At 42.0% G+C, this 54969-nt stretch overlaps 6 protein-coding genes across 7 annotated transcripts; 5 read left to right on the top strand and 1 right to left on the bottom strand.

Annotated features, from left to right (window-relative positions):
* The first annotated feature begins 558 nt into the window (after positions 1-558).
* On the top strand, positions 559-4146 carry btf3l4 (basic transcription factor 3-like 4). Its single transcript, XM_079220920.1, has 6 exons — positions 559-623; positions 1141-1202; positions 1986-2099; positions 2300-2501; positions 3510-3569; positions 3799-4146. The coding sequence occupies exons 2-6, from the start codon at positions 1149-1151 to the stop codon at positions 3843-3845; spliced, it is 477 nt and encodes a 158-aa protein (XP_079077046.1). The 5' UTR covers positions 559-623; positions 1141-1148; the 3' UTR covers positions 3846-4146.
* A 1898-nt stretch (positions 4147-6044) lies between these two features.
* Positions 6045-13603, top strand: zfyve9b (zinc finger, FYVE domain containing 9b; the record flags this gene model as incomplete). The annotated part of the gene is made up of 16 exons (XM_079220807.1): positions 6045-6368; positions 6555-6947; positions 7152-7221; positions 7309-7505; positions 7598-7709; positions 8792-8914; positions 9111-9266; positions 9394-9618; positions 9703-9785; positions 9884-9988; positions 10084-10234; positions 10867-10947; positions 11218-11380; positions 11519-11624; positions 11959-12138; positions 12912-13603. The coding sequence occupies 16 exons, from the start codon at positions 6045-6047 to the stop codon at positions 13071-13073; spliced, it is 2631 nt and encodes an 876-aa protein (XP_079076933.1). The 3' UTR covers positions 13074-13603.
* A 907-nt stretch (positions 13604-14510) lies between these two features.
* elovl1b (ELOVL fatty acid elongase 1b) lies at positions 14511-31186 on the bottom strand. 2 transcript variants are annotated; one of them, XM_079221011.1, is made up of 8 exons: positions 31111-31186; positions 18441-18543; positions 18172-18362; positions 17905-17985; positions 17754-17810; positions 17563-17668; positions 15600-15736; positions 14511-15367 (listed from the first exon to the last, which is right to left on the bottom strand). In XM_079221011.1, exons 2-8 carry the CDS (start codon positions 18508-18510, stop codon positions 15053-15055), a joined length of 957 nt encoding a protein of 318 aa, XP_079077137.1. In that variant the 5' UTR covers positions 18511-18543; positions 31111-31186; the 3' UTR covers positions 14511-15052. The 2 variants fall into 2 exon arrangements, with proteins under 2 accessions (XP_079077137.1, XP_079077138.1); XM_079221012.1 differs by lacking the exon at positions 31111-31186 and adding an exon at positions 21821-21866.
* Positions 31187-36460: 5274 nt separating this feature from the next.
* On the top strand, positions 36461-42310 carry mob3c (MOB kinase activator 3C). The gene is made up of 4 exons (XM_079220722.1): positions 36461-36592; positions 38648-39230; positions 40844-41046; positions 41871-42310. Exons 2-4 carry the CDS (start codon positions 38813-38815, stop codon positions 41898-41900), a joined length of 651 nt encoding a protein of 216 aa, XP_079076848.1. The 5' UTR covers positions 36461-36592; positions 38648-38812; the 3' UTR covers positions 41901-42310.
* A 520-nt stretch (positions 42311-42830) lies between these two features.
* On the top strand, positions 42831-49122 carry mknk1 (MAPK interacting serine/threonine kinase 1). Its single transcript, XM_079221380.1, has 15 exons — positions 42831-42914; positions 43399-43457; positions 43596-43658; positions 44197-44299; positions 44419-44517; positions 44600-44697; positions 44904-44983; positions 45079-45152; positions 45264-45368; positions 45470-45525; positions 45615-45710; positions 45830-46024; positions 46712-46876; positions 47009-47052; positions 47268-49122. Exons 3-15 carry the CDS (start codon positions 43605-43607, stop codon positions 47494-47496), a joined length of 1398 nt encoding a protein of 465 aa, XP_079077506.1. The 5' UTR covers positions 42831-42914; positions 43399-43457; positions 43596-43604; the 3' UTR covers positions 47497-49122.
* A 1261-nt stretch (positions 49123-50383) lies between these two features.
* LOC306738877 (transmembrane protein 275-like) lies at positions 50384-50989 on the top strand (the record flags this gene model as incomplete). Its single annotated transcript, XM_079220806.1, has 1 exon — positions 50384-50989. The coding sequence occupies one exon, from the start codon at positions 50384-50386 to the stop codon at positions 50987-50989; it is 606 nt and encodes a 201-aa protein (XP_079076932.1).
* Between the last annotated feature and the right edge of the window lie 3980 nt (positions 50990-54969).

The following is a 54969-nucleotide window of genomic DNA, read 5'->3' as shown; positions in this document are numbered from 1 at the left end:
ACAGTAAAACGATCACGCAATGGAACATTACAATGAATATTACAGCAGACTACAGAACACATATTATGAGGAGGATTATAATAAGCAGACACACAAATGGAAAAACAAATGGGCATAAATAATAACACAAATAATAATATTAGGATTCCACATTCAAATCCACTATAATATTTCATAATTTAAAAGCTGTTGTACTTATATAGTTTACTCCATGTTAAAAAAAAACATTAAATAAATGCATATATATATTTTTTTTTCAAAACAAACCAGTTTGTTGATTAGAATTAAAAAGAAACTGGGAAAAAAAATATTCAGATGATAAGCACTATAGTTTTCTTTGTTTCTTCGGACTTTTCCATATTTCAGTACCTTAATTAAATCTTTTAATTATTAATAGTGTTAATGGTCTGTGAAAAGGCAAACCTTTGACGTTTTCAGACATCTTTCAAGTCTCGGCGTTTGTTAATGTAATATACAAACTGTCCTGTAGGCGGCAGCACGACGCTCAAATCCTTCTAACACAGAAGAAAAAGAAGAAGAAAAAAACGTATGGTGTGTGACGTAATCTCTTCCTCATAACCTCCATCTTTCGCTACCGCATGCCTGTGTGGATATTTGACCAGGTTTGGGATGAAACGTGTTGATTTGTGTGTACCGTGCGCTGCTCGCGGTGCGCGCGCTTGTTGGTGTGCGGTCGGACCGGAGCTGTCGGACCGAGCCGGGCGGTGACACGCTGTGTTCAGTCTGGAGGCCCCGTGTTGTGTTTTCATGTCTGCAGCTGCTAACCAAACACACGCGCGCACACACACGCACACGCACACACACGCACACGCGCACACACACACACACACTGAGCAGACTGACAATTTAGGAGCTAGTCTGAGTTATTATTGCATTAGCGTGCTATCACTTCCACGTCTCTTTAAACGTTTGTTTTTAATGCTTTGTCTTGTTTATTAAATATATATTACATATATATGTTACTGTATTCTTTAGGAGCTGGACTCTTTCTGATTCGCTCGTGTTGTTGCTGCAGCTTGCAGTCGACAGGGAAAGCAGCAGCAGCAGCATGCTAGTTGTACAGCTGCTGACCATGTGTTTGTTGTCAACAATATCTTCAATTTGGTTTTATTATTGTAGGTGAGAACATGAATCAAGAAAAACTAGCAAAACTTCAAGCCCAGGTCCGGATAGGGGGAAAGGTAAGTTGACAACCAGGAAGTGGTGCATTGTTTTGATTGGGAAGGTGTAACGTTATCTGGAATACATTACACCCTAACCAAATATTACAATACATGTTGCAATAAAAAGTGGTTTATCTATTATGCTTTAGTTGCTCTTATTTAAAACAGTGCGTTTTCTTGCTTTTATTCAAATTTAATTGTTGAATTTGGTATTTTCTATTATGTGCAGCCCTAATTGCTATACAAATAAGTAATTGTTTGCTTATTGCACATATATTGCCATCGTCACACATGCCGGCCCATGACAATAAATTGTAATACAAAAGGGCCAAATATAAATTTAAGAAACAAAGTTTTTCCAGCAGAGACCTTAAAAACATCAAAGGGATCTTAATGAAAACTTTTTATATTAATTTACACATTTATGTAGTATATGTTTGTATGTATGTATGTGTGTGTGTGTGTGTGTATATATATATATATATATATATATATATATATATATATATATATATATATATATATATATATATATATTTATGTTTTTAAACTTGCATATCTATATCCATATGCACCTCAAAAAAGCAATGAATTCCAACAGATTTTGAACAGAATCACGTTGCAACTTGTTTGAGTCATATACTTTGACTGGAGAGTTTTGTATGAAATACTATAGTTGATCAACCACAGCTATGTTGCCTCGATAGCCTCTTCCTTTTATTCTAATGATGTCATTCCTCTAAGTCATCGCTAGCTTCACTTGGCTGTGATTTAGGAGTCCTGTGTCTGCTTTGGTTTTAGGGATCTGCACGCAGGAAGAAGAAGGTGGTCCACAGAACTGCAACAGCTGATGACAAGAAGCTTCAGAGTTCACTCAAGAAGTTGGCTGTCAACAATATTGCTGGAATTGAGGAGGTAAATTTGCACGAATCTTCTGTGTAAAGAAACCCTGAACAGGATCTGACTTTGACAATAAGGTGACACATTCTTACCGCGTAGACCAGATAGACTGCTTTGTAATTTGCATACTTCTACTCGGCATAGAGCCACTTCTGAGATCATTACACCGCAGCCGACAGCCGAGATTAAAAACGTAATGGTCTTTGTCTTCGGAGGTGAACATGATCAAGGACGACGGGACTGTGATCCACTTCAACAACCCCAAAGTCCAGGCCTCTCTATCCGCCAACACCTTCGCCATCACGGGCCACGCTGAGACCAAGCAGCTGACAGAGATGCTTCCCGGCATCCTCAGTCAGCTGGGAGCCGACAGCCTCAGCAGCCTGCGCAAACTGGCAGAACAGTTCCCTCGGCAAGGTGGGTGTGCCTCTGACCTCGGACCTCTTGCAATCACTGATTGTGATTTTTGGGTGGTTTAGTTAAAGAGTAGTCACTTCCTGTGGGAGGTGAGGCATCTGTAGCTGACAGCACAGTTAGATGGACATTTAATTCCTGGGAAACTTCTTGCAACACCTCCTTTGTGGTTTAGGATGGTTAGTGTGGTGTATGTTTAAATGTGTGTCATCAGCATTGCAGCTTGAATATAAAGTGCAAATTGCTTGATACCATGTGATGGAAAATGATGTTCTGAAGCCATTTAAATATAGAAAGTCAAGATCAACTTTTTCCTCCTGGAGCAGGTGATACTGTGGAAAGGACTGGTTTAAACGTGTAGTAAGCAGTCAGTAACCAACTATTAGTTAGTGTGGCACCTGTTGGCTCAGGTATCATGGAATCCCTCCTCCCTTGCTCATTTTTTCCATTTGAGTTATTTTTTTCAGCTACAAGCCCATTAGTTCCCACTGAAAGCAAAGTGCATGTTTAAAAACAGGTCACATTTATATAGTTTCATTTGTAAAAGTACAAAATAATGTCCTAAAACAGCAAAGCACTGTAGTTGTTAAGTAAATGTTACTCAAACTGATGTAAGTGGTTTATTTGTTGGACTATTTTCAGCGGTGGGTTAATATACATTTGCTGCAGTATTTACAGCAGCAGGATGGAGTATGTGGAATCAACTGAAAATAAAGTTCCCATGTTCATGATAATGAAGCAACATGTCACCCAGTGGAAGGATGGCTCACTGACTGTAATTGTTTTTAAAACAATGGAGTCACAGAGGATTAGGTTATACCAGTGTTTGGTCACACGGAAAATGTTTGTTAGTAGAATAAATACATTTTGGTTTTGCTCTTCTTTTTTTTCATGGCATTTGGTAACAATAGCAAAAATACATATTCTTAAAGAAAATATTACAGTCTTGGTACAATAGTTTAATAGCCATAGCTATACTGTGTTTTTCTTTTTTTTTACATTTGATCTCAGCTCTCGACAGCAAGGCTCCAAAGGCAGAGGACATTGAGGAAGAGGATGACGATGTTCCAGGTATGGACCATTAGATGTGTAAAAGTCTAATCGTTAAATTGATTTTGCGTGTCTACACACACATTTCAACTAAATCTCCTAATGCCGAGTCTGTTATGCATTCAAATAAAGAAGATCCACTTTGTATAAGTGATATATTGCCTAGTGCGGTCCTTGAACACATTAAATCAGCCAAGTGCATTTGATATCATTTTGTTGAGTCGTAACATTTTGTGTAATTGTTCTGCAGATCTGGTGGAGAACTTTGATGAAGCGTCAAAGGACGAGGCGAACTGACGCACGTGAAGTTCACCTGCGCACAGGCTGGACTGCAATGAAGCAAGAAACCTCCTCCGGTGTTTTTAAAGTCTAGTACTCCAGACATATCAGACGCTTACCCGCCTACAAACAAGAGACTTTTCTATTTCACAAATGGCCCAAGGATGTCCTATGTGTTTCACAAAAACAAATTAAAAAATACTCCCTTCTGGTTAACGGTCAAATCCCTTGGCCACAGTGGTCAGGATTACAGTGGTCACTAATAAAGCTAGTCTTACGACTTTTTGTTTATGAAACAAAATAAAGGTGATTAACATTTCTTAGATGGTGCTGTGGTCATTGACAAGATTGTGTGAATATCGGTGGTTCTCATCCAAATTGAAGATTTGAAGTATGCAGTATTGCATTAGAAATGCTCCACTCTTGATATACACATATATTACAGTGTGACAGGCTGTGCATGCACCCAGGTTGTTGATATCTGACCTCACAGCTCTGCTGTCTTGGCCTGCACACGGTCCTGCGGGCTGTGCAGACAGCAAACTGGGGAAGGACATTTCTGCACACCTCTTGAGTTTCTTCAAAGAGCTGCAGAGAGACACGGGGGAGGAGGAGGAGGAGGATCACAGAGAGGGGTGTAGAGGGGCGAAATCATCCCATCCTCCGCTTGTGAGCAAGGCACTGCTGCTTTGCGTCCCGCGTTCCTCGGCTCCCACATGTAACGGGGATAAAAATGCTGAAGTTCTTCTCTGCGCGGGATGACGAGAACGAAAGCCTCCTGGGAGCAATAACTGAGGGTAAGAATTGTGTCGGTTGCGCCGCGGTGGGGATGCTTTACTCCGTTCATTGCCTGCAGCGCGTTACAGGATGGTGATACAGCGCGTCTGCGTTTGACACACAGAAAACGCTGATGCAGCATTTCGCCGCGCGCATAGTCCGCATCATCTGGAACGTGCGTGTGTGTGTATGCGTGTGTGTGTGTGTTGCGCACATACACGCGCCCATCCTCGGTAAACATCAGCCCAGCGATGAGCCCTGCTCGGTGGTCTGATGTAACGGGGGGAGGGGGGAGTGTCGCATTGCCGCCCGGCCTCGGTGCCTGCGAGCGGATTAAACATTTGCGCGTGAGTTGGATGCGTCACTGTCCCGGGAAGCGATCGCTCAAGTCATCCGGATCGGTGTCGCCCCGCCGCCGTGTCACTCTGCAGCCCGCAGCTTCTCACGGTTTGACTGAGGGGAGCTGCAATGCAGTTGCACCTGGGGAATTAGAATATAACAGCCAGTAATACCCGGGTAGCTGCACTATAGGTTCTGATTTCTGGTGTTTGTTTTAATTCTTCTTACCGGGTCCTGAGTCATAACTCTTCATGAATCACTGGCAGCAATGAAACGCCGGATATGGACACGTTAACTCTCATGCGTGCTGGTATTGAACAGTAATGGTTATAACGTAACTACCAGAGAAATAGCACAGAAACAGTGATTGTAGAAGGCTTTTATTGCCTTCATGCAGAATATCATGTTGAGATCATGAATGGAGCCATTCCGAATGCAATTGCTCATTTGGCAATGTTTACAGGGAAACAGGGTTCTTTGGTGATCAGCTTTATTATCATGTGTCTGTGGTCTGCCACTAAAGACACACACCAAACGGGCCAATACACAGGAACCAGTCATGATTTCAGCGTGAACACAATGCAAGCCAACATTAAGTAACAACAACACAAACATCTGTTAATCCTCATGGTGATATTTGGACATCAAACACAGAGCCACTACTGAACATGTGGTTATCTGGGAAGCCAGCAGCTGTGTGGCATCATCAACTGCGTATTCAGCCATGATTGGTTTTCCATCAATATTTAGTCCACAACAAACCTCTTATTCCCAACCATGTGGTCTGTTCTGGGATCAGCTCATGCACACCTATCATGGCCGACTGAGTGCTAATGCTGCCTTTCATGGTGATTGAAAGCTGAGAGGTGTGTTTCTAGAGATGAAATAGATGAACACACGCTGTTAAATGGCCACTGAGCACATGTGAACATTTTCCATCAAGTCGTCATTAATGAGCAGGGAAACATGGCGCGTGTGTGTGTGTGTGTGTGTGTGTGTGTGTGTGTGTGTGTGTGTGTGTGTGTGTGTGTGTGTGTGTGTGTGTGTGTGTGTGTGTGTGTGTGCTTGACAGAAGGAGCCATAGTCATAGTAATGATAATCATGCTCTCCATCGAAACAGATGAAGGAGACAATCCATCTCTTCAGGACACCAAGCACCACTGGCTGAACAGACCCTGTCTGCTGGTGCTCAAAGATGGGGATGTGTCCAAACCGGGATTGGGTTGCGGCCAAATAAGAGCAGAATCTCCGTCTAAGACTTCTTCAGATGCGTCTGTCAGGAGCAGCTTCGGGCCATGCGAGAAGAAAGCGCCCGAACATCCTGCCAAAGCGCCTTCGCCCTCCCAGCTGGAGGAAGGCAGCTGCACTGTGACCGCCATCTCCACGTGGGGCGAGAGTTGTTTAGGGGAGTCTTCCAGACCCCTGGTGCTGAGCCCCGCGGAGGCTGCGTGGCCAGAGGAAGAGGAGGAGGAGGAGGAGGAGGAGGAAGAGGAGGAGGAGGAGGAGCAGGAGGAGGAGGAGGAGGAAGAGAAGGAGGAGGCAGCAGAGGAGGAGGAGAAGAAGAAGAAGCCCCAAGCGCTCCCATCCAAGGAGGACTCTGTGGTTGAGGAGAAGGAGCTGGAGGAGCAGCAAGAGCAGTCCAGCAGCTCGGAGGCGACAGGAGCACCCTCTGCTCCCTCACTCGATGAGACACATGGCAGGGGGGCAGAGGAGCTCCAGGGCCAGTTTAAGGCGGGCAGATCTAATGGAGGAGAGGAGACGAGCAGCAGCAAGGCCCAGGCAGCCGGTGGGGAGGGAGCGATGGGGGACTGCGCAGCTTCGCCTCTGGATCCTGACAACGACTCCCAGCTGAGCCCCGTCGGCATTCTGTCCAAGGATCGAGGCGCTGTCCTCGGAGAGGTAGCTCCACTGTGGGTCCCTGATGCTCAGGCGCAGGTCTGCATGAAGTGTGGGGTCAAGTTTACGTTTACGAAGAGGAGGCATCACTGCCGCGCTTGTGGGAAGGTGAGGAAGAACGTGTATATGTTGTGCAGCACTTCTCAAGAACCTTTGTGACAAGTGACTTGCAGTTGATGAACGTGTGTCTGTCCTTGTGTGTGTGTGTGTGTGTGTGTGTGTGTGTGTGTGTGTGTGTGTGTGTGTGTGTGTGTGTGTGTGTGCACACTTGTGTATCGGCAGGTTTTTTGTGCGCTTTGCTCCAATCTGAAGTTCAGACTCTCACATCTGGATGGCAAGGAGGGACGAGTTTGTGTTTCATGTCATTCGACCCTCGTCAAAAGTGAGCAACGCTTTCTTTTGTTTGTTTAAGTTCACAATTTTTTTTCATGAAACTTTGCTCAAGTAACTCTTGCATCCCCTTCTTCAGGGACACCTCCGAGGGGGAAAAGGAGGGTGTGGTTTGCAGATGACATCCTCCCCAATAAGCAGTCGGCGTCTGCTCCGACCACACCAGTCCGAGGGTTCTCACCGCTGATGAGGCGAGCACTGGGCGGAATGGTTCGAAGTCCCGTGGGTTCACCGCAGATCAGGAGAGCCCTGCGGCCGCATGGGACGAATATCAACGTAAGATCTCTGAACATATCTGTTGATCTATAATTAGTCAGATAGTTTGTACAAAAACATGGGCTCAGTCCTCTGCCTCCCACCTCCTCCAGGAGGCCTGTGGTCCTTACGGCTGGGGCACCACAGCTTTAGTGAGCAGCTCTGCCAACCTCATCCCCCTGGATGGCCTGCCACCCATCCTCACCTCCACAGGAGTCAAAGGAGGTAAGACACTTATTAGAGGGTGGAGTCAAAGATTAAGCAAAATTACTGGGTGGATCTTTGTGCTTGTGGTGGCGCATTATGCTGGTATTCTCCTGAGCTAGTTTCTTTTTTTTGACAGTCGACTCTTGCACAGTGCAAAGATAAGTGAAGAGGCACGGACAGGAGTACCAGGCACATGAGGCAGCACACGGCGAGGGGAAAGGGGTTCTGATGTTGAGGAGTTGACAATGTGTCGACAAACTGAAACTCAAAATGAAGAGACAGCAGCATCTACAGAATGATTCTGCATGACTTTAATGCACATTTCAAGCTGGACTTAGAAGTCATGACTAGTTAGCTTAGTCAAAGCTGGACAAAGGAGTGGAGACAACACAAAGATGTAACAACAAAAAAGTGTCTTTTACAAAAATATGATAAACTATAACCAGAGCGATAGCCAGGGGGGAGTTTATTCCTGTAAGTAGACAGGTGAGTTCAATCTCACCCACCAGGCACCTGGAGAGAGAGAGGCCTGCTCATAGAGGTCATCATACACACAATAGACTAACACTGACTAAGCTTGAACCAAAAAACTAAAAGACAGAAGAACTAGAATATTACTCCACCTCCCATAAAAACAAAACACCCTAAATTCACATTTAAAAAAGTAGCAGAGAATTATGACTAAAGCCCCAAATGCACAGATACAAGTTGACAAACCCCCATTGTCACAGGAGGTAACATCACGACAAATCAAACCGGGCCAAATTACCACGGATCCTGGATTTAATCTTGACTAAATGGTTCATTTGATCCCAAACAAGCCCCCAATTTGTCACACACACAAAAAAAAACGTGTTTAAACATGATAGCATTAATAAAAGCTACCTGCCCCTTCAACTTAATTAGGACCAGGCTGAGACAGTAGTTATTAATCCTTACACAGCTATGAGTTCACTTACATGAATCCCAGAGTCATGAAGTTAGCTCTTTTGTTTGCTTACAATGAATGAAAGTACAGCGTCAGGGAAATGCGTTTCTGTGCCAGCTCAAAGTCAGAGCAGTGGAAGACTCAGCAGTGTTATTGTGTCTTTGTTCTGCAGATTACACGGTGGAGGAGCAGCCCTCTGAGATGCTGCTTATTCAGGAGCTGGAGAGTGGCAGGCCCAAGCCTCTGGTGTTCGTCCTCAATGCCAACCTGCTTGCTATGGTCAAGCTGGTCAACTGTACGTTTATCCCCCGCCCCATCGTGCTCGGAAAATGACACATTTTCAACACATTTGTCTGCTGTGACCCAACAAATGAATTATTTGTATTATTATTGACTACAAATAGGGATGACTGAATGTGATGTCAGTTGGAATAAATACAACAACAGCTGTCTATGGAGACCTCTGAGGTTGTGCCTCGATTGTGTGACAGATGTTAACAGGAAGTGCTGGTGCGTGACGACTAAGGGGATGCACGCCGTGGGCCAGGTGGAGGTGGTGCTGTTGCTGCAGTGTTTGCCTGAAGAGAAGAGCTTCCCCAAAGACATTTTCAGCCACATTATCCAGCTGTACAGGGACACCCTCACAGGTCAGACACACACATTGTATGTCTTCATACATAACGTGTTATGTATAGTGGTGATGTTTTACATACAATTTGGTTAAAGGGTATTTTCCTATGATTACGTGGGTCCCTCTCCTCTGTATTTCTGCAGGAAAGGTAGTGAAACACCTATCGCTGTCCTTGTTCGGCACCAGCTTCCTGGGCAGTGAGGAGCACGCGGGCTTCCTGTACATTCGCTCCACTCTCCAGTCCCTTCAAGGTCTACCTCTGCCAAACCAGCCCTACCTCTTTGGCCTGCTGGTCCACAGAGCAGAGCTGGCCTGGGCCAAAGCCTTTCCTTTGCGTCTCATGCTGCGATTGGGGGCCGAGTACAGATGTAAGCCGGGCCCCCGATATGACATGCTGCGTCGGTAACGCTCCAGGATTTCTCTTCAGTTACCAGCTTTCTTTCTTGTTCCAGTTTACCCGTGTCCTCTGTACAGCGTGCGCTTTAGGAAGCCCTTGTTCGGGGACATTGGCCACACCATAATGAGACTGTTAGTGGTGAGTGTGACATTCTTGCGTTGTTACAAAACCCCATTTCCCAGCATTTGGTGTCGAAATTTGACCAAACTTTCCCTGTTCCTCCCATCACGTCCCAGGACTTTAGGAATTACCGTTATAGCCTACCGATGGTGCCGGGGCTCACTGTGGATCTAGAGGCTCAGAGGACCTGCATTAAGATACCGACCACTGGGTACAACGAGGTAGGACTACGCCTTTAAATTGCTTCACAGAGTGAATAACGACAATGTATGTCGTCTCTTTTATTTCATCAATCGTCGTCCTTTCCTCTCATTAGCTAATGAAGGCTTTGAATAAGTCCAATGAGCATGTGCTGGCCATCGGGGCGTGCTTCAATGAGACTGCAGACTCCCACCTCATCTGCGTGCAAGCAGACGATGGCCAGTACCAGACCCAGGCCATCAGCATCCACAACCAGCCACGCAAAGGTGGGCCGTTACAGGATACTGCGAGGCGCATCACGGTATCAGAGTCTGGGCTTAATGTGACATAATCAAGCAGTAGAACATTCCGCCTTCGATTGACTGAAAAGATACTTCATCTGTTATTTAGGGGAACGTTGGTACAGTTGAATTGGTGCACTGGAAGGAAAGAGATCAAGATGATAAGATCTGCACGAGAGCTGCATTCAGTGCAGGTTTTCAGTAGAAACACTCGACTAATTTTATACCTTTTAAAAATAGTATTTGCTGCCATTACAAATGATAAATGTGCAACCAGACTTTTTGCAAACCCATCACATTGTATTCTATTCATGTGATTGTGCAGCCCCTACTAAATTCAATCTTGGATTTAAACATTTGAATTGTAGCAGATATAGAATATAGACATAATGTTGTTTAACAGCATTTATTTTTTAAATGGGTCCAAAAGGAAATGAAAGAGAGACAAAGGGCTGAAGCGGCCCACTGCAGCAAAGACATTCTCTCATGTAACACTAGATGGCACAACATGATAGTTTTTGTCTTGTTACTATAAAGACTAAAGTATCAGGATTGGAGCCACAGAGTTTGCCTCTCAATATGTTTTCTTTCTTCTTCTCTCTCTTTTTTTATTGCAGTTACTGGATCATGCTTTTTTATATTCAGCAGTGCACTGAAAGCGTCCGCAGGATACCACGCCAAGTCCAGCATTGTAGAAGGTAGGATGTCTGCTCAGAGGGGAGTCAGGTTCACCTTGACATTTTCCTGGCCTGCAGGAAATTCATCATGTATTTGAACTATTTAAAAACAAAAGTAGTGCATGTTACCGCCCCTGCTTTAAGACTGGTTTATTCAGAATGTGTGTGTATATGTGTGTGTCTGTGTACATTTTAACAGACTGTTTGTCCAAGCGTGTGTACGTGTTGATGCATGCGAGTGTCGTGTGTCTGTCCGTGTGTTCCTCCTGTATCGCTGTACCCTCTCCCCAGATGGACTGATGGTGCAGATCACCGTGGAAACCATGGCCGAGCTCCGCCGGTCGCTGCGGGACATGAAAGACTACTCCGTCACCTGCGGACGGCTCGACCAATCAGACAGCCAGGAGCTGGTGTGTGTACAGTGGGTGGAGGAGAAATGCTCGGTGAACAAGGGGTGAGTGTTTGATGTTCACGGGGCAGAATTATGCTTTTGTGCATTAAGAGAACAATATAACAAGAGGATGCAGCTTTTAAGACAATGGCGTCGGCGTTTCCTTTTCTGTCCTCGATGTTGTGGTTGTGTGTCCTCCAGAGTTTTGAGCCCCATCGATGGGAAGTCCATGGAGTCCATTTGCAGCACCAAGATGTTTCAGAAGTCCGAATACAAAGAAAACGGAAAGATCATCCGCTGGACAGAAGTACATATGATGAGCTGCTTAAAACATCAACATAAGTCAATCAATTATTATTAAATGAATCACCAACGATTATGATAATGGATTAATCAGTTTTACAAAGTTTTATAAGAAAGAAAAGTCATATTTATCTGATTCCAGCTCCTTAAATGTGAATATTTTCTGATTTATGTACTTTGAGTTGTAGACTAAACAAGACTGACAATGATCTTTGGCTTTAATAACACCGATCGACATTCTGACATTTTATAGACGAAACAACTAATTGATTAATCGATAAAATAATCAACAGATTATTCCCTATATTGCGATACATCTCTGCCTCTGTGTTGTGCAGGTGTTTTTCCTGCAGAGGGGGAATCACCCCAAAGGAGGAGCGAGTGACTCCGCTGAGCACGACCGCCTAACGGAGCGGATCGCCCGGGCGTTCTGCTTGGCCCTGTGTCCTCACCTCAAACTGCTGAAGGAGGACGGGATGGCCAAGCTGGGGCTGCGTGTCGCGTTCGACTCTCAAGAGGTCAGAAAGGATGTTTGGTATTAGGTATCAGTGGGCGGAGTCACGTTTACACATTGTTGCAATCCTCCCATAATAAGGTTGCATCATGAATACTGCCCCTCAAAGCCATGTATAAAAGTACATATTTAGTCAGAATTTAGTTTGAGACAGAAATGTGACTTTTTGACAAAAATAATTATGCTATAGAAAGCCACAGTAACTGAGGTTCATATCACACATTTAAACATATTAAATGGTTAATTCATTATATTGACTTCAATGTAAAACTTGTTTATAGGGCAAATTGATGGATAGCAAAACATAATCTGGTTTATATTCCCAAACAAAGATAGCTGAAGGAGCACATTGTTTACTACCATCATCAGGCAGAATAGTGTCCGTTTTTCTTTTAGGTGTTGTAGGTCCCTGGAATATATGTTTTTGGTAATATTATCAGCATGTAGTGTAGCGCCATTAAATGAAGCCAATACAACCATGACTTTGAGATTAAATCCTTCTATGAACATTTTCTTTTCTCACAGTGATCATTTATACATTCTTAAGATTTTCAGTTTCTTTTACCATAAGTGGTACTCTGCTACGGGAATCCTTAAGGTTTCGGATGCTTTTTCAATTGGCCAGAAAGCTTGTGAAGAATATTCAGGGATGTTTTGTAAAAATTCATACGGGTCTAACTTTGAGTGGTGTAACATATGACAGTTGTAACGTTAATATCTTAAGCTCCTGGAGATAGATAGATATAACAAATAATTACTGTTTTTTTGTATTTTCAGGTGGGATTTGTGGCTGGGAGCAATGGGCTTCCCCTCCCAGCTCAGTACCTGAACGCCCTGGACAGCGTGCTGATCCCCGTCATACACAGCAGGGGGTGCAAGAGGGGCGACGAGCCCATCGTGATGGAGCTCATCTTTTACATCCTGGAGAACATCACTTAGAGCGCACACACACACACACACACACACACACACACACAAAACTGATTCATCTTTTCAAACCCTGACCACAACTCTGTCTCTAGGCACTTCTCATCAATGCTGCCAACAGCTTCAGGGCAATAAAAGCATTCAAAGGGCGAACCGGACCACATCCAAGGTCTGCATACATGTCATCCACTCATGAGTAGAGAGAAGCGGTTAGTGGTTTTTCTGATCTCACCCTGCCCTGCAGCAGACAATCTGGGTACGCATGTAAACCTAGGATGGGCCTTCAGATCACTGTACACTGTTGTACAGTAGTAGCAACTTCATTGCTTGACATCATCCTCGTCACAATGTTTAATACGAATTACCATTATGGAGAATACCTTTAAGAGTGGGAGCTGGATTCAGCCCCACCACCTAAAAGCAAAGAGAAAAAGAGAATGACTCGAGGAACAGTACATAGTATATCTGTAGCAACTGGATGAATGCCTAAAGGATGTTTTCATACTGGTTGTATTTCAATTGATTGCTCATGAAATGTAATGTCGGCCTGGAATTAAACTTGCAACAACGACTGAGTTACTGCTTGTTCATCAAGGACACATTCACTGAAGCACTTAACTAGCTTTGTACTTATACTTCACATTTCAGAGGGAAATTGTTATTTTTTTCCTCCACTATATTTTCCTCCAACTACTATAATTACAAACTCTATTGCAGATTAAAAATAAAATGTTTTAAAATTAAAAACATAAATGCACTCATTGGCTTTATGAGGTACACCTGTAAAATCAAATCTAATGGCTCATTTACAAAGATAATAAAGTTCATTTTGATTGACACTATCATAAAAGGTATACATTTAACTTGAATGTTAGAAACACCTTTCAGTAGGATCTAATGCATTCACATTTAAAAACATAATCCGTTTTAAGAAGCAACTTGAAAGAGGGTTAGTTTAGAGTTATGAGATGTTGCGTTGCAATTAAATAAACAATGCCTGTTCCAGACTGTAAAACAAAGCAACTATTTAATATACTGGATCTGTGGTTTGTTCAGCTTGCATTCATTTTCAGGCTGAATGGACGTAAAGATCTCATTTTCTTTGAGCGCCAATACGATGGCATATCTGAACCTGATGAACCCGCGCGTGGTTGATAACGGTGGGTGGGATCCGGTCTTCAGGATTATTTCTTTCTCTGCCTCAGAACCATGGATTTTCTTTCCAGACAAAGCAGAATGGGGCCCTTGTTAACCTCCTACTGGCTCCACATACTTGAGATGGCCAAGACAAGAGGCTTCAGCAAGCAATGCAAATACTTGTCATTGTTGCAACACAGCAGTCTTTCCCCAAAGCCCCGACAACTTGAACTAAAACCCTTCAAGCATGCGACTCACAGAGTAAGCACCTATTCTGCAAGGGAAAATACAGACGCACAAAATGTGTAAGATAATTCAAAATTTAATTTATTGGCATTTAATTTAAAATACACAATAAAACAAAATTTAGAAAGTCTAAACCAATACAAATTAGTCATTTTGTTTGTTGTAAAACTATTTACAAAAAGTATTTTCAAGTTTGATAGACACTGTACAGTTATCTGTCAGGAGCGGGAGGTCAGTGCGATGTGGGGTCAGAAGTAGTGAAGGCAAGTGGGGTGAAAGGCCACAAGTGTGGAACTGAACTAGGAGGTTGTTGCAACATCAGTGAAGATAATATTTTGGTCAAAACATTCTTCTCTTCATACATTTATGTTCCATAAATGGCTTCCCAACTCAAAAAGAAGTTTTGAGTTGAACAAACAAACAAACAAACAAAGCAACCACAAGTTTGGAGCCCAACTGTGGAAATCTTTGACCACATCATTTCTCCATGTGTTGCAATTAAAACTAATAAGAGGAAAAGAAACACAGCCAAAACTATCTTTGGAATCCGTAGTAGTTTAAAACAGGGTCACTGGGTCATACTTCTTAGGCGTTTCCTTCCAGGGATCTTAGGCCTTCTTCATCTTGCTCACGTGACTGCTGCCGTTCTCCTGGCGAGCGGAGCCGTTGCTGGCTTCGTGGTCGATGCCGTTCTCGTGGTGCTTGCCGTTGGTTAAGACAGCTGTGCCGTTCCGACACTGCTTAACGTCCTGGATTGGCAACCGCTTGCCCTTCACGTACGCCTGGATCCAGAAGTTGGAGAAGAGCACGAAGAAGAAGGTTCCGTACATCCAGATGAGGTGGAGGATCATGGGGAACTGGTAGTCGCAGCTGCCCATGAAGTAATACTGGGTAGCGTGGAGAGATACCAGGACAAACTGGGTCTGTTGGGAAGAAACCAGTAGTCAGCCGAGCACTTACTATAAATAAATGCAGATTAATTAGTCTTGAAGCCTTTTGGAGCAGAGGCATTAAATTAAAAAGAACCAGAGTACCAGACATTAAAATTAAAAGTAGTTAAGACGCTGAGCAAAGCCTACAAGTAGCTAGATTAAAATAAAAAATTGATGATGAAACAAACAACTCAGAAAATTGCAGAGTACAGGGTTTCCTTACCAGCTGAATGGCAGTCATATATTTCTTCCACCACAAAAACTTCTGGAAGCGTGGTCCAAGAGCAGAAAGGCCGTAGTAGAAGTACATGATGATGTGGACGGTGGAATTCACCATGGCATGGAAAGATCCCATTCCACCTGGGGGGAATAACCACAAACAGCATTAAGCCACCTTAAAATAGCTGAAGAACCCGAGGAAAAGCTCTACGGCCTCTACATTCTTGATTTATCTAAGGTCAGAGACTCTTGGTTAATAATTTTCTTATGCCTCAACAGATCTATACAAGAAGCAAGGTTTATTTAAAACACAGGAGCAGAAGCAAAGTGGAGGACAGGGTTGCAGATTGCCAGTGTTGGGGTAGTTACTCAGAAAAAGTAACTAGTTACTTCTGAAAATTGCAACTAGATTACTTTACTAGTTACTGCATTTGAAAAGTAACTTCACTACTAGTTACTTTACTTTCCAATTTTTTAAGCAAATGTCCAAATTAACCGCAAAGATACATGGACAAACATCATGGCCCTTTCATCACTTTATTTTCAATGTTCAATAAAGGGCATCTCTTAGCCTTTCCACATAGTGTATTGTAAACATGTAAAACAAAATGGCATATAAAACTCAGCCATTAACTTGAACGAACATTAACCCTGTTCACACTGTCTGACCAAAGAAATATGCCTCACTTTAAAATCCACAAACAACAGGATACAAGAGGCTGTATGTTGGGGACATTCAGGTCAAACAGCATAACACATTAAAAACAGGCTTTGGGAAACATGAGACCCCACTAAACCAAACGGGGGCCGACTCCTAAGAACAAAACCAGCTTGTTATAGGAATCATTGTAGTGGTTTAAGAAAGATAGAAAAATAAATGGTACTTTTGGTGATTGAACGCTGCAGCTGAGCGGACTGATCGCTGGAGTTTCATACTAGAGTGAAGACGATCAGAGATTAAACTCAATATATATATTAAATCTGTTAAATTATTCACAATCTGGTTAAAATATGTTCATTGTAGGTCTGAACCACAAACTACTGTCTTCTAAGATTGTATCTGTTGTTTCCCTCAATAACTTGTAGTATGCATGTCATTAAAATCAGAGAGCTGGAGAGAGGAAACACTTTTTACAACACGTAATGAAGAGAAACTATATTTATATTGTGGGTTATTTTATAATGATGTCACAATCAGACTCATTCCGCCAGTAGAAATGGATCCTGCGCGTGTCAGCAGGACACATCACAGTATATAAATACTCAATGCAGATTATTAAACGGTAACAGACGACAGAGAAAACATCTCCACTCTGACACTCATGATAACTGTGTCTTTATTAATGTAAGTAGTAGTTTAACACCATTAAATCAACTATTTTAAGTGCATTTTTATTGGAATGTTCGCTAAAAACTCTCCGGACAAACCTCCGACAGCTGTTAAAGCGACTAACAGCTGATCAGATGTGATCCGCTGTCAGTCGGTCACAGTCATCAGAAACCTACGTCGCTTCACGTGACGCTTCGGAGGAAAGGACGTCTCATGTCTATTAAAACATATTTCCTCGCGTCTTCTCTCCACGCTTGGTTGAGGGAAACGGGGATGCAGTTTAGAGACTTGGGACGTACCTGTGATAGACTGTTCATCAGGAAGTGTCGTGTGACTCGCGCGCCGCTAAAAGAGAACTTTTCGGACTGGTAAAAATGTCTTGAGTAACGTAGGAACGCGCGATACTGAGGTCTAGTAAAGAAGTGTAGTTACCAATATTTTGAGTGTAACGCGTTACACTACTTCGTTACCTATAAAAGTAATTACGTTACTGTAATCCGTTACTTTGTAACTCGTTACCCCCAACACTGCAGATTGTACAGGTCAACATCCACAAGATTGGTTTCCAGGACAAAAATCAACACTACAACCTCTCCCAACAATTTTCAAACTCTTTGGCAAATGAATGTGTACTCACCAGGCGCAAAGACAATTCCCCACCACCAGGTCCAGGGCATGAAGGAGTGGTGGAAGATGTGTAGGAAGGTCACCTGGCTGTGCTTTTTCCTCAACACGAAGAAGACCTGACCGAAGGAGGATATTGATCAGTTAAAGCAAAGCTATGGTGACCAAAACTAAACACCAAAGCAAGTAAAAGACTGAACTCACTGTGTCGATGAGCTCAATAATCTTGGAGAACCAGAACAGCCAGGCCACTCGGACCATCTAGTGAGGACGGAAAAGGCTTTGTCAAATTATAATTTCCCTTTATATTAAAATCAAGAATTGCATAGCGACTGAGATAAGGGAGGGGACTCACTCGAAGTGCTTGAGGACTGTTCGACATGTCGATTGGGTCGCATCGCCAGGTATATGTTGTGGCCCAACCAGACATCAGGAACTAAAATTACAAGAACATTTTATTTACTTGGTTTGTGGTTATTGCTAGAGTAAGATCCTTGCAGATATAAATTCAACCAAAACTACACAAATGAAGCCACTATCCAGTCATGTATGAATATGAAATTTACAAATAGCCTTTAAATGTCTTTTTAAATGTTGGTGACTTTAAGTAGCAGTGTCTTACTTCGTAGACGATGACTATCGAGAGGGCCACAAGCGTGAAGTTGTAGACTATCATGGCTTCTTTAAGCTGGAAGGGCTTACGATTGGCCATCATGCGTGGCCCAAGGTACATTACAAACAAGAGGTAACAAAGTAATATAGCAGACATGGGAATAGGATTTTGCATCAGTGGATATTCCTTCAGTCGTGGATCTAGAGAATGAAAAAAAATACGTTAGAAGACATCAATCTTGAGTGATCTTTTGTATTTAGTTTCGCTATGTCACCTACCGATTCCTTCCAAGAGGTAGTTGTAGATATCCATGGCATGCGAGCCAATCTCCTGGATCTCTCGAAGCATGTTTGCAGTCTTGAATTGTTGTGACCAAATTACCTGCAAAAAAAAACCTCATAGTTACTTTTATCTTGTATAGGCCAAACATGTCAGCAATCCCTCTACCACTCACATGACAGTAATTCAAAAACACTTAATTCAAGAAAACTATATTTTGGGCATTTCTTTTCATGTCCAAAAATAAAAAAAGGGTGCACATCTCGGAGACGTCCTCTCAATCCATGCGAATTATTTTTGTACGTGTAAAAGTTGCTAAAATGTACCATTATCATTCCCCATTGTTTTAGAACCTTAAAAAGTGGTTCACTTTTCCTAGACAGTGAAATTTCCTGAGACAAAGAAATAAAGAAAGTGAAAATAGTGTCCTTTCATGAATGCATTACATCAATTCTTTAACCAAAAATAAAAAAAAATAATCAGTTTATTTGGGATTTGGTTTTGAGTAATTTTGGTGCATTTCCTGATTCAGCGGGACTGAAATGCAATTATTGGGACACAGCAGCTCATCTCTACCTAAACAAACACACCCTGCAAAAATACCAGGTGCTCATCAGACATGGGCTGATATCAGGGAGGAGGTGCTACAAGGAGATGGGAGGGAAACCCTCATCCCACAGTAGGGCGACACTCTACTGGCCGGGTTGTGTGTCCTGACTTCATGACTCTTGCTTACGGACAAACTGCTCTTCTCAAATGAACCCAACACAAAAAAAAACAAACAAAAAAAACACAAACTGCAGATCTCTGACATTGTCATCCAAGTTCATTTAACAAACATCTGTTTTTTTTTTTTACCAGTTCAACCACAGATATACGCACACGTGAATGTTGCTAGGATTTTCTGACCGGCAAATGTTTCTGTTGACAAAAGGCTTACCATATCAAGTGTAAAGGGTAAAGTGTTTCCACAAAGCAGAGGACATGCAGGGTGCGGCCCTTCTCTCAGCACGCTATTGTTGTACAATCTCCAATGCTCTGGAGTTTTCAGTGCCCAAGGCCTAAAGAGCAGCCCGCCTTAAACCAATATCATCAACAGCCGGTAATTTCATGTTGTGAAATGAAAGACAGGTGGGAGGTGGCGCTCACACAGGTGCTGCTCAGGTAAACCACATGAAGGGATACAGTATAAAGATATTCTCAGTGTACACTACACCTCTGCATTTTGCAAACACTGAGCCGGATCCAAGTTTAAGGATGTTAACTTGCTTTCATAATCAATTATTTTAATGATAACTTTGTTATCACTCGGTGTCAAACCAGCTCTGTAAACTGCAGCATATACTTGTTTCCGAGGTCTGCAACTGACTCCCTGAATGCTTTAAGGCAATGAATGTACAACACATTATCTTACATCTTCAAGGACTTGCACAACGGCAAAAATGTCAAATTAAAAAGGCCACAGATACTGCGCTGTATACGACAGCCCTTGATCTGCCTCGGTTCATATTTTGTGCATTCATTGTGTGTCAAAGTTGAAACGGAATTTGACCAGCACACATCTACAGTGTAAACAGATTAAGATAATCTTCCTTTTTCAGATGACCTTGTACAGTTTGTTCACCTCAGGGCATTTCAATTGTTAACCGCAAAGCGACGTCAGCAGAGCAGTATCTTCCTGGTCGATCTTCTCGTTGAGCTTCTAGGTGATTGAGTTCAGCATTCCAGAACAACGTGCAAAAGCTGCACTTCTGACTTAGCTTCCTTTTGTCAACATGGTGAAAACTTAAAAAAAAAAAAAAAAAAGGAAGTTGTGTGTTCTTGCAGCCCCGCTGCGTTATCCCAAAAGCGGAAATGGTGGTGTTGTACAGCAGATCAGATACATGACATTTCAGAAAACGCTTACGCAAAACTCTGTGGTGTACCATCGTGTCTGTTGGGTAGAGTCTTGTTCTGAGGAAAGATGCTGAACAGTTACAGTGAGCAGATGACAATCAGGTTAGTGATGATGGCTGATTTATGATAACACCGTGAATTGAGTGGTGGCAGTTTGACCGCGTCACATGACTTAGAATTTGAGTTCTTCAAGCTCAAAGGTTGGTAATTCCTTAAATAGTTGAGTGTAGGTCTGTAGAAATTAAAGAAAAAACAAGAAGCCACTTTTGAGTTCAATCAAATGATGTTGTTGACACTGCAACAGTGCACAGTGGCATTACACACAAACCCTACAATTAGATATGTAGGATTTGCTTCTTTTTTTTTTTTTAATACAAGTCATATAAATCTCCAGTTTTCATGTTCAAACTGCTGTATGAACATGAAACGTGTGACTCGCTTGAGAGTGATGTTTTTGAGAATACAGACCACAGTAGAACCGATTGTGCGAGTCAGGAGGATAGTCTTATGATCATGAACACTAAGACTGAAAAGGAAACAATATTTCTGTATCTTTAAGTCTCTTCCATCCCAGCTTAGTGAAACCACAAATCTTGCCATCAACTGGCAAAGACCATTTTACAAGAGCAGCCGACAGCAGTTAATGAACATCTCTGCTCTGACACTTCTACGCCATTTCCTGCATCTACTCATCAGTGACCTCAAACATAATGAGAGTGCATAACTGATTTTAATCTCCACCCATTAGAGGCTTGTGTGTCACATACGAATTGGAACCAGTAGCAGAAAGTGAACAGTTGAACATTCAGTGCCGTTCAGCCAAATCAACAATACTGCTAGTTATTCCACAAGAGGACGGGAACGTCCTCCACATAGCTGTGAGAGGGTCCACACAGTGCTGTACTATTATCATGACGCTGTGAAGCGATTTAGCTCTGGACACAGGACCACTTAAGCCCCACACTACCTTTAGGCAATGACTTCTGTCACCTCTCAGGAGAAATGTCAAAAACGTCCAGCCCTGAGCTACACAAGTCCATTCTTGTGAAGAAAATAGAATGACTTGTTTTAACGGTTCTACAAAAACCCACCGTTACTCCTTTTGTATGTCCACTTTATGCTACTCTTTTAGACTACCATGACAACAACGTGGCTGCTTCACAACTACAAAAGGAGAAAAGGGAGAGGGAACATTTCCTATGAGAGCCATGTCAATGAATCATAGGGATGGAAAAAGGGAGCTCACACTCATGAGGTAGAAGTTAATGATGAAACCAAAGTTTAAAAAAACAACAAGGGAGCAGACAGGAACCGTTACACACAGCAAAGTATCCGTAATAAAAATGACATTTCAACCATCACAGCCTGATAACCTCAAAAGGAACACAAAAAAGTCCCCAAACAACAACAACCCTGAGCTGCTCAACATGTGAGCAGAGTTTAGTTAGTTAGTTCATCTTCTATGCAACCATATGCTACTTACCTTGTTTAGACTAGAATTGTCTGCTTAACGCATTAACAGCCAATGTGGATTCTTCTTTCACAGGACGGCAAAGCCTCTCAAAACTATAAGGACGGGGCGGCAGCAGAAAGAAGAGAAAACGGCAGAGCAGGGAGAGAGAGAGAGAGACACAGACACACACAGAGAGAGAGAGAGAGAGATGGAGTAAGGAATGAGAGTGTAAACTGACAAACTGTGACTGGTACAGCAGTCTTCCAGATCCCCACCCTCCCTGACTCACACAGTGGATGAATAACTCGCTCACAGAAGGAGAGGGAGGGGAGGAGGATGAGCCAGAGAGACGAGCACAAGCGAGCGCCAGGCGGACTACAACTGGAGTGAGATTGGGATGGGCCTTTTTGAAACCCACAGCCCGATTTAAGATGCTTCTTTGTGACCACCGCCCTGAATTCAACAAGTCTGAGATGCCCCACTCCCACCTTGTTGTCCCCTGGTCCACCCACCCCCACCCAGTGAAACACACGACACACGACTCTGGAGTCCCCCTGTAGGTTTTTTCGCTCAGGGGTAGGCTGATAATATTATTCACAGGCAGCGGGCGAGAAATCAGAGGACACTCTGTTATCATGAAAGGGGCCATTGTTACCCTGCATTGGCTCTCGACTCGGCCAACACCCATACAGCAAAACTAGCTTCCATGTCCCACTCTGCGCTGGGAGACAATAATGTCATGGAGAAAATGCTTGGAACGAGTCGGGAGTAGCTGCACTTCTTTTGTCGTTTGTAGGCTTAATATTTGGCACAGACCCACAGCATGCTTGCTTCATATCCTCCTACGCAGTTACGAGGAGTAAAACTCATGGTAGAGGGTCAACAATTAATACATTTGAGGTAGGAGCATCATAAAAGCTTGATGTATGCTCAGGGTTGGCGAGGGAGGCTAATGGAAGACCAAAATGATTGCTGCAAGGGTAAAATGTGACTCATAGGATAATGCTTCAAATTCCTCTGAGCGTGTTGTGTAAGACGGTTTGGATAATAAATCACCTACTCCAATCTCACTGCCACACCCATTCGTTCCAAAGAGAGGAACCAAACAATAGTGATTACAGTAATTTTATTTAATGCTGAGACATCATTTTAGTCCTTTGTCTGCAGATAAAGTTATCAATGTGGCCTGATGAAACCACACACAGAGGCCTACACATTAAGAGTTTCAGAGATCAAGTCACATGAACAAGGCAGCCTTCACTATTGCAGAATAATACGGATATAGCCCTACAAGGTCAAATCATGCTCAAAATTGAGCTTATAAGTAAAATGCAAACATTGATAAGAACCCTGGAATTGCTATTAAAAGCATATTGTATGATGTCATTTTTTTATAAATACTCGTTGAACTTGGCTTTTCAACATCTGGAATCTGGTGATCTTATCCCTGCGTCGGATTGGCTGGGCTGGTTTTACTCGGTCACTCAGGGCCTGCGGGGGAGGGGAGGGGAGGTGGCAGCACTCCAGTGCATTTTAGCCCCTCCTCCAAATACCAAAACACACCTGACAATACAATTAAATCAGCTTTCTCTGCTATAGTCACTGACAGAGCCATTTCAAACACCATGTCATCTTTTCAATCAAATGAAAAAAAAAAAAAAAAAAAACTTAATCCTGAACTATTGATGATATTGGTTAATACAAATATTAAACAATCCCAATGGATGATCTGGTGGCTTGGAAAGTGTAAAAGCAGGAACAAGTGTACGGCAGCTGCATTATAACGGTGCGGCTGAGCGCTGAGCCAGATATTTCCACCAGCATGTCACACACCCGCGTGAGGAGTCTGACTTTGCTGTCAAGGTACAAGTCTCAGGTCAAGTTATGCAATGTAAGAAACATATCCTTGGTCAAGAAATGACGCTGCTCTGAAAAGCAAGATAAGACTGACGTGGTTGTTCAAGTCATTAGTGGTTCGGCTCAGAACTGGCAAGGTTATTTCATTATGGTCTGTTCCTGTGCTCACGACCTTTAAACTAGTTAGCAGAAAATCTTGAACGCCAGCAACAATCTGGAAATTGAGGGAATGTCAAGTTGAAACGAGTACAAACCGCCAAAGGAAACCAGTGTCATAAAAGCAATAACATGCTTTCCAATCCAGCCAGCGGGATGACAAACTCACTTAAGACAAAACAAAAAGGGCTAGTGTGTTCTTCCTGGGGCCCCAGAGGCAGAACTGTCACCTGGGACCCGGGTTGTCTCAGTCAACATGTGTGTCTGACAGACCTGTGTCTCAATATAACAGAGATTAAAAAAGAGCCGTATCAAATGTATGTAAAAGTCTCCCCAAACACAAAAGAAACTATTTTATGCATGAGTCGAGGACGTGTGAGAATTATAAAGCAAACACCCCCAGATAGTGTCACTGTTCAGACGGAGTCATTTTATTGGACAAGGGGCATTCCATGAGCACAGCAGTTTAACTATGAATACCATCACTCCACTCTAATAACTAGTAATTACATTAACAGTCGTGATCTATCTTAGATTGTCACAAAATGTTATTCGCAACGATATACAAATTTCAATATTTGCATTAAATCGTGAATGGTCGTCGCAAAAGGACGAAAGGGAAAAAAGAAGCCTGGACACCTCAGTGCAAACCTTCCAGGTGTGCTCACGCGACATCAGCCAAAACTAGAGAAGAACAGGCAGCAGGTAACTTCTGGTGTAGCGCCATTTCCCCCTGTGAGGAAATCAACTGTCACAGATGAGCAATAAGGCCGGGACACAAACGTTCAAGCTCAGACTGAGAGCACCGGCTCGACAAAAACTTGAGCTGAGGGAGGTCGTGGCATAGGGGAGACTAAGATTGTGATTTATAAGAAGTCTCAGAACACAAAACACAATTATTTTGTCTTGCAGGTCTAAAAGCGTTCTAAAAGGTTACTGGAGACAATCATCAAGGGCAGTGTAGAGTTGAGAAACAGCGAGACAGTAGGCGTAGTTGCAGTCGAGATAGTTTACTCTTTCTCCACATAAAATGTACAATACTTGTGCAGTACTATAGCGGCAGCGCAAAACCCCACGCTTCCCGGAAACCAAAAACAACAACACCAACCCCGACCCCGGAAACCCCACCAGCTCTTAAAGGCACAGTAGCCCCTAGGTGAATGTCTCTCACAGTCCGTATGTGGGTCACCACAGCAGGAAACTATGGTTTTAACTCACCAAAGTCACACTCGGCATCAAAGCGACTCCCAACAGACTCATTTCACTGATTGCACAAAAAAGTGTAAACTTGCAGATAAATATACATGATACAAGAAGCCTGCAGTAAACGTGCAGACTTATGCAAAGTAGCTAGCTGGTGTGCAGGGAAATGTATTGTGTGTTGCTTGGAAACAGTTCAGGCCCAGAACTAATTATGTGGGTGGAGCAAAAATAAATGATTAAAGTAAACAAATAATTTAATCTTCTTACTGTTTACTCAGAAGCAAATATAAGATCAAATTTACAGTTTATTATTGAACGTAACCGTAGGCTAAGGCCTAATAAACCTTTAGGCCTATGTGTGTAGACGCTGTGGGTTCTTATAGGCGAGGTTTTCTGCTATGATTTGATGAGCTAAACTAAACTTATTTGTAATGTACAGTAGCAACAACCACTTCAGTAAATAACAATCAGGGATATCAATCATCTCCACCAATGTCCTCCAAGCATGACTCCTGTCATTATTGTTATATTGGGGGAGAACAATTCTTTATTTTTTTTTTAGAGGAGTTTGATAAACTGGTTGGTAGAAAAAAGAAAGGTGATGATGGACACGAAGCTGAGATTAGTCTTGTATGTGAAAACGCTGAGCAGGAGTTAACCTGTTTGATTTCACTCACGTAGGTTACCTAATCAAGTACTATTCTTCATGTATGCCATTATTAGACTGGACAACAGGGAATATAAGTGAGACAGGAAAGTGTGGATAAAAAGGTGAGATTGAGGACAGGAGAGATGAAAGAGGAGAGTAGAAGTACAGGAGAGAGGAGGAGGAGGAGAGACAAGACATCTTGAAGCATTTTATTAAAACCTAATCCAACATCTACAAATGTGTCTAAAGCAACAGACAAAAAAAAATCTATCAGGAATTACTGACATTTACATAAATTGCATACATTTAAGTTAGTTTTGATATAAATTATGTTATTTTTCCAGTTAAAATTGTAAAAAGATATCGGCTCCCATTTTCATCTTCGTTGAGATAATTTTACAGCTGTAATAAATTATCACAAATTAGATTTGTGTAAAATCTATCACAGCTCTTCAGTAACCAAATTTAAGCTTGTGTAATAAAGAGAAAAGAAGGGTCATGTATAGCAGCCTCAAACATCCAGTATTGGAATTAAGCCTTGTTGAGGTAACGTAGACACTTTACACATTTAGCAGAAACAAAAGCATATTAAATGAGCACATTTAACTTAGTTACAGTTTACCCAACACTGAATTTAAAATTAAAATAATCCCTCCAGTAACAGCCTCCTCACTTTTAATGGACCGTTTGATTACCTCAAACTACAGCAAACATTGCTGCCTCTCTTTAAGAAGAAATGTCACGTAATAAACTTTGTTCTGCAACCTTGTCTTTTGCTGCGCCGGAATATAATATGCATTATAGGTGGCATTGCATTATCAAAATCTAAACAATGTGATTGCATAACCATCTTGAGCATGACAGATTTGTTGGATGACAAAAATGAATACTGGGGATATACAAATTGAGTGTAATGTATCCATACAAATTATTATTATTAAAGTAACTAAAGGCTCAAGTTGTAGTAATTCTTACCCCTCCAGCACAGGAATCTTGCTAAACTTGTCTGGACACTGACATGTTTATACCATCTCCCTCTCATTGTGTTTATCTGAGGGTGTGTGTGTGTGGTGGGGGAGCACACAGACTGAGACAAGGCCTGCCGTTAAACACTGGTCTAATTCTCTTCCCTCCCTCCTTCTCCCCCTCTCTGACCCTCTGCAGGTCTCAACGACTCGGGTGTCTGTAATTTTGCACCAACAACAATAGTACATCTCATCCTAATGAATGGGCTCAAACTAAGGCAGATTGTGGACAAACTAGAATTACCGCCTTCGAACAACCGGTCATGTTATAGTTTGTCATCACTTTATAATGTTGTTTTATCAGAGATTTGCGTGAAATTGTCATAATTACCATATACATTCTTGACTTGTGAAAAAATTGGTTTGTGAGGTCAGAGTGACCTTTAAGTCGGCTCGTTTCAACCTTGAGTCTAGGACAGGTTGACCTTTGTGCCAAATTTGAAGAAATTCCATCCAGGCGTTCCTGAGATATTGCATTCATGAGAATGGAACGGATGGGCAACATGAAAAAAATAATGCATCTGGCTACAGCTGGGCCATAACTACTCCAGCTCAGCAGGTGCAGGAAACATAAGGGAGAGGGAATTTGCATGCCGGCATCCTTCAGCACGTGTCCACACACACTGATATGAACAGGTTCAACCTGCAGAATTATGGATCCCACCCGAGTTATGAGCAAAATTGCAGCAACTGGTTAGTCATTATGTTTTTTTTTAAACCTGTATGATGACTGCTTACTTTCTTCTCTTTTTAGCGATGTAGCCTTTATGGAGAGCTCGATTGTGAACTTGGGGTAGTACAATGTTTAAATGATGACTGAAACTATGGCCAAACCTTAAAAAAAAGAGATCCAAACTGAAAGAAACCAAACTACATATTGGGAGGTAAGACTGTGCAAACATTGACAAGTTCTGACTGGAGCCCTGTGGAAAGTTTCCTCCCAGTTTAGAAATCTGAGGGGGGAAATTAACCAGGATTTACATAGGAGGGTCATAACACCTGCGTCTCTCCTGAAGCAACCTCCAGATATGGAATGTTGAGTGTAAGCATGTTGCTTAAAAGACTCGGCTGCAATTATACTTTACAGATCGCCCATGTCAAACTACATACAGTTAGTATGTATTTAGAACAAGAACAAGCAAGAACAATACCCAGTCCAATTCTAATGCTGTTTCACTTCTGTGAGCCAAAAACGATTCCCTCATTTGTGTTACTTGTGTAAATTTTTCCACTCATTGAAAGGTTTTTCCTGCCCACTCGAGGGTGTGTCCTTGTGGGTTTTCTCATGGGAGAGCATGCAAACACTAGTCAGCAAAACGGCTCCCAGACTTGATGGATGTGGCACGTGTAAAACAGGCCCTGTTGGGATTATGCAAGACTTTACCACGACTGGAATGAGTCTTCATGCCATGAATACCTAAGATTCTACTATGACAAGAACCTCCATTTGATGGCGTTCTGGAATGTTCTGATACGACTAGTATGACGCACAGAGGCAGAGAGAGAGAGAGAGAGAGAACACAATAAACAGTTATGCAAACATGCCATTTTTTTAAATTTACAATCTGACCTCTGGTTCAATTTTCCCAAAAAGTATGATGCAGCTGTTTTAACAACACTTTCACTTTCTGTTAGATCTAATTATGCAATTCAATGTATTTTGTATTGCCCAAAATCACAAATTTGCCTCAGATGGCTTTACAATCTGTACACACACACACACACAATCCTATGTCCCAGGACCCTCATGGCTGGGCAGACAAACCAGCGAGAAGAACAGCAGATATTAAACGATGATTACAATATGACCCAGGAGGCAGAGTAATAATTACAGGACAAGATTTGGAAAACGATTTAAAAAAAGAAAGTCACTGATGAAACTAAAAACACACCTTCGCTGGTAGCCACATTTCAGGCATGCTAGTCAAAACACATACAGCCACTCTGAGGCCATCATGGCATATTTAGAAGGGCAATAACAAGGTCGGTGCTTACGTTGGCTTTATACACTGACTTCACTTCTTATCCTCCCGCTGTTTAGACAAGAGCAAGTTAAACCATGTTACAGCGCTAAGATATTCAGCCCCAGTTTTGCACTGAAGTGGTGCACAACCAACACCCAAGTCTCACCTCTCCTGTTCCCAACTTTATGAATCGTTTGATTTGGTATATACTTAAGTTTGTGCATAGATTGTCTTTGGGTTATGTGTGTGATGCATGATCTAAAACATTTTACTACATCTAAACTGAACCCTTGCTGCCAGTGTAACATTTGTCCAAATAAAATGCTGAACGTCAGGTCTAGTTTCTGTGCCCACAGGAAGTAGAAACTTATATACATTTTTAAAAGACATCTGAACTTCAACGTAGTCTCACAAACTGACTGGTTTTAAAATTATTCACCATGCAAGGCTGACATGGGCCAAGTTAACTGACAACATTCAGATCAAAAGTAAAGAGAGACTGTTCTAAAGTTTACCAGAGGCTTATGAAGAAAGGGCCCCCACCTTGAGCTTAACACGTGTTTAAATACCCCAGGGGAAGGACTGAAGGAGACTTTGTAGACAGCCAGAGTCATAAGCTGACACTTATCAATGACTAACATTTCTCCACTACATAGCAAAGCCCTTTACTACAGCTGCTCAGTGACCAACAAGAGAAGACTGGTCCACTGTTTGAAGTATAACTGCTGCATAAACACAAACAGCTCAGCCTGCAAGGTTTTCTTGTGAAAAAAACCCACATTGGTTTGAAGAGAGTCCACGTCATTTCCAACGGCTGAAACGTACCTTAAATGCGTGTCCTTCAATAAGAGTGTTGACTCAAGAAGATTATCACTTGATAGCAGTCACAACCGTGTTTACATTACTACCACATGTCCACCTGGGCTGGTTGACCTTGAGCCCCTTTGTCTCCATCCCACAGCCGTTGGTTACGGTTAATGTTTACATGTCTACACAGAGCTAGTGATCCATAACCTACTTTTGGAGGCCATCATTAAAAAGGTGCCAGCTAACACGAGGCATTGTTCTCAATATGCAAACGGTGACTGATGCATTGTGGAAAATGTGTTTCCATCAAAATGTGACAATGTGCACAATGTCAGCTTAACATGTCATGCGTTAGTTGTAAAAAAAAACCTGTAAAAACCTACAATTGTAGCCTCACAGTACTATTTCTTCATCATTGTGCATTGCACAGACGAGGTGTGGTAGTTAGTGGTTCTGTCTTTCTCCCAGAAGGGCGCTGAACATGACTAATTGTTTTAAAGCAATCAAGTCAACTGATAAAATAATCAGAGTACTTATCAAAAATATTATCTTTATGATACAGTGCCAATATTTAAATCATGTATACAGAATCATATGGTCCAAAGTTCAACTCCTTCCTCCTGCTGATCAAATGAGTCTTTTTTTTTTTTTTTTTTTAAATTTTACTGAAACTAAATCTTACAATCTTAAAAAAATATATATATTTATGTAAATATGTATAATTTGAGAAGCAGCTCATGTGCTGTATGTGAGATAGTTTCATCACCTCTGACCCAGTACAAATCACATTAATAGCAGTCTAGTAAATACACAAAACTCAGCTACCAAAGACATTAAAAGAAAAATCTTAAAAATTGTGCTTGGAGGAAATTAAACAAGACCCATTTTTCATTTGTGTCACAAACTTGTGCTTCCAAGAGCTCGAAATAGGATGTAAAACACATGAATGTAGCAGAGTCCACTCCGGCTCAAAGGGAAACCGTTACATACAGTTATAACGTTTGGCCAGCAGGTACGTTTTGTGTTGCACTTCGGTTCGACTAGTTTAACTACACGTGGTATGATTCATAACCTTGTTAAAACAGCCACACGCGAACACACACACATAACACACACGCCAACGTGTTCTCGCTATCACGTTTACATTACCATGTTTTGCTGGCTACAATGAAACAAAAAAGGTGACAGTTCAACACAACCATCTGCCTTCAAAGTGAGAAGAGAGTCCCGGCTGTCAGTGAGCTCTTTTGTTAGCAGCACAGGTGCAAATGATGAGAAGGGGTCAGATTCAGGACAATACCATTACTAGCCCGAAACAACTACGCTAATTGTTGACCACATGCCATCTCCAACCACACGTTTTGTGCACAAACACTCGCGCCTAACTTTAATTCGCTTAAAAAAAAAATTACAAAAAATTACAGCAAAACAAACGAGTTTTAGTCGGCGTCTTAGCTATTCAAATTACACCAAAAAGAAAAAAAGCCACCTGAATGAATAAGACCTTGAAATGACGTTACGGAAATTGGCAGCGCGCGCACCCCAACAATATATATAAATATATATATATATACCCGCACCTGAAATGAACTAAAAACCCCTCGAGACAACTCGGTCCTAACGGTCAAAACTGTTCGAACAGTGTTAGAAAGTACTCACTTGAAATAAAGCGGCGGAAAGCTGTCGAAAGCAGGCTGATAACCCAGCGGCGGAGAGAAGTTGGCCCACTGCTTCCTCTTCCTTTCCGCTTTAATCTTCCCCTCGATGCAACCTCTTGATGGAGCTGGAAAAAGGTGGAGTCATCTCTCTATACTGCCGCGAGTTGGCCGCCAAATATGGAGCGAACCAAATGCCTGTATGAAATGCCTGTCACCGCCAATATGAAATCAATCGGCTTCGGCTTCTTTCTGACAGACTCAGCCGAACACAAGTGTGAATTCTGAGGGGAGTGGACTCGTCTACACCCTGGAACATTATATACTCCATGTTGGTCTTTGGTGTAAAGAGAGCAAATAGTATTTGGCATCATATTAACATCAAACCAAAATATTTTTGATATTTTTGTTGAAATTCTCATTAAATCTGACCACCAATTTAAAAAAAACTATTTTTTTTTCTTTTCTCAAACTGTAACAAGCCCATCCAATCATTTATTTCAGACTGTATGTAATCATTGGATGGTCTACCTGTCTTACCTGTCTACCTGCATGGATTCTGCCTGTGCACTAGTGTTGTCACTGGAGTCGCAAGCTGCTATCTTAATAACTGTGAGTATTAACAATAGCTGTCTTGGATGTTTAAGTTCACTGGGATATGTTTAATTTCATAATGATAATTTGGGGGAAGTAGGCGGGAGCCCTGAAGGAACTGGCTGTCAGTGTTGCCGCCTCGGCGACTTTCTCGCTAGATTTAGCAACTTTGCTAGCTGGTGCTGCTCGGTGCTTTTGCTGGGAAAGAGTTGGACTGGATTGGGTTTCTCGATTGGATAATTGAAAAAAATCTGGCATACTACTTGCTAGTTTCTTAAAATTGCCAACCCAGCCTTTAACACAATCTCCATATCCATGATTTGTTTGCAACAAAATAACACGCTAAAAGCTACGTTGGCCCTCGGGGGTCGAAACACAACAATGAATCACAAAACACAAATAATGTTCGACAAAACAAAAGGACACAACAACATCACGACATTTCACAACACGCAACATTTTAGGAAACACAACAACATTTTGATTTCGCAACCCTGACGAGGGAGTTCACGTTCAGTGAGAGATGGACAGGCGGTACGGTGCGGCGTCTGTGTTTATGCAGGTGTTTGTAGACCGCTGTGGGGAAGCCGGAGCTGAGCCGGGTGGCTCCATTTACTTTTCAACCTTCACCCATGACCATGAGCTTTAGTTGTTAACTGGAAGAATGAGATCACGGATGCAAGCGGGCCAAAATGAGCATCCTCATCTGGGAGCTGTGCTCAGCTTCAGAGATAGCTCGGAGTAGAGAAGCACCATATTTGCACTCTTCACGCATGGTATTACAACTGCTGCACAGCAATTCCCCTGGAATTAATCAAGTTTAATTCAATCTTATCATCCCGACCTTTGAGGGGGAGCCATGTGTCGCAAGACATCCGGAAAAATAAGCACTTCAGTATGTCGCAGACTGACAGAATCATTCTCTAATACGGACCTCTTTCCGTTTTAAGTCTCTTCTCAATGTTGCTGTTGTTTTTATGTTTTTGTGTTTCGTGAAAAAAGTTTTTGGTTCTGTGAAATGCTGGTGTGTTACAAAGCACACCTGAGTTACCTGCCTCACACTTTTATCTCTTTAACAGCTTTAATCTTCAGGCACACTGGACATTGCAGTATGATGAGAAGGCCACATCATTTATACAACACTGTTATTCAGTCAATGAATGACAGAAACTGATGCCCTGAAAAGATAAAGGTCTGCTGCTGCGTGTCTGTCTGTCAAACAGCAGCAGCATTCATTATGTTTGACACTTTGTGAACATACGTCTGCTCAGGTATGTGTCACCTAACACTAACACATTTTTCTTTTTAAAAGGTCCAATGCTGGTCACTTGAGATGAGAACTTCTGCAAAGACTTTGCATTAGATAATGCTTCATTTGCATATTAAAAACATAACATTTCAGAAGACTTACTTTTCTTGATGTCAGTAATCAACTGGCCACATTTTATGGTTGCATTATATATATATTTTTTTACCCTATTCACTTGTAGTGTCTTACAAACTTCATGGCATTTTGCATATTTTTTTTAGTCCATTTTCTCATAATAAGTTTTCTTTTCTCACTCTGAGCCAGAAATCTCCACTTCAGTAGCACCAACATACACCAAACTTTCCAGTTTCATTCTAAACTATTGTCTGAAGGTTTCTACCTAGGGGTTTGTTCGTATATCATTCATAGCCCGATTTAAAGAACACTTTCCTAAAAACCGTAGAGTGATTGAAAAAAGAGATGTACAAAATTCCCTCTGTTGACAGCTTTGACTCTAATATGTCAACGAAATGAAACAATAATTTTTAACCTGGCTTTATCCAAATGTTCAGAGTAGATAGAGATGCAAATGAGCATATACTGTATTTAATAAGATTGTACCTCGTTTGCATATTCAAACATAACATTCCAGAAAACTTGTCGTAGAGAAAAGAATCGTCTTAATGTGAGTAATCAACTGGAGAAGCTTCATGGTGATATATTAGTTAAATTGTTTTGACCCCTGTGGCCTGAGCTGTCTTTACTTTAAAGTAATCCAACACTAAAGTGAGATGAATGGTTTCTCCAATGGGTGATGCTCACCTGTGAGCCTGTAATGATCACACAGAGATTACAGAGAGATCCGCATTGAGTCGGCATCATCAGACTCCTGCTCCGCTAACATGATCATAAATCATCTACCTGTTTGTCAACCTGCTGCTGTTAAAGTACCCAAGATTTCCAGGTGAACTCTTTTACTTTTAGTTGAGAACAGATGGTAGCTAATCATATTCATAGTTCAATCCGCAGGCATACCACTTTCCCCAAAGCTACAGCTCCAACTGTGCCATTAAACCTGGTGTTTGTTTGGACAGGCATGGTCTTTGGAGACAGTGTGTGCCATGCTGAGTGATGACCAAAGCTGAAAAGAAGGCCTGACTGCTTGCACTTCCTCCTTAGTCACATTTCTGGGGGATGCCAGTAACACTCAGAGCTAAAGTAGAGCATAGGGCAGCAGCAGGAGAAATCTGTCATGCATTTCCTGTGTATGTCATCACTGTGGAGTTTTGACATTTTTTACTGCATTATGTATTAATCAGATATTTTGGTGAGCTCAAACGTAGTTGTGTGTAAAAGATTAGAGATCTCCTAAAATGTGATTTTTATTTTTTATTTTTTTAAACAGTGACTTCTACTCTTTTTAATTGGGTTTAGTAAACTAATTCAACACTTAACCTCAGTTTACAAATGTAGTCTTATTCTTACGCTATTCTTTATATATTGTGCAGTATACAAACATGTTATGCTAAATCGTTTAGCATTAGACAATATTCAATCAGTATTTAAACCTAAACCACCTTCTGGTCAGAAAACAATGACATGACTCTGACGATAGCTCGCTGATAACCCAGAATATAGAAGGTTTTATGAAACCGCACTCACATTAAAAGTCATAGCGACTCCAAGTGGATAGGTTGGGTTACTGCAATTCATGACTACACTCTTCAGTCCCTTTTTTATTCAAGTTTCCATTAAGCACTGAATCGTAGAAAGGTGGCGATGCAGAATTAAATGTATAAGAAACTCAACAAAATATACAAAAACATTTACATATTTACTTATGCACACACATACTGTATATAGATGTAACAAAATGATGTCTTAATATCGATACAATACCTGGGCTTTAGATATCGTATAAATATATTCAATATTGTTTTCCTGTGTAACAAATGTAACAAATAAATAGATAGATGTAAATGAACTGAATTGTTATTCATCATTCGAATAAACCAGCAGAAATTAAAAAAATTATAGCTAAATAATTTGTCGAAAGTTCAATTTAACATTTTTTTAATACCAGTTAATAATGTATATAGTGTATAAACATACCATTGGATTGAATAGATTGTCTACTTTGCCACAATACAGCTATTTGAGTCAATATCGGCCCAATATCATTAATGGCGCAATTAATTTTAATTATACAAATAATATCATAATCATGCATTTAGGTCACAGGTCAAGTCTTTGATGTACATGTTTGGCTCCATATTCAGGAATAACTTTACCAAAAAAAAGGGGAAATTTAGCAGCAAATAATAGTAACCTCCTACAATGCAATGTGTCTTGAATCCAATAAAATTCAGAATTCCTCCAATGCAGCAATGTCAAGCGTCTTCAGATAAAGGAAACGATACAATCTCATTTAGTACCTGTTGCTTCATGGAGGACCCCAAAATTGGGAATTTAACCAACTCAATTCAACTAACTGACTTGACTGCTGCAGCTCAGTGAAACACTTGTTTCAATAAGAACACACACTGCACACTGTTACAATATTTGAATCCTTATTAGGCAGCAGTCATCACAACTCTAACTCTAGTTGTGTGTCTGCTGACTTCTGATCTTGTTGCTCCTCAATTAAGAAGATGTAAATCATGTCATTCTGGAGGGAGTCGTATCACAAAGAGTGGACCGCTTCTTCTTTGCAGGTTGGGTGACATTACACCGCAGAGAAACAGACACCCTCCTCCTCTTAGTGGCACCCATTCACCTCCGAGACAAAGCCAACAGTCAGGGCAGAGCCATCATGAGAACACTCGGCCCCCGAAGGCACCGGGACACAGACAGTCTCAGTCAAACATGCCTTTGTTTGTTCATGATTTCAATGCAGAGGTTTTTTTGGGAGACTAGTTCTTTATTTAAGGTTGAGCTCTTGAGTTCAACGACAATATCTTAAGAAGTCCAAGAATTTAAATGATATGTTATTGAGACTTCACAAAAAGAAAAGAAAAAGAAGAGCAGCACAGACTGCCAAAACATCCAGAAATGTTTGCGGGATCTTTCTGTCCTAAATGTGGCTTAAGAGGAGGGGTTGCTTTCTCAGGACCTTTACCAGAGGGCTGGACTTTGGTGGGACAAGTGGGCCGGCTGCTCTGCTACAGGATGAGAAGAAAGAGAAGAAATGGAAAACAAGGGGGGGCTGAGCGGGGGTTTGGAAAGGCCTTTTCCAGCTCTTATTCTTTCAATTTATAGGTCTTACACACACACACACACACACACACACACACACACACACACACACACACACACACACACACACACACACACACACACACACGCACAAATAGACGGCAGAGCCCAGAAGGCAAAGTCAGGATGTGACATCATCCACAGGAAGAGAAGCCAAACAACTGTTTCTCTCTTTGCTGTGTTGTCTGTGCTGCTGAGTGAAGTTGGAGCCTCTCGGTCTGTTCGTGGCCGGCAGGGAGGGAGCGGATCCAGAGGAGCTAGAGGGGGCAAAGCAGCTGGATCTGTCCTGCACGGGGGAGTTTCAAGTCAAGGGCTCCGGCGCCTGAATCACTCCCTGAACTTTCTCACAACTTCCCACCACATTCCTCCACGGCAGGATTTCAGACAGGTACAGTGCAGACAGCTTATTTTCCCCCAATTCTGTAATCTCTCGTTTTTTTTTTATTATCTCCCTCTTCCTTTGTTTCTGGTTACCGAGACTTGCAGCGCCTTCTTCTTTTCTTTTTTTTTTCCTTTCTCATTTATGTGTTGGGTCTTGGGAGGGCTTTTGCTCGTCTGCAGCCGTCAGAGGCAAACTGCAGAGAGACTTTTAAAGTGTGCCAACAGTGCGTGATTAGACATGCTTTCATTCCGAGGCTGCTGAGGCACGCCAGGGAGACGTGAAGTGATCCACACAATAAGTCCCTCTGTCCCACATGCTGTCCCACTTTTTTGTTCAAACTATTCCTGGCTTCACTACGAAGAGTGTCCAAGTTCAATGATTGTGAACTGAATGGCACACTGTAGCTGTGAGTCCTCCTCAGAAAGCCCTTTATTGTGGACACATTACAGGGAGAGTGATCTCGTGACCACGTATTCAAGCTCCCCCAGTGGTGAGTTTCAAACAGATTGAAAGCTAGTGGAAAGAAAAAGTACCCTTCTCATATATCAAATGCTTTTTGCATTTAAAAGCATCACTGTTTGAGCAGAAGGATAAGGGTGAGCAGAACCCATTTTTTACTGAAATGAGGTGCCGGGTCAACAGAAGTTCACAACAAACCACAGTGCTCGGCCTATAATGTGAGCACAGATGATAATGCAGGGACAAAAATAAAAACTTCTGCTTATTGAAGTTAAAGAGAAACAACCACAGGAAACGTTGAGACGTTGAAACGTTGAGCAGTTCAGAATGGGACACAAATGCGGATACAGTATCATGTTGCAACCGCAGTCACATTCATGTGACTGCGGTGTCAAATATATGCTACAGTCCTCCACATTACTGGATGGAAACACACAACTCAGTGGAGTGTCACACAATGAAATGTAACCCTTTCAGTGATGTGACATACATCAGTTTTATCTCTCACAAACTGCCCACCTCATTTTCTTATAATAACCTACAGTATGTAGTTGATATTCAAATGCGGACATTATTGTTTTATTACCATAATAATGAAGGAAGGATGTGGATCACATAACAGTTCAGTGAGGGAGTGCTCCTGATCAGTGTGTATTAAAAGCACTATCATTGCACAGCAATCTCACTTTAGGTATAGTCTGAGATCACAAGATATGTTGTCTGTTCCAAGTGCACGGGCTAAGCTGGAAAAAAATAGACTTGAAACGGGAACTGGTCTCTCCTGATGTTTAAGCTCTTAGAAGTGAAACGGAGAATGAATCGTTTGGTACTTTGGTATTTTTCTTTAACTTTTTATGCTGCTTTGTGGCCAGGTCGCCCTTGTAAAAAAAAAAGTTTTTCGAACTGGGTCACATGATTAAAAAGAGTTAAATAAAGATTGAACAAAAATAAATAGCTATCATAAAAAGATTATCATATGTTAATCATGTATTGTGTGTCATATCCAATGACTATAATTTCCCAGAAATGAGTTTTTAAACCAAACTTAAAGTGTTGCCGTCATGGCATCCAGTGAGGGACAGGCAGCATGCCATTCATTTTCTCAACCATGCTTAACTTTATTGGCCTGAACTTTGCCACAACCAACTGAAACGGTGGCTATTTTTATCAGAGTGTGCCACCGCAGATCTTATGAAAAGGTCATCTCGGTCACACAAAGCAGTGAAGGCACTAATGACACATTTGGGATGAACATCGTTTGTTAGTTCAGAGTGATACAGTTTTATTTACTTTGGCCTAAACGAGTCATTTTAATGATCTAGTTCTTGTTCATGAAAATGTTTGACTCCTGTATTACATATCATGCCCACTTCATGGTTGATATGGAGCCTTTGTAAACAATCTGATATGGTTTGTGAATGGTTTGTAGGTCTACCTTTGATGATACCGCTACATGATTGGTCATTCAGGCTCAAAGCAGTGCATTGACAGGAAAAGAATGATCCTCTGACTTCTTCTTCTTCTTCTTCTTCTTCTTCTTCTTCTTCTTCTTCTTCTTCTTCTTCTTCTTCTTCTTCTTCTTCTTCTTCTTCTTCTTCACAGAAATGCGACGCCATCTGAAAACAAGAGCTCACTGCAATCTTGACACGACAGACGCCGGCCTCCTTTGACCTGAAGCTCCGAGCTGAAACCCACCTGGTGCCGTCCCGCGGGAAGGTCACGCTTCATCAAAGTCAAAACTAATTATTATTCTGGAGAGCTGAGTCGATGGCGTTGTGTCTTGGACAAGTCTTCAGCAAAGACAAAACATTCAGGCCGAGGAAGCGGTTCGAACCGGGCACCCAGCGCTTTGAACTCTACAAGAAGGCCCAGGCCTCGCTCAAGTCCGGCTTGGACCTGAGGAAAGTGGTTCAGCTGCCGGAGGGGGAGTACATCAACGACTGGATTGCTGTTCACGTGGTCGATTTTTTCAACAGGATCAACTTGATCTATGGCACGGTGAGCGAGTACTGCTCCGAGCGCACGTGTCCCATCATGTCCGGGGGGCTGAGGTACGAGTACAGGTGGCAGGACGGCGACGACTACAAGAGACCCACCAAGCTGCCGGCTCTCAAGTACATGAACCTGCTGATGGACTGGATCGAATCGCTCATCAACAATGAGGACATCTTCCCCACCAGAGTAGGTGTGTGAGGAGTCCACAAATGAAGGCGTCAGACTGTTATTGAGTGTGAAGCCTAATAGCTGATTGATTGCTGCACTGACGTTGTTGAAGTGTCTGCCAGGAGTACATTGCTGTTCCCCTTCATTAACACCTCAAATGGGATGATACAGTTCAAGCAGGGGTTAATTAAACAATGAGGTTGACATTTAGAGGAGACTGGACGGCTGATTGCGGTGGTATTTTATCCCAGCAGCAGACTTGGCAATCAGTATTTATTCAAAAGGACCTCTCTGTGTGGATTTTGCATGATTTTCCTCTGGGAGCTCTGCTTTCCCCCCTGCTGTCCTTAGACATGCAGGTCAGGTGAAATGGAAACTCCACATTTGCCTCGAGGTGTAAAATGGTTTTGCATACTTATTAGCCTTAGATTGTCAATTTTAACTGGGTGTTTCCCTACCTTTTACCCAGTGTGTGCTCAATCTGCCATGGCCCTGAGCATGGATACACAGAGACAGAAAATGAAAGGACAGTGTGAGCATACATGTAAGACGTGGAACAATGTGCCTTGGTACCGTGACCTTTTTTATTTGTCTGGCATACCCACACAGCCTTTTCAGAAGGGGCTTCATTAATGAGCCCCTTCCATAGACGGAATAACTTCAAGGAATTGTTTTTGTTTTTTCACTGCAGAGAAAACACTGTGGCTGATGTCTTTTTTTTATTCAGCTGGTGTTTGTATTGTGTATTACTACCACTCGAGGCAGTTAAAGTTGGACTTTTCTGCCTTTTATCTGTGACTTGTAGCTAATAAGTTGAAATCTTTTGACACGTTTCACAAAACATCTTAAGCCATGGTTTTTGTGCCAATTAATATGTTAAAGGTCAGGCTCACACCAATGTGAAATCCTATTTGTAAACTAATAAGAGGAGTTTTCTCTTTCTCGCTCCCATTTATTTATCTATATACATATTCATTTTTTTCTTTATCAAATTGTCATGCATTTTTTGTTAAATATACTCCACAGTAAGAGCAGACCCTAGAGTACATGTACGCCTGGCTGAGGGTCATGGCTCTACTTCACCTCTTTGACACAAATCATTAAGATAAGATAAAATAAGATTATCCTTTATTAGTCCTGCAGTGGGGAATTGCAGGATTACAGCTCACAAGAGACACATAGTAAAATAAAAAAAGTAATGTAAATAAACAGTAAAACAGTAATAAAAACAGTAAATAATCCACAATAGCAATATTATATATACAGACAGAATAAAATGTATTTATATTGCACCAGTTGAAGTGCACTTCTGAGACTGGCAGAAGCCCCGTACAAAAATAAAATGTTTTTTGAAAAAGGTGCAACAGACTCTTAGGTTAAAGGTCCTATCTTTTCTCCTTTATGTCCACTTTCATCAACCCAGTACCTCAAAAGAGGCTTTGCCCATGCAAAGATTAGCAACAAGTCAACAAGTGATGCTGTGGAGGAGAAATCATTACTTCCAGAATATTAAATGCATTAAATGATTGGTTTCAATTATGGAAAATGATTACATTTTTGTCTCCGATTTAATCAGACAATTTCTCTGGTGGAAGCATACTATTAATAGTAACAGGTGTCTCCTTTCTACACCAGGTGTACCTTTCCCCAAGAACTTCCAGCAGGTGTGCAAGAAGATCCTGAGCCGCCTCTTTAGGGTGTTTGTGCACGTTTACATCCATCACTTTGACAGCATCTGCAGCATGGGTGCAGAGGCCCACATCAATACCTGCTACAAGCACTACTACTACTTCATCTCGGAGTTCAACCTCATTGATCACTCGGAACTGGAGCCCCTGGTGAGACAATAGCACGACCGTAGATGTGTGAGGGTGGCGACAGGGAGCAGGAGAAAGGGGATCCAATGGATGTTTTGTGTTGGGAAGGGTTGTCAGTGTCAGTGTCACTCCCTTAGCGGTCAGTTTTGCAGAAAACATCAGGCATCCTGCAATCTATAACCTTGATGTGCAGCATGCTTGGTGAGGTTGAGTTTTTTCTTAAGGCCAGTGTGTTTTCCAGGCTAATGCACAAAGAAAATATCAACAATTGTTGTCTTCTGAAGTCTTACAGTCCTACATGTCCCTAAGACAACAATCCTCTTTTGTCCACTGGACACTAGGAATACCAATATTCACATTCTCCATTATGAAATAAACTCGTTAACTGCTTTATAGAAAATGGTTTGGTTTGAAGCAACAGCTCTCGTAAGAGAAGTTGCTGACTTTGCAGTCATATAATGAGGCAGTTGTGTTGTAGTTGTAGACCCCCATCACATGCAGATGGAGAATGGTCCTCCGAGCATCAATAAAAAGCTTCACTTATCATGATTATGAAGCCTGGGCTATGTAATCCCCCATCATAAAGGGAAGCGGGGAGGAGACATTTATATCAACACTCCGCAGAAAAGATGTGTCTTGTAAATAGACCCTGTTTAATTGTTCCTCCTTTAGGACCTAAGGGAAATCTTTTTGATGTTGGTCTCATAGGAAATTTCTTTCTCAAGATAAGAAATAATGTTCTTCATGCAGACATTGTAGATAGCACTTCATAACAATCATTCATCTCCTCGTACAATATGATTTTGATGTGTTAAACATGTCTTTTCTTTTCTTTTCCTATACAGAAAGAGATGACAGAGAAGATATGCAATTAAACAAAACCACATGGACAAAAGGAGTTTACATTTTGACGTTATCTGAGCCCCGTGAGAAGTCATCGCCTTCAAAACACTCAAAACAAAGAACAATTTTTCATCAGATTGTATAAGTGGTTTTTTAAGCATACTTGGGAAGGTCCACTAATTTTCCACATTTCTTTAGATGGTGTTATGGTGCCTTCACAGAGGTTTATACATACAGTGAAGTGGTGCTTGGTGCCATGATTATGAGACTTTGTGTTGGATTATAATACATCCTCCAATACTTGTGCTTTTTACTTCCTCCTGTGCATGTATGTTTTACCTTTTTATATACAGTGTTAAGTCGTTTTTTGTTGAATGTTTGTATTGCTGTAAATGTTTTTATGTTTTTATTTTTTTTACAGTTTAAACATAAAAATGCAGTCTAAAAATGTGTTTGCAAATGTGTATTTTGCACAAAACAAAAATATATTCAAAAACATTAGTAATGTTTACATTATCAAAGTCAACACTTTATCACAGTAGTGAAAAGACAACAAGATGAGTACTTTTTTTTAAATAATATATTTGCTTTAAAGGTTTGGTCTGCTACAGGCCTTTAATTCCAGGCCAAAAGCAAAACAGATGGATATTTCCCCAGATAAATAAAGACAAGGATAAACAAACAATGTATACCTGATAAAACACTGTAGGTATGTGGCGTGAGTCATACTTAATCTTATAAGTGATGCTGACCTGTCAAACCTGTGCATCTGCAAATGAATTGCGTCATCATACTAGAAAATCCCCACTACGTGGATCGGGGTGTGGCGCGGAGGCAAGTGAAATGACGTATTGGCGTTAGCCGGATTGTCGACCAATGGGAGAAGGGGGTTTGTAGAAAGGGGCGGAGACAACGTCTGTTTATCTGTTTTCCCGCCCTGCGCGTCACTGCTGTAATTTCACCGAGCGATGGGTGCTTACATCAGCTGTGAGAGGCTTTGACAGAGGGGACTCGGCTGGTTTGGACCATTTGGACCCAGATTCCAGGTTAGAGTTATTTATTGTATTTATGTTTCCCGTTTAACGCGACTTAAAAGCTAGCTAGTCCAAACTAGCGAATGGATGAACATCGGTAAGATAGCTACGGGTACTTGCTAGCTAGCTGGGGCTAACGACAATAACAGCCATGGTTACAGTCACCAGTGAACGCTGCTAACTCTAGTTTTCCAAATAAGTGGTTCATTGGTTTAGTCGTTGCTGCCTCTCGGTACGTGTGTCTCTATTTGTGTAGAAACAGTGCTAATGTGAAGTGACAACGAGGTGAATGTTAGCTGCAGTGTTGTCTAGACACTTGTTAACTAGCGAGTTTTACTTGGACATCAACAATAAGTTAAATATCTAGTTACGATCAATTTGAGATGGAGACTTCAGCAAAAAGCTAACGGAAGAGAAAGCTACATTTTAGTTGTCATAATGCGAAAGCTAACCGGCCTGCACAGATATTAACCTTATTCTCTCACTCAATAACCAGACCGAAAGAAAGTTTGACGCAAGAGTGAAAGAAAGAGGAACACGTCAAGTTACCGCGAGGTGATTAATGGACTTTTTGCCTTTTCATTTGCTGCATTCCCTTTGACCTAAATAGCTTGTCGTCGTGTATATTTCTGTATCTGCTGATGCAGTTTGTTCTAGACTAACTCTGTATCTGTGATGTGACGCTTCTCTCAGTTGGCAGACATGGTGAGGCACAGCATGATGACAGAGTTGCAAACCTTCCAGCACTCTCTCCAGGTAAGATCCGTTCTCTTAATGCTGCTGATTTCAAACTCCTTTTTGCTTTATCCTTCTTTTTTTTCCCCAAAAAAATCGGTGTTAGATAGGAAAAAGGTGCCAGGACGTAGTCCACAGACTGTCAAGGCTACCCAGACAGAAAAGTAGAAGTGTTATCCATGAATCACGCACTATCAGTGCTTGTGTAAATGCTTCTGGTAATATCCAGGAATAGGGAAGGTATGATGTGGTATTTCCTGCATCAGGCGTCTGTTTTGGCTGGTTGCCAAAGGGGAAGATAAGATAAGCTGGGTTGTAGTAGTAGTTATACGTCTGTACGATTGCTGTGGGTCATTTTCAGCTAAATTAGTTTATAGCATGTATATGGGTAATCCTGCAAGTGGGACATTTTTAATTTTTTTTTGTAATTCCACACTGAGAACAAAGTGAGAGTAGTATGTATTTCCTCTCGTGCTTTCTCTACTGTACCACCACCTGATCTCACTCTGGCACTTTCCCCTCCCTCTCTCCCCATGCGGCCTCCTTCGCTCTGTCACAGGGTAACTCCCTGGCTTTGGGCCAAGTAGGTCAGAGCTATGGGGGAACTCAGGAGAACGGGGTCACTTCAGAGGAGAGACAGCGCCTTTCCCAAGGCCCAGCAGGTACAACAGCTCTATGATTCACAACAGCTCTGGAGCTACTGAAACTTTAACGCACTCTGGCAAACTCTGTACTGTTTTAACGAATTTGCTTGCTAATGGGTTCTTTTGTGTCGCTGCAGAAATCGAGAAAAGCCTGCCAGTGAATATCCCAGATGCAGCAAAAAAAAAGAAGAAGAAAAGAACCAGAGCGACAGACAGCTCTACAGGCACTTTTGATGGTAATGAAGCTGATATTATTGTGATAAATCAAACGATGACCCACACATGTGCTGCAGTCCCATAATGTCATTCTTTCTTCAGCTCTCTACAAACTGACAGATGAGGTTCTCGGTCAAGGGGCTTATGCTAAAGTTCAGGGATGCATAAGTCTGCAGAACGGACAGGAGTATGCTGTGAAGGTGAGTAAGGATATTTTTAGGTAACAAAGTAAGACATTTTTGATTATATTTAAGGAAATGCTTCGACAGCTTGTTGGACGCTGTTTCTCAGTAAAAAAAAAAGTTGTGCTTTTTATGTGGTACCTGATGGACAACCTTGACAAGTGTTTGCATGAATGCGTTTGACTTTGAAGTTTAATGTATTTAATATGTTTTGTTTTACAAAGATCATAGAAAAGAGTGCAGGGCACAGCCGCAGCAGAGTCTTTCGAGAAGTGGAAACTCTCTACCAGTGTCAAGGAAACAAGTGAGTGTATTTTGTAAAAGATATTTTTGAAACTTAATTAAAACAAACCAGGATGAAACTGATTCTAATCAGTATCTTGAAATATCTTGATCCAGCAACATTTTGGAATTGATCCAGTTCTTTGAAGACAACTCCTGCTTTTATTTGGTATTTGAAAAGCTGCGTGGTGGTAAGTATAAATGAATAGCTTAACAATTAAATCTGCTTACATGTAGCTTTTATTTTCTCTGTATAAACATGCCGATTGCTAAAACACTTGTCTTGTCTTCTCTTCTGTCAGGCTCCATTCTGACACACATCCAGAACCGGAAGTACTTTGACGAGCTGGAGGCCAGTAAGGTGGTCAGGGACATCGCCCAAGCTCTTGACTACCTACACACTAAAGGTGGGTCAGCAACCAAACTGTTGTTCTATGAAAGTCCACAGAGAATATCTGTGGATTATTTTTTTATTTTCATTTTCGTCATGGTGACTGCTTTTCTACAGGCATTGCCCACAGAGACCTTAAGCTGGAGAACATCCTTTGTGAATACACTGATCGGGTAAGTGACTTTTAAAGGACAGGAAGCTGAAGGACATTAGTTTTTCCCCGAAGGTATATAGAGTATACACGTATAATGTTTTTCTGCAGGTGTCCCCAGTAAAGATCTGTGATTTTGACTTGGGAAGTGGAGTGAAGCTCAGCAGTGCTTGTACGCCCATAACGACTCCAGAGCTCACCACACCGGTAACAGTCAAGTTTTGAATACACACACACACACACACACTCTCACACATACACACACACACACAACCCAACAAATGGAAAACAGTGACCTGACTCTTCTTTGTTTTTATTTCTGTTAGTGTGGCTCAGCGGAGTACATGGCTCCAGAAGTAGTGGAGGTGTTCACCGACGAGGCCTCTTTCTACGACAAACGCTGTGACCTTTGGAGTCTCGGGGTCATCCTCTACATCCTGCTGAGCGGCAGCCCCCCCTTTACAGGCCACTGTGGCTCCGACTGTGGCTGGGACCGCGGAGAAACCTGCAGAACCTGCCAGGTATTTATTTCTCTTTTCTTCAGTCAGCCTCTGCCCTCCCTCAGTATCCATCTCACCTGACACTCTTGTACCTGTTCACTTCCTACGGTGTTTACAACAAAGAATAAGCTAAGCAGGACAGCTTTTTCATTTCTGAAAATTACAGAAATGGTCGTAACGTCTTAAAGGTGTGGAGGAGGTTTTATGATGAGCACTTGGAGTATGCTGGTCCCTGTCGTCTTATATAATGGGAAACAGAACATCTGCGCGGTTGGGACTGTTGGTTAGACAAAACATGACATTTTAAGATCAAGACTCTGTGAACTTGTTATGGGGTTGCAGTTGCATAAGTATGCATATGTTATAGTTATTAACAAGATAGTCTATCCGCAAGGTTGTGTTGCTCAACAGTAATAATAGTAGATGTTTTAGTTTAGCCGTGTCTGATTTGAGTGAGGAAGTCTCTGTGTGACTGTATAGCTTGATTTATGTGCGACCGCATCTGTAGTTCTGGACACAAATAGTTTTCTTCTGTTAGCTGCTTGTTTTCTGAGTCGGAGGTTTAATGTTAAATCCCTAAGCAGCATTTAGTCACCATCAGACTTTCATTCAGAAGAATGCCGCCATCCCGCCTCACAAACACAAACACACAACAAAAGCAGCGATGGCTGAACGGTTTGACAGGATGTTGTCATGTCCTCTCCGCAGAGTCACCTGTTTGAGAGCATCCAGCAGGGCAAGTATGAATTTCCAGACAAGGACTGGGATCGCATCACGGACGGGGCCAAGGATCTCATCTCCAAGCTACTGGTTCGGGACGCGACTCTGCGCCTCAGTGCTGCTCGGGTCCTCAAGCACCCTTGGGTGCAAGGGGTGGGTGTCACTACATCTGTTGATGCATCTCACATGCAAGACCACTGTATCACTCACCCAATGCTATTTTTGTTGTTTTATTTAAAGCTGTGATTTCAACTCAATTATTCTTTTTTTTTTTTTTTTTTACAGAACGCCCCAGAGAGAGGTCTTCCAACTCCTCATGTTCTGCAGAGGTAAGATGGCTAAGAAAGTCCCATCAATGTATTCATGAAGTTTATACAGTGTTTTTAACAACATTGTAATGATTTTAAATGCTCTACATAGAAAGTAAATAAAGATTTTAGTAATAGACGCATTTTATATATATATTATTTATTTATTTATTTTTTTGTCAGTGAAAACATTCAGTCGTCCCTCATATCCTCGTCTGCCTCCTCTCTTCTTCCAGGAACAGCAGCACCAAAGACCTGAGCCAGTTTGCAGCAGAAGCCATCGCCTTTAACCGGCAGCTATCTCAGCACGACGAGGAGCAGGAGGACGTCGGAGCCATCGTTTGCTCCATGAGGCTTTCTCCTCCGTCCAACTCCAGACTGGCCCGGCGGCGGGCGCAGTCCAACGCCCTGCGCACAGCGGACTTTGCACCCGCACCGGACGACCCAGCCGTGTTTTCTGACTGATTTTTAGCCTTTGCCTGCACCTTGCGTGTGTTTTTGTTTTGTTTTGTTTTGTTTTCACCAGGAGCCTTTTTAAGATCAGCCGCAGAGTAGCCGTTCTTGGTGTTGATGCTCTTTCTCATGGCCAGTAATCTCATCACCTGGACAGAGTTTGAACACCAGGAGGACGGGGTAATCGTCGCTACCACTTCCTCATTTAAAACACAGCTGAAAGAGTTTTAAACAAGGACTGTTTAATTTGAGAACAGCTTTGGGTTGAATGTTACAATTTGTCTTAACAGAGATATTTATTTTCTATTCAATGATGAGCATTTTACAATGAGTGCAGCAGAAGCCGCTCTTAATGCCTGTATCGGTACATATCATTATCAACAGCATTACATGGGTTCTAATGCAAAATTATTTAATATTGATAGATTTTATTTTTCTTGTCGTCCAACTGTGAATTTGTTGCGATTTTTATTTAAATGCTGCTTATTGCTTCTCAGTCACGGGAGGAAAGTGATGAGTTATCTTTTATTTTTAGCTTTTTTTTAAGCATGTTGGTGTATATGGTTGATGTATGTGGTTGAAATGATAAACTCAGACTACACTTAAAGGAGACTGTCCGTCACTGAAAATGGGTGTTTCTCTATTTTTACCCATTCCTGTCGAGGCTACGCAGAACTTGCAGAACGTGCAGGAATGTGAATGGATGTTGAACGTTTGAGAAAGCCTTTCGATCGAATATTTTTTAAATTTCTTATCATTTCTAGCTTTCGCGTCAACACAAGCTACCTGTAGCACTGATGTACTTTAAGATTGATTTTAATTTATCTGAAAGGGAGGATATCCATGGTCTTACCATGTGAAATCAACACCTCCAGTGATATTCATTTTAATCTTTTAATGGGTTTTAATAACTGTTTCATCCTCATTAGAGTCCAACATTACCTCTGGCTCTTTTTTGTATTATTTTTGTATTATTATTTATTTGTGGTTGTTTGTAGCTATTGAGACTTAAGGAGTGGTTATGAATAGTTGATGTTACACTTTGCAGTAAGATAGAGGATTCCATGCTGGTGTTGAAGGGATTTCATTTTATACAAGTATTTGTATGTTTTGGTTCTGTGACTGGCTCTTGGTGTGCCGATGGGGAGAAAAATGGACTAACTATGCTAAGAGTCCATCAAGTTGCTTTTTTTTCATTTAATCTTTTCTTTATGAACGCCATCTTTGTTTGAGCAGTGGACACCGATTGCAGTCGATCACCTTTAATTCCCATATCAGCCCATTAACTGTGTGTTTGTGTCGCGCCCGCTAAAGGACACATCCCCCTGATTTCACACTGTTGCCATGGACACCCCATCCCTATAGCAACACTGGGCCGTCATAGGCCGACAGGAATTGACAGGGATTTGCTCAGAGGGAAAACACACATTGGGAAACAACCACATGCTATATTTAAGCCCTCTCACTCCCATTATGAATCATAAATAGACTTTTAATGAAATATCACATAAGATGCAGTAATTGGTGTGCAATTATGGAGTTCTATTTACATTTGTCAATGCTCTTATGGGGTCCTATGCATAAAGCTCTGTGTGGAGTGCATTATCACTAGTATGCTGTGTTCTCAATAAAAGAATATCCTCAACATATTCGCCTGTCTAATTACAGTCATTTGTCAATTCATGCTTTATCCATTTAATGCAAGTTCTCTTTCAGGTGTGTTGAGCAAACGAGCGTCTCTTCGGCGCAAGTAAATGTGGTTTAGAGCTTCAGTTGCGCAAGTGTCCTTGAATGCTGAGAGGATGGAGATGCAACAGGAAGACGGTGTGATTAACCTGCAGATAGAATCGCTCAGACGGAAGCCGTGTCCTTGTTGAGACTTGTTTTAAAGCAGAGGAGAAGCGTGTGTATCCAGATAACCTTAATCCTTTTAAGATTCCAACAACAAAATGGACTTTTATCATGAATTCATAATGGATTAAAAGCAACAAGAAGCAGCAGTAACCATCAACGCCACCCAACCCATGCAGTGTATTTGAGTCTCTACTGATTCCTCAAAGAATCACATTTTTATTTTATGTATTCAGTGCACACATGTTTAATCACGTTATTACTTTGTTGCCCCTGATCTGATTGGAGGGTTTATTTCAGATCCCTGTAGTGCCCCCGGTGGTCCTTGTTCATTATAACATGTGGTGTGTGTGTGTGTGTGAGAAGCAGCTCACTCTGCTGTTCACCTGCAGGACGGAGAGATCTCCTCCAACTCTGCTCCTCCTGCATGATGGACGGACAGAAGACGGCAACACATTGATGAGGTTTATGAGTCTGATCCAAGGTAAGTGGCACTGAGAATAGAAGCTCATTACAACAATGCTGCTGTGTGTTTTCAGGTTTTCTACTTGGTGCAAATTGTCATGTGACCAGCAGTAAAGGAAAATGTGCTTTTAAAACTAATTCTTATTGGGAATAGCTGCACTTTGAGTGGCATTGCCCCATGTATTACATGTCTCGACTCCTTTATGGCGGTTGAAAGCTGTGTGTCACTTTGTCATTTATGGAGATTTTTTTTGCAACTTTGTAGGAAATACTTTTGAATAGCATGTTTAAAAACAAATCACAGAAACCTTGTAGATTATAAAAGCTGCAGCTGCTCTTTTAGTGGTATTTCCCAAGTGAACCTTCAGCCTCTCTTTATCATCATCCGCCTCTCTTTATCATCATTCTCTCTCTCTCTCTCTCTCTCTCTCTCTCTCTCTCTCTCTCTCTCTCTCTCTCTCTCTCTCTCTCTCTCTCTCTCTCTCTCTCTGTCTGTCTCTCTGTATGTTGAGTGAAGAATTCAGTGACAAGTCAGTCATCTGCTCTTCAGCTTCTCAGGGTTTCACAGAGCTCTCCACGAGACATGGTGCTACCTGAAAATTCCTCCGGACCATCTGCTCCCATGAAGGCCCCCAGGCAGCGCGCCCCGCGGCCCCAGAGCCTGCCCTCCCCGGCCCTGTGCTGCGCCTGCGGCCTGTGCATCATGCTGGCCGGCATCAACATCACCCTGGTGGGAGCGTTCGCCTTCGGCACCTTCATCCCTACCGGCAACCCCCCGATCATCATCGGGCCTCTCCTCTTGCTGGTGGCCCTGGCCTTCTTCACGGCGTGCTGCGTGGTCAGCAGGAGGCCCCCGGCCCACGCGGCCCGCGGGCCCAACGGAGGCGAAAAGTGGGGGCTGATGCGCATGGGGACGGCGGCGTTCGAGATGGAGACCAGCGACCATATGCTGCAGGACACGACGGCCGTTCAGCTCAGCCCCACCAACTCCCACGCCTCCTCCCACGAGTCCAGCTCCAGCCGCGGGGACGACTCTCCGCCGCCCGGCTGTCAGGGTGGAGCCGGTGAGCTGCACATGTCAGAGATGTCTGACGTGGGTGTCACTGGAGATAGCCCCACCTTGACCTCTGACAGCAAGGCGAGCACTCCCACACAGATGCTGCCTGCTCCGAACACTTCCTCTACGTAGCGTGGACGTGTTTGACGACTGCTCTTAGACTGTTGACTGAATTGTGTTGGGCCAAACCTCTCTGATTGTAGCTTATTAGGTGTGTTATGTTGTTGAATGTGTAATGCTCAGTCCCAGGATGTACCACGCTTTGCCAGAACAGAAACAGGAGATGGTACTTTAATCCAATTGCCAGTTTGTGTACTTCTTGTTGTTATGAAGGCTGATAATCCTGCTCTCATGTTGTGGAGCGACTGCGGTTGCCGCTTGTCAACCTACGTTGGGAAAGAAGATGTCCAGCCAAGTTTCTCTGAGTCATGAAAGCTGCTTCTGTGTAAGCCTGGTCCATCCCCCCCCCCCCCCCCCCCCCCCCCTACACACACACACACACACACACACACACACACATGCTTGAATTTGTTTTTTTTAATCAAAATGCAATGCAAAAAGTGAGCAACCTGTGTCATGTCAAGATGGATATACAAGAATAAGTGAATGTGTACGTCATGTTGTTACTGCAGATGTCCTATACATGTTTGTGACACCTGAACGTCTTACAAATAAAACTGAAATGTTATTTAATTGTCAGTTATACAAAGTATTTCTGTTCAAAAATCTTGGTGAGGATATAAAAAACGAACAATGACTAAACAAGACACTGTGTAGCAGGAAAAAACAATAGTGCGTACTAGTCAGGCTATACATAAGAAAGGCACACGGCTCGTGGAGATAACTCATTCGTTATCTGAGGAAAGCAGCCGTGGCAGGACAAACAGCTCCTTCCTGACATGTTGCCCATCACTTGGCATCTGACCCAACAGCTGAGAGCCCTGTTTACTCCTCATTACACAGCTGCTGTCCACAAACAGAGCAGGACACACAGTGTGATCCCTGTTCACGACTCCACCACTGGAACAGAAAACAGCCCCAGCCGGCTGCTATTGTGCCATGAGCGGCTACAGGCAGGTGGCGCGGGTGTCCTTAGTTATCTCAGTGAATCAGAAATATGAGCGGTAGTGTTTCTATACAGGAATGACATGTCTGGGCAACCTGAACTCATTTCAGTAATCAATCAATGAGGTCATGTTGCTCTGCAGGATGGCACACTGGAATTAACTTAGTGCAGAGTTGCAGTTTCATGTTACTGAGCCATTTTTACACAAAAAATATATTTTCCCTTCAGCATCCTCAGTTCTCCTTATGTTTCTGATTATATACTCCTATTCTGAGTTCCAGACACCCATGACTGAGACAAGGTATTAAAACTGATTACAATCTCTCATAACCGGTAACACCTTTGATTGCAGTCACGAAGAAAAAACATCCCGTCAATGAGGGATATCTTGACATGTCAAAATTGAGGAAGCATTTCATAGTCTTCATTGTCAGAGGGAAATCCAGTTCCGGTAATAATGATAATGACACACCATTTATTCAGTTATTTCAGGATTTCTGTACGTTCTGTACTGTTTGGTGTGCTGGACTTGTTTACCGTCTGCATGTCAGGACTGTATTTAAGCCCCAGATTAGTGCTGTCCGTAGTGTGCATCACACAGCAGGTGGCGAGCTGAGGCGGACTGGGCTATGAGCGAGGACCAGAGACCCTCTTCCGGATCAGCCTCAGACCACGGGGGTCACTGGGGTCATCGCAGAGGAAGGACTTCTTCATAATGTCTCCAGCAATGCCGGGGGGGGGACCTAGACGCAGGTTCAAACCTCGAGTGGCAATCAGGTAAAGAATTACAAGTGGCCTCTCAGAGAGAGTCCTGGAATTATCCCCAGGTTTACTAACCCCATAAAGCAGCTGCAAAGAGTCTAAAGTGTTTGTGAAGAGGGTAGCAGATAGGAAGCCTGGGTCAAAGGAAACATGACAACAATGAAAGCCTAACGTGAGTGGAGCTACCACGGCAAACAAAAGAAACACAAGGAAATAAGCAAGAGCAACAACCATTTTATGGAACTTAATTTAAATGTTTTACTTGCGAATAAACAAAAATTAAAACATTTTGCATTTCAATAGTAGGTAACTGTAGAACACTTGCATTAGTTTTGGCTGTTTGCTCAAATATTGAGAGATATTAGAGTTCTGATGTTCCGTTGCACCATCAACGATAACCGTCATGCATCGGAATTAATTTTTTTTATTCATCCCAACATTTTTGGATTCAAGACAGAATGGTTTGATTTGTCTCATGAACACAATGTGTGCAGTGAAATGTGTGGTGCATGGCATACTTTTGAGGCTGCACTTAAATACTTGTGTGCAGTAAATAATAAGAATACAAATATGACTATACAACAAAATGCTAAAATGTAAGACATAATCGGTAGTACAAAAAGATACAATTTGAACATGCTGCATGGTTCACCTCTGCATAAACAGAAAACAATTTAGACAATTCCTTGAATATTTCTTTATTTAAATAATTGAGACACTATCAAAGCTTTTTCCAGACAAAAAGAAACTGTGAAAATGTACTTTGCTGGAAAGCAGAGCAAGTCATCGCCTCCTAAACTGTTTCCTGGAATCATTTCTCTCCTCTAACACCAACAAAAACACAGCCATATGTCAGATTAAGCCTTACAGTATGAACTATGACAGTTATTCATTGAGTAAGATGTAGTGACAACCATTGCACCAACACTGTGAGAATGTCACGCCAATCTGAGTGATGGCAAAGCAAAGGAATGTTGTGATGATCAAATAAAAAAGAGCATTTGAATAAAAGTGGTGTGTGTTTCTCTTGTGAAGACACCACAGTTCCTCGTATCCATTTCACCACAAGCTCTCTCCCTGTTGTGCTTCATATTGATGATCACAGGAGTCCTCAAATATTACTATATAATTGACAAATGGATGACATAGCTGTCATTTGCGAGGCAATCTGTATTTCTCTTCCACCCCACTCATTAAAGTAATGATTTGGGGATTTAATAGCGATAGCGCGGCTGAGGGCTCATAATCACACAAGTGTCAGTGTAAGAGCTGAATGATTCACAAAGGGCCGCGGCTGAGACTATTACTTTTATGTAAATGGCTACCATTAGAACGAGGAGTGTGTTCAGTGAGCGTATGCAATGAACTGGAATCAAATGCAAAAGCTCAATAAAAAAAAATCCATTGACAGAGATGAAGCTACATCAAGACGTATAACTCCACCTTGTGGAGAGAAAGCAGCAGGCCCTGTTAGACTACCTCTTATGAATTAGTCACATATCAGATATTATTCATCCTGCAGCCAGCTGGTGCTTCAAAAATAATTTAGATGAGAGGATGCCAGTTAAGAAATGTCACTTTAAGGCATCTTCTTCTGCATTCAATAGAAATCTTCGGATTCGGTTTATGTGGCATTGTATTTCACGTCCATGTCTCCACGTCTCCATAACCATTTCCAATTGAAACAACAGGAGAAATGTTCACTGTGTACTTCATTGTCTCCAGTGTTGAGTCCTGCCACGAGGGGGCAGTGTCGTCCTTCACACGGTGTTTCCACGGCAGGTGAAGACGGCCGTCATTTAATATTTATTTGGGATTTAGTCTTTGGTTTTGGTGTCATATTGAAACATATTTATTATATTATATATATATATATATATATATTATATTTATTATTTATTTTCCTTCATAGAAAGTGCACGTTTAAAATCCCCCTCCTTTAAAAAAATAAAATGTTTGTTATACTTAACATTTGTTGAAATCAAAGTGTTTGTTTATTTAAATCTGGCACTCCCATGTGCGTTCTAATACCATACTATCACATTTATATGCTTAAAAATATGTTGTATCCCAATACACAGTGCATGAAACGCAGTATGATAAAAAAAAATACGAGGATGTCCCACTGCAACATTTTGCCATATAAACCAGCATGCTTTTCTGTTTTTTCTGACCCACAATCCTTTGCAGCAGATATTTGAGCAAAAGGGCCAAAGTTCAAGGTACCATGTTATGATAAACTAGAACATAAGCGTACTGCATGCACCAGTGTGTACTTTGTGTG

This window comes from Taurulus bubalis (genome assembly GCF_910589615.1).
Source record: "Taurulus bubalis genome assembly, chromosome: 7".
Classification (NCBI taxonomy): Eukaryota; Metazoa; Chordata; class Actinopteri; order Perciformes; family Cottidae; genus Taurulus; species Taurulus bubalis.
Note: the sequence above shows the minus strand (reverse complement) of the source record. Positions and strands in the feature narration are given on the sequence as shown.

Coding starts and splice junctions, on each gene's coding strand:
- btf3l4 (XM_079220920.1), top strand. CDS start 1,149: ATGAATCAAGAAAAACTAGCAAAACTTCAAGCCCAGGTCCGGATAGGG. Junction 1,203..1,985: donor AGGTCCGGATAGGGGGAAAG/GTAAGTTGACAA, acceptor CTTTGGTTTTAG/GGATCTGCACGCAGGAAGAA. Junction 2,502..3,509: donor AGAACAGTTCCCTCGGCAAG/GTGGGTGTGCCT, acceptor ATTTGATCTCAG/CTCTCGACAGCAAGGCTCCA.
- elovl1b (XM_079221011.1), bottom strand. CDS start 18,510: ATGCTTCGAGAGATCCAGGAGATTGGCTCGCATGCCATGGATATCTAC. Junction 15,737..17,562: donor GGGAATTGTCTTTGCGCCTG/GTGAGTACACAT, acceptor TATTCCCCCCAG/GTGGAATGGGATCTTTCCAT. Junction 15,368..15,599: donor ATATGACTGCCATTCAGCTG/GTAAGGAAACCC, acceptor TCTTCCCAACAG/ACCCAGTTTGTCCTGGTATC.
- mob3c (XM_079220722.1), top strand. CDS start 38,813: ATGGCGTTGTGTCTTGGACAAGTCTTCAGCAAAGACAAAACATTCAGG. Junction 39,231..40,843: donor CATCTTCCCCACCAGAGTAG/GTGTGTGAGGAG, acceptor TTTCTACACCAG/GTGTACCTTTCCCCAAGAAC. Junction 41,047..41,870: donor ACTCGGAACTGGAGCCCCTG/GTGAGACAATAG, acceptor TTTCCTATACAG/AAAGAGATGACAGAGAAGAT.
- mknk1 (XM_079221380.1), top strand. CDS start 43,605: ATGGTGAGGCACAGCATGATGACAGAGTTGCAAACCTTCCAGCACTCT. Junction 46,025..46,711: donor AAACCTGCAGAACCTGCCAG/GTATTTATTTCT, acceptor TCCTCTCCGCAG/AGTCACCTGTTTGAGAGCAT. Junction 47,053..47,267: donor ACTCCTCATGTTCTGCAGAG/GTAAGATGGCTA, acceptor CTCTTCTTCCAG/GAACAGCAGCACCAAAGACC.